Genomic DNA, 72089 nt, shown 5'->3' on the forward strand with positions numbered 1-72089 from the left:
GGAACGTATATATCATAAAATGAGTTGTGACATTAGTCTTCTTACGAGGCTTAAATATACAGCAGCGGTCCTGTCGACGAAGGCGGCATGTGATAGACCTATACCAAGTGAAGTATGGGTCATCTAGACGCATCGGACCATGCTCCGCCACTCCTCCTATGATGTGGTCTCGCCGATGCTCCCACGCAGTGACGAATATCGCGTGCGTACTCGACTAGTCTGTGACCCCTCGACCGCGCCCATCCATGCCGTGAAGGTCGTCCCCAACAATATCTACCCCCAACATCATAAATCGGGCGGGAATGACCTGTCGAAACCCAAACTGTCGCATAACTCGATCGGGGAGATACCACTCAATAATATGAAAGCATATAAGTGGCACTTGAGCTACCCACAGGTTCCTCCCGTCTATACAGTCAGGCGGCAGGTCGGCTAAAATCTCTCCCGTGTAGGGCATCCATAAAAACTGCACTTAGACCAAACCAAAAGATAAGCGGACTATAAACAACTGAAAGAAAGAAAAAATATCATATGCTATACTTTAACTGATTTATACCTCATGCTCCCGGTGCATGTCCAACTCGAACCTGTACCAGGGCAATGTGTGAAGCGCAACCATCGATGCCCTCAAGTCGTCCTTCCATCTATATAAGATGAAACGTAAGTTGCCAAATGCAAGACTACCACGTATTACGAATTAGTATTTGTAATAGTTATAGAGTGAATGAGGAGAGATAGATAAAATTGGTACTAACTGGTATGCGAGTGGGAGAGGATCAACCGGACGACCGTCCTGACCCTCTCAATTTGCAGGAAACCTCGCCACGTAGGCATGAAGGAAGGAAATCTCTCCCAGGCCCAAACCTGGAGTAGGCGAAGGGGGCTTGCAATCTGTGTCTTTGAGTGGTGCGCGGTGCGACACATCTCCCTGTACAACCAAGCCAAAGTGGCGAACCCCCAATTGTACAAGTGACATGCTCCGAAGTCCTCAAGGAGTGGAAGGAACATCAGATGCGCATAGCTGGCGGAAACATCAGAGAAGATCACCCCACAAACAGAACAAGTGGGCTCGTGCGTGGCATGCTATCGTCTAAAAATCTGCATCTTCCGGGAGCTCACGAAATGCATCCCCCTCGAGGAACCGCATACGGATGCGTGCACAAACCAACTCACTGTCAGGAGGAACGACGCCTAACAAATGCTTGCACATAGTACACAGGGCGAGTCTACCCTGACGGTCTGTAGGTCCCTCCACTGGTCCGGCAGTGCAACCGGTGACGGCTCGCCCATCAATCGGCAACCCGAACAAAACAGCGATGTCATGTAATATGACGGTGGACTCGCCATGAGGTAGGTGGAACGTGTGCGTCTCAGGTCTCAATCGCTTCACCAATGCTGTGACGAGATGCCAATCAAGCTGGATATGAGCAATCCGATAAATGCCATAAAACCCCGCATCGCGTATCAGCTGGACAATGCGGGGGTCTGCCTCTAACCAACGCTCAGCAAACTGTATGCCCCCTCGGTAGAACAGAGGGTCCGCATGCCCATCAATCCACGCTCGGCTGGCCCTGTGATCATCCCCTATCATCAAGACGCTCGGATTAGACGACCCTGGATCAATCTTGTAAAATGCATCGTCGCATCATAATAACTATATACAAAAAAAGAAGGGTGTGAATAAGTCACAAACTGCATACGAAATCAACGCGATGGTCCAGCTGCATCGCCGAGTTGGGTCCTTCTTGGACACCTTGTGCGATTATGTCCTTCTTGATGACATATACTGCACGCGCTCCTCTTCCTACCTTCTCTAGCGTCCATCTCATTGTGTATACGAGAGCTCCTAGAACGACCTTTATGTCGAGCATACACTAGATTTTCTTGTATAGTCGGCAACAACGATGCTGGCCAGTACGCCTCGTGCATAATCGGTTGAAAATTCACCACATATGTCGCATAGTGTTCAGCGGTGCTCCAACAAGGCTTAACGTACTGCATAGCGTTTAGTCGTGTCTCCGCACATGCAGCGAGAAGGTGGGAGCATGGAAAGTGCAATGCTTGCCACTTCCCACACGAGCATAAGTTCAAATCCTGAATGCACAGGGTTTGCATGTTGTTTCCTTTATGAGGTCCTAACTACGCAGTCGTGATGCTAAAAGTACCTCTAGACCGGTTGAACGTCATCATGCGATGTCCGGTCGACTTCAACTTCCTTCTTTCCATCGCAAGCAATATATGAGGAGTTAATGCATTTCCTCCTGATATTGCGTTACGAGCAGCTTCCCGTCAGCTGTTGAAATAATGTGCAACGCGATAAAATGTCAGTTGCACAAGGGCAGTGATTGAGAGGCTACGAGCACTCTTAAGGACAGCTTTGAAACATTCGATGAGGTTTGTTGTCATGTTCCCATACCTTCTGCCACCGTCGTGGCACTGAGTCCACATATGAGGAGGGATTTGATCAAATAACGTCTTCGCGGGTTCCCCACCCTCATCGAAGATCCTCTCCATCCACATGTTAAACTTTCTGACCTGATGCTCCCTTCCCGCTCGCTTAACCATTCGCTTAAGATTGACACTGTGCACTTTCGTGTTGAAGTTGCTTACCACGTGTCGAAGGCATAATCGGTGGTGCGCATGTGGTGGCTGCCAATCGGGATTGTGAGACATTGCAGCGAGGATCCCTGGATGCCTATCTGATATAAGGCAAATGTCATCCTTGTCAGTAATGGAACGAAGACAACACAGAAACCAATTCCATGTGTTCAAACTTTCCTCTTGCACAATAGCAAATGCAAGGGGAAATATTTGCCTGTTTGCATCCGGGCACATTGCAATAAGGAGTTTTCCCTTGTACTTACCGTACAAGTGTGTCCCATCTATACATATCACAGGAGGACGGTGGGGAAAACCCTTAATAGATGCTGCGAACGCCCAAAAGACTGATACAAATGTTACGGTTTGATCGCTGCCTGGTATAGGGTTCCACCTCCACTTGACGACAGTACCAGGATTATAAGCGCACATTGCTTCCATCCACCTAGGCAAAGTCTGATAAGACTTCTCCCAATCGCCAAATACTTGGGCAATTGTCTTCTGTTTTCCCAACCAAATCTTCTTATATGAGATGGAATAGCCGAAACGACGATTTATGAATTCTTTCAATGTAGCGATTGAGGTCGACGCATCACCTCTTATCATATTCACAATCTCCCTAAGAATGAGGGACGACGTGATTTGACTATGGTCTTGCGAGAGGAGTTCATTCAAGCATGTGTGCGGACCACCATATTGAGTGATTTCAAAAAATCAATGTTTCTGAGATACATCACACGCAGTCTCCAACTGCATTCGGAGTTCTTACACCTAACAACCCATAACAGTGGGGTCGACTGCAGGACGTGGAAGTCATGGTGCGTTCGAGCGTGGTATATTCGCACAACAGCTATTAATTGATCTTTCGACCCGAATAGCATCCCTTTACTTAGTTCTCATGATTCATCCCAACGAGTTACCCGTATAGGAAGCTCGTCACCATGGAACAAATCTGCAACAGTTACGTCAATTACAACATACATAGGAGGTTCGTCCATGAAATCAGCCGTATACGTTGCATTGTTCGATTCACCGGAGGGTGGGTCGACATCATCGGGGAACTCGTTCGTCCCTTCACCAATTTCCTCCTCGTACGTGTCATCTTGTAAATAAACATCGTTTGTGATGTTCATCCCCTTGTTTAGCGCGTTGTTCGCTATGCGAACACGATCATGATGTTCTACCTAAAACTTCTGTCTTCGCAACTGACGCAATGATAATTCGTGTCAATAATAGGTCTTTGTAGGCGTTGTGCGGCTCGAATGATAGATGCCTAGACGATTGTTCATATCGGGCGATAGCAACAGGCTGCATTCCTGCTCTACCGGGGGCAGCATCTGTGCATTCTTCTCTGTCGCTTCAATCGGCACTTGCTCATATACGTTTCCCAGCTGCCATCATGCTGTGACAGTAAAACCATCGGGATGATGTTTTTCGACATACAGTTGGGCACAGTCAAATCTGTCGTCCGCTTACGTAATTGTGCATCACACCATCGCAACCGTAATCATCATTTATCGGGTTACAACTGCTCATAGAAGATTGTATCATGATGCCGCTTTAATCGGGTTATCTTGCGGTTATCTCGCGCGGTGCAATGCATATTGATCTTGGATCAAATGGGCAAGTAGGGCTTGTATATATCTATACGTATACTAATTAAGTTAATTTACACATATGCGCCAGTTTCAAATAGCTCTGAACTGGCGAATAGCTATAATAACTAATTACCGATTTGTCGTTATAAGTTTACCACGCGCTCTGTACAACTATGATACTGGTAATCCCTAGAATCATGGGGCTTGAACTTCCTACCATCTAGATTGTACGCTCGGGTATAATATAAAGAGCGCTACGTTACGGCAAATCAACAGATTGATGTTAAGTGATATGGCTAAGTGAATAGTTAAACAAGAATTATTTCACCATACCGTTGCATAGTGCATGCTTAATCTTCCTGGGGGCTAAATGTTTCACTTGTGCACTCTTTGAAAATATTCTTACATGCATTTCTGACTTGTCTATACGAAAGTCGTAAGCCCGAATATTTCAACAGTGCAATAGCGGGGGTGTAATTTGAACATTTCCTCTATTTTTAACAATGACGCCTGAAATATTGAAACGTTTGCAAATAATATAAAACATAGTTTGTAGCATCACGAGAACCTATGATATCTAGCCAATCGCGATGAGAAGGAAAGAAGGTGCATCACTATCACTACATCGCTATTATGGAAGGCATTAAATATTCGTGCTGTAGACAAAAAAAGTCTTATCACTTGATAAGCAACGTATTTTTTATACTTATAATAAAAGTTGAGTGTCCTAATACTACTATGTATAAGAAAATATTTGACAAGTAGTGATGATGAAAAAAATCATGTGTTTGAATATGATGAACGCACAAAATTGAAGCACATACTTTTTTTTTAGCGAATCCCTAGCTTACATTTTGAAGCAACACAACGGCACTTATTTCATAGTTGTAGCCTTTAATCTTGAAAGGAATTTTGTTAATTACTGAACTAAATGATGACAATGGTAATATTTGCTTTTTGCAGAACATATTTTATTAGCATAAATGGATAGTTGTTATGAGTTTGGTAATAACAATAGAACTATAAAATTATGAAGAATGCTAAATCGAATATGGGATTAGTTTATTATAGAGTTGGTCAAATACCAATAAACTTAATATATGAGAGTATAATAAATTATATTATCAAATCTCTTACATTTGACTGTTTATTTTTATAAGCAATTGCATACATAAAGCAAATTCTAAATATTGTTAATCAGTAGTTTAATAAGATATACTTAAAACGCACACTTTTGGGGGTCATACAATTTTAAAACTTCTTACAAGTTCATGGTTTCATGTCATGCATTATATCTCTATAATCATTTTATTTTTCTCATTACTCTAAATTGTCTAATTGATGCTATTCGAATATTTTGAATGACACAAATTTTCCACTTCGCTTATTTTATATATACTATTTTTTGCGTTTTGCATTCTTGGTATTTTTATTGTTTATGAAAATTTTCAATTCTATTTTTTACCAAACTTCATTTGCGTGCAAACGACTTAGGGTTAGCTAGGGCATCTATCACTCCTATCAAATCCATAGATGTCATTATTTTTCATATCTAAAAGTTTTGCAAAAAATGATTTTCGAACTCCGAATTTGCTTACTAGAAGAGTAATATATAATATGCCAAAGATTTTAATTAATTTGAATGCTATGAGATTCTAATATTTATGGAGTGATCTTATAATGGATGCATTCCAAGTGGAATAATTATTAGGCAAGACAGTATTTTTCAAAGAGAATATTCATAAGTCTAGGCAAAAAAAAATCGGCGGGGGCTAAGCTTGAAATTATGCGCTAAAATGTTAAACAAAATGTGGGGCAGGAATTAGGTTGTGTTTAGTGTTCAAGCTATTTGAGGTTTTTGATTTAAATTTGTATAAATTTGAATAAAATTTAAGGCAAAACTTAAAATCTCCAATCCAAGTTTTCAAATGCGAGACAATGTAATTGACTGCAACATCAAAATTAAACAATTAAATTCGATAAGTAAATATAAATATATTAATTGTCACGCCCCGAACCCTGAAATGGGACCCAGGGGTGAATTAAGTAACCTAACCTGTCTCTGTATCAATATAAAACATACATGATACCATATACAAGAGGGTTCGACCCCGTGGGGTAACGGATGCCCTATATACATACATAAAATACATGTCCATACTCATCAATATACACAGCGAAAAACGGTCTTTCTTTACATCAAATTGTACCATACCAGAGTCTATACCATACAAGGTTAAACATACCTTCAAATACTATACATACCAAGAGTGTCTACAAAATCCATCAGGACAATCCGGTTACAAAATTCATACCTATCAGGTACTAACAGTAGCTAAACACACCCCCCGCTTCCGGATGTTAGGATGCTAGTTTTGGCTACCCAAAGGACTTGAAAAACATTTGTATATATTCGGGGTGGGACACCTCTTAGTAAGGGAGAAAACATGTTATATCAGTGTGTGGCGTATCAGTGTCATTTTCATACTTCATAACACATACATACGATACAGTTTGAAACACATACGTACAGTTTCAAAACAAGTTCCATACATTCCCATACAATTCCATACAGTTCCAGTATTTCCACAAAATCCATTCTAGTTCATACGATATTCAAATACATACATACATACATATAGTCAGTGTCGTCACACTACTCACAACTGCACAAGTCACCTAGTCTCACAGCGGTTACGTTCCAACACATTAAACTACGAAGGTTTCCGACTCAGACCCAATAGTGAATTCATTGCTACACATGCAACTACACAAGGTCACCTGCTCTAACCCCGATTACGTTACCATATGCAAACTACGCTGCGTCAACCTAGGTCCATTGTGGTCCGTTGCTACATTCGGTGACCGACCGAATCATATTGGTGATATTTCGCACCCCAGATATAGAGCCGGCCACTCTTGGTGATATTTCGCACCCTGAATATAGAGCCAGCCACTCTCGGTGATATTTAGCACCTTAGATATAGAGCCAGCCACACTTGGTGATATTTCGCTCCCTGAATATAGAGCTAGCCACTCTCGGTGATATTTCGCACCCTGGATATAGAGCCAGCCACTCTCGGCGTACAGTAATTAGCCGCCCCTAGTCGATTTCACAAAATCTGGAATCACTTTGGAACTCACGTCCCTATACATTTCAACGTACGGTAATAAGCCGCCACATAGCTGTTTTTCACAAATATCTGGAACAACATACATACATACACACGTACCACACTTATTTGGTTTACGGCAAATCATATCGTTTACAATTTCAAGTATATAGTTTATGCAAATATGGATTACGGTCACTTCAATAATACAATTTAAACAACATAAACGGTTTTTCAATCAAATAAGAGATGATACCCTAAATCCCCAATTTTTTCAAAAACTATAACCCGAAAATCTCGTATTTTCACCTGATAGATTTTCCCAAATAAGTAGTCAAAACATACATACGATCGTAGCCTATAGGTTTACCGATCCTGATTTCGAAAATGAATTGATATAAACAGAATTCCCTTACCTCAACCCGAAACCAAACCACGAACTCTACGGCCCTCAAAACTACGAACCGAGACTCTGAAATCTACAAATCACAATACTAAACATGCTTATAATCCACACTACTACACATATACCGAATCAGAAATGAAAACCGAGTCTTACCTCGATTTTGGCCCGAAACTCGAAAATGCTCGAACCGAGATTTCGATCCATAGAAGTTGTAAAGAATTCTTCCACGATCCTCGTGGTAACCTCAGATTTCCGATTCTATTAACGACCAGTGAGGAAATCTATAGAGAGAGAGTAGAGAGTTTAGAGAGAGAGAGAGAGAGAGAGAGAGAGAGAGAGAGAGAGAGAGAGAGAGAGAAACTTAGTGAAGAAGAAAACCCAAATATCCCTTTTTTAAGTCTTTGACCCGCCCGGTTTTCGTCGACGAAAAGTACCTTCATCAACGAAAAGTCAAGGATTTCGTCATGGATGTCGGCAGCCTCGTCGACGAAGTCTGATATTTAAACTTTTCAAGACCTCTCGGCTTCTCTTCGTTGACAAACCTCTAAATTTCGTCGACAAAAAGTCTACTACCTTCGTCGACGAAATTTGGCTTCGTCGACGAAATCTGCAGAAATTCTTTTTTTTTTTTTTAAATATTTTCCGGGTTCTTACATTAATAATAAAGAAACAAGAAATTTCATTTTAGGAACAAATTAATACATTATTCAAAACAATCGTTCTTAAATTTTTTCTTAGTATTATGTATGTCAGTTAAATTTAACAGGCAAACAAAACATGAAAATAAAATTATAAAATTTTAAATCAATTAAAACTAACCTTCGTCTAGATGCAACAACGAACCCAAATAATCCAAATGAAACTATGAAACGAATCTAACTCAAAACAGAAAATTTCTCAGTAAGTAAAACAATAAATTCAAGTTTTTGCTAAAAAAAAACCTACCCCATCTTCTCTAGCCTCACCTTCGCCCGAACGGTCACCTGCCAGCTCGAACGGTAACCTGCAAGCTGCAACGATCACCTGCAACAGCCTCTCTGCAAGCTGTTTCTCCTTTGCGATAGTCTTCTGAGCGCTCGGGAGAGGTTTTGAGCAGACGAAGCAAATCTCGCAGGATAGTCCTGCGAGATTTTCCACGTGTCACAACGCTACTGGATTTTAGGGACAAATTTCGCAGTTTGGTCTTACGAGATTTGCGCCACACGTCACCTTCCTGCTGGCTGTTCTCTTGAAATCTCGCAGCTCCAAGCTGCGAGTTTTGCTCCAGACCTATCACGCGTCACCTGTTTGTTGGTTCTCTTCTTGGCACGCATCGAAGGCAGAGCAGCCTATCAGTTTAAATCTTATAGCATGAAACTGTGAGATTACGTGAGTATTACTTTGGGAAAATCAGAGTGTTATTTTATATTTTATTTATATTTAATAATAAAATGAGAAAAAACTCAAAATGTAACTCTATTATTTCTTCCGTACTCTTATAACAACGGCCATCACATTTATTTACTACTCCCATGACGACGTCATGTAGTGATATTCAGAAGTAGATGGTGATGTGATTTGTAGGAAAATAGAAAAAAGATTAATACATTTTATCCACTCATAGTTTGCATTGTTTTCACAAGGCTTGATCCAAAATATACATCTTTCTATGGCCGTCGTCATGGGCCAACGAGGGCAGAGCCTCTGAGATTTAGGCCCAGGAATTTGGAAATAATTCGGCCCAGTTGCTCTTTTTGTTCGACATTTGGGTCCGGCCCGTTCAGTCAAGAACAGCGTTGACTGTTGACCTGAGCACCCCCTTCGTGTATTAGAGCGCGAAGACTCGTAGTCGTAGCTCAAGCGACTCGGTCGCAGAGTGAAAAGGGGATGGCTCAGGCGTCGCGTCCTCTCCGGCAGTGGCTAGGATGGCATCAGCAGTGCTGCTCCCGCGCAACATTCAACCATTTCCTCAGCCCCTACTTCACCGCATTTCTCCCCTCTCGCCGGGACCTCCATCGCCGACCCGGTGGACTCAGACTGCGCGATGCTCCTCCGCCGTCCGATCCCCAAGACGGCCTCGGTGACTCGGATCTCGACGTCAAGCGAAGCCGGAACGAGAAGAAGCGAGAGGCTCGCCGCGCCGTCCGTTGGGGCAAAGAGCTCGCCGCCTTCCCTGCCCCTCAGATCAAACGAATCCTCAGGTACTGCGCAATTTAGGTTAGAATATTTGCGGTCGTTTTCTGAAATGTAACGTGATTGCGCTTGGGGATTGCTCATTGCAGAGTGGCGTCTCTTGAGCGAGAGGTGTTCGATGCTCTTATGCTGGCAAAGGTGATTTCTGGGGTACCTTTAAATCGGCAGTGGAGAAATACGCTTGTGCGTATAATTGCTGTAGTTAAGGTGTTTGTTTGTTTGTCGCAGAGATTGGGACCTGATGTACGAGAAGGAAAGCGAAGGCAGTTTAATTATATAGGTAACTTATGTAGGTAGTGATAGTCGTGTAGTCAATTCCCTCATTTTTTTTTGTTTCGTCTTTTTCTTTAAGTCCTGCAAGTTGATATGATATTGAACCTGCTCATTGAATCTTTTGTCTGCTTTCCCGTGTGTTAATCGTTGATTGAAACAAGTCTATTTTGCAGTTTTTTTTAGGATTTCAAAAAATGGCAACCTAACTTTTTTTTTCTAAAAAAGAAAAAATTATTTCTATAATTTCCATAGATTTTCACGGGAATTTTGAATCTCTATATATGGCCTAGTTTTTTTTTTGTTCCTTTTTGCTTAGGAAAAAATTATTAATTTGAGAGGAGAAAGAAAGTGCAAAAGCTGGAGAACCTGGCATCTTACTATAAGTAGAAATAAGAAAAAAATACAAAAGAGCTGACCTCCGATGCCCTTGAAAATTAGTGAAGCACCCCAAAATGGTTTAGAAAGTGAAGTCCAAAGAGAAGTAAGAAAAAATACATGTCACAGTGTTGAGTCAATCTAAAAATTCTAGCATTACTTTCATTCCAAAAAATCCAAATTGTTGCATACCAAGCACACTTCTGCAGTGCCTTCCCTTTCTTGCAGTTTCCATAACTTCAAAATTTCCTCCTCAAAAAATAACCACATCACAAGGAGACAGCCACATCTTTCCAGAAGTGGGAAAAGCTCATATCAAAGCTGCATTGCCTTGTTAGAAGCCGAGCACACTACACAGTATTTGGATTGATTGCTTTGTTAGGCCTCGTCACCTGTAATAAGCCATGAGTATTAATTATGCAAAGTGTCATGGACCCCCAACTTAAACTCAATTAAGGGGCCGCGTGGCACTCGTCGAGGCTTTGCCTCGACAGAGTCAGCCAACAACTACACGTTCAAACCAGCATTTGTGAGCACCAGAGAGGTTTCGAAAGCCATTCGTAATCATGAAACATTAGTTCCAGCAATATTGAATCATGAAGGCAAGTGACATTCATTCTCAATGACAAGTGAAACTATTTGTTCTATTCAATCAACAAGACAACCACACAAGCCATCATTCGGATAATTTGACACCAAGCATAGAAATCCCTGGCGAGGACAGGCGAAGCCATCTCTCCTCCCCATTTAATTGAGATCACACTGTTAACCCGTAACACAAAACACCAAGGTACGGTTGAATGCCATAAATTTTAGGGAATCTTACCCTTACAAATTTTTTAATCTTAGGCTTGTTTCTCAAGGTTGGTGTGCGTCTTCCTAGTGCTATGGGAAACAAAGTCGAAACAATTCCACTGCCACAGGCCCGCAAGAACTCCAATTGGATGCTAAAATGAATAATTTTATTTGTTGAAATATTTAATTCTCATGGTAACACAGCCTTCACTCAAATTGTTGTTGTAGTTCGTTATAGGCATTTGAAAGCATGCACAACTTATAATCATACATCTCATGGTACAACTTTATTATCTAGTGAGCTCGTTTGGGAAAAATGAAGCCATTTGAGTGAGAATTTGGTAAAGATCAGAAAAATCAGCTGTTTTAATATTTCATTCATTTTTCTTATAAGAAAGTGTTAGATATAAATGACCAAATATTCGGAAGATGCTTCTTGAGTCCACTGTTTAGAGCCGTTAATTGTTGAATGTTGAGTTGTGGTTCAAGTCTCAACTTAAGCTTGAGCATCTTTACTATCTGCTTGGTACTTACTATAATTGCATTCATTGCATCTTTCTTGTGTAATTCTTTCATAAACCTGAATTTGGTAAAGATCAGAAAACTCAGCTGTTTTAATATTTCATTCATTTTTCTTATAAGAAAGTGTTAGATATAAATGACCAAATATTCGGAAGATGCTTCTTGAATCCACTGTTTAGAGCCGTTAATTGTTGAATGTTGAGTTGTGGTTCAAGTCTCAACTTAAGCTCGAGGATCTTTACTATCTGCTTGGTACTTACTATAATTGCATTCATTGCATCTTTCTTGTGTAATTCTTTCATAAACCTGAATATACTTTCAATAGAATTATTTGCGTTGAGCATTTTCATGGTACACTTCAAAGTATTTGCTAGCATCTTAATTTAGTTGTCAATTGTATGTTAGGAAAACTGCTAAGGAAAGCAGAACCTGAACTGATGGATGCTTTAATCCAGGCCTCAAAGGATGGGGACCAAAGTCAGTTTCAGGATATTTCTGATTCAGGGGCAAGGATTGCTGGGAACAATGATGAAGAAGCTGAAGAAACTAAATATGAGGAGGTAGATGAGGTGTTTTATAGTTCTTTTTTAACAATTGCATATGAAATATGAGACTTGTTTGACGAGATTATCATGGTCATTTTTTTGAGTGCAATTAATAGTTGTATTTGGGCTAATTTGGTCTGAGAGAGAAGGATGAAGGAGAGAGAGACACCAGTACACAATGATCATCACTGGGCCATCAATGATACTGAGATTAGAACATATTTACACCAATCTTGGCCTGGATGGGGAGGGGGTGCAGGTGCAGGTGCAAGTAAGTGGAAATATGAAGAGAGGAGTCAAAAATTAGAAGTTGAGGAAGCATATATATAAGCTGTGCATAAGATAGGCAAAATATAATGAACTATATAATAGAAACTAACATATAATGCTTGGAAAAACATACTGATCTCTAAAGTTTGCTCGTAATTCAGGCGAGTGGAGGAAAGTAAAGTTGACTAACATATAATATTTGGAAAAACATACTGATCTCACTCGGCCTCCCCTATATGCATATGAAAATATATTATTTGGAAAAATATGCTGATCTTCTCTGAAATTTGCTAGAAAGAAGACAAATGCTTCACTATCATTTCAACAATTCCACGAACCTCCTTAGATTTTTTATTTTGGTGACACTTATACCCCTCTGTTTGTTCCCCATTAATTAGGAAAACTGGAACTGATTTGTCTAAAGAATGCAGAAATTTTGCCCCTTTTATTGTTTTTGGCCCTTGACATCATATTTGGGTCAGAGAAGGCTTGTTTGAAGTCTGTGGGATACAAATATGAGATTTAGATGTTCTTCAGAGAGCCTGTGAGATCTATCTCTCAGATTTATTCCCATTTTATTTCCCATACTAAATTGGTGGTGGGAAGGGGATATAGGACACAAGCAACAGAATTGAGAACTAGAGAAAGAATTGAAAGAATTATAAAGAGAGAATTAGAACAAGAGGAGAAGAGAAGATGAAGAGAGGAAGAGCAAGGACCTAGTACCGGGCTAAAGCAATTCTGATTCCAAGCAATGACTGCTCCATACAATACAGAGTCTCACTACTTGATACACCCAATAATAAGACTAACACAAATAATTTCAAAAAAATCCCAACTAAAACATGTAATTACAAAATAACCCCAAAAGTACATAAAATACACACAACATACCTAAATTAACTAAACTCCTAAAATAACCATAGTTTTTCCAAACTAAAATGAAAAAAACCTAGTAGAGCTACTATATAAACATCTAAAGTCCTCCATCACTCTCCTTGTTAGAGATAACTCAACCTCAAGTTTTGAAATGGCATAGTAGCTTTAACCCTATGAGTGGGAACAAATTTAACATGTAGGCAAATCAAAGGGAGACACAATTTGCATTGGCATCACCCATCACCATTGGAGAATATCTAGAAGATCTTCCAGCTGCAAGGAGCACAGAAGGCTGCTGAAGCAATGTCCCTGATAAAACAACAAGTCTTCCAAACAAGAAATCAATTTAATATCCAAATGTATCGGCAGCTCAAGCAGATATGCATTTGGTCCCTATTCTATGATGATGGACAATGTTTCACTAGATTTGGTTAAGGAAAATGTAGAGGGGGAAGATGAAAGGGATAGAGGCACAAGTTTACTGGTTTGAGGAGAAATAATCTCAAGAGGATTTTCAACAATGGGTTCCATGATTAAAGAATTTTGAATGAACTCTGGAGCAGCCAATTGTTCCTAACTCTTTGGGTTAGAAATGGGAAATTGAGGTTGAAGAGGAAGGTCATTGACAAACATATCTTCCTAGTAATTGGCAACTCATCTTAATTTCATTGCAAGTCTCAACAACCAAGTTTGGTGACAATTCACCAGCATTATCTTCCAAAGTCATGCCCACCTTTTCCTTTGGCACTAGGGCTTTGGTGGATGCTGACCATTTCACGAGCTTCTTTCTTAGGTTGCGGCCTCCCCTTTTTGATGTGGCCATTGCCATCTCTATAACGCAAGCCAATTAATATATCTTATAATTAGTGAAAATATGACCGTTGGGGACATCAAAGGTATTTTGAAATTTTTTTAATTGAGCTTAATAAAAATTAACCCTATTTAACCCTTAATAACCTGCGGTAAAAATAGGCCAACTTGAGAGTTTCGGTCGCCCAAACCATAGGGTCGGTCGCCCGAACACTCACAGAAAGAAAAGTGCATTTTATGCATTCGGGTGCCCGGTTAAGAGTTCGGGTGGTTGAACCAAGGCGATTTTCAAAGTGTTCGAGGTTTGGTTGCCCGGTTCTAAGTTCGGTCTGTCGAACTTGCCATTTTGGTCGCCCGAGGTAAAAATGAATGTGAAGTTCAGGCGCCCGGGGAAGGTGAAAAGGTCAGCATTAAACGTTCGGTTGACCAAGAACGTTTAGTTCATTTTGGTTCGGTCGTCCGAGCTCGGTCAACAATTTTGACTTTTCATACATTCGGTCGATTGAGGCATTTTGAACGCACAAGTTTGGTCAGCCAAAGCCCTTTCAATTTTATAGCCTAAGTCATAATTTTACCCCTGATTGGATCATTATGATTTGTAAGATTGAGGAGATTTATCAAAGTGGATGTGTAGGGACCTAGCGTCGATTTAAGATCTAGGCTTTTTAATTTAGCCTAAAAAACCTGGCATTTTTCTATGATTTTTTGATTTCCCTACGGTCCATCTACGACCATCACTGAGCTTTCATTCATATCATGCATGTGATGCATTATTACACACCAAATAGAAAAACTAAATGCAATACAACTGAAATTTAAATATCTTCAATCTTCTTTGCTTTTGTGACTTCCTTGGAATGCGTCAGATGATGTACATGTTTTCTTCTAGCTTTCAATTTCAGTCTCCTTATGTGTGTTATGAAATGTTACTTGTTTAAGCACTAAACACACACATAAGACACCGGTGGTTTGTCAGCATTAAAACAGAGATCGGACTCAAAAAGTCAACACAGCATGACTCCTTGGTTACTTTGATGTTTCTTAGTGCCAGGGTGAGAATTGCATGTAAAGCTCTTTAGAGGAGGGTGAGTGTTCATCAATTTTGTAAAACTCACTAGCTATTGTTAACGTGTTTAGCCTTCTTGCCTCCCTCGCTAAACACACAATGTTAACGGAGGTGGTGTTAATGAATTACGTTGCTTCAATGTTTACTGCTTGCTTGCCACTGCTTTCATAATTGCTTATTGCTTTTGCTGATATTTGATTGAATGATAATGAAAGTGTTTCGTGGATGAATTGTGGTAAACGATAGGCTGGCTAGTTAAGCAAGAGTGTTTTAGCTAGCGCCACACAGTCCTTTCACAAAGGTGTGAAATAGTCGGCTCGTGACACCTAGCACTTTATTCCAAGAAGATAAATGTCATTATAACTAAAAATTTTCTAAAGAGGAAGAGGAGAAGCTTACAACCATGATAACTCATTCACCCCCTTGCCCTTCTTTTAGCTCTTTTTGATCTACCATGAGTCCTTACTTGTTACTTATTACAAAAGTCAGTGGTCCGAACTAGATTACCTCTATGAAGTAAAATATACAAATGAAGATATCAAGGTTCCTGTTGTGGATCTTCCTCTATTTTAAATCCCTATAAAACCTTTAGATGCCCATTTTCTTCTGTCTCAAGCTAGTTATGCATGCATTATCTCCTTTATCACATTTCACCTCTACTAATGAGTTAGTATTAGCCTTATAGGTCAGCCAATACTGAGTACAATTCAACAAGCAAGTAATCCAACTAAATTTGTCTAAAGACCTTCCAAGTAGGGTTGGAATTGAGTTGAGCTATCTTGGGCTTAACATGTTTAGGCTTGGCTTCGTTAAACAAATGAGCTTCAAAAGTGACCTTGAGCTTGGTCTTATGATTAAATGAGTTGAGCTTTGTCTTGTTTATGTTTGACTCATATATGAAACAAGCTTTAAACGAGCCAATTCTAATCTTGTTCAAATTTTCATTGTTTATTAATATGCTTTAAAATTAAACCTAAAATTTCTCATTAATGTAAATAAACAAACAACTAGGTACACTTGCAACTTTGGTTGTACTATTTTGATTTGTGTTTTATTATGAAGTAGAAATTAGGAATAGCTTCCCAAGAGGGGGGGGGGGGTTGAATTGGATTTTAAAAAAAATTGTTCCTTTAGAATTAGTTCTTTTAAGTTGTAAATCTTAGAAACAATCACAATCAACACAGCAAGATCAAGCACTCAATTTATGTAACAATATATGTGAAAATTTGCTGCACTCAGTATAAGCCCTATATCACAATTATTCTTTTTTCCTTTTAAATAAACTTTCAGATTAATAGGTCAAGGATAATCAACCAACGTAATCCCTTTCGGTTTCCGCAATCAATGCTGATTTATTCAAAATGAATTACCTTCCGGTCTATTTAACAACCAAACATTCATAATTGAAATTTAAAGCAACCACGCAGATTATATCCTTGAAAAATAAAGAGTAGAGTAGAGAAAGAAGAACACAGAGATTTTTACGAGATTCGGCTTCAACACAGCCTACGTACTTACAAAGACTTGTCCTAAGTACTCAAAAATTCTTCTTTGCTCTGAACTTTCTTTGTTGCTAGTCTTTGATCTCTCAGAATTGTCTGATCTTTCATCTCTTTAAACCCTCTTGATATTTCTTCATTAATTCAGACTTTGAGCTCTCATGTTGATTTTCTTTAATCTTCATGCTCTTATGGTCTTCAGACTTTGATCCATACTATCAGACTTTGATCCATGCTACATGAGTACTTTCAATATGGATTCCTAAGAAAACACAACACTCAACCGAAGCATGTTAAGTCCTACTTGTTTGTTAGCATCAAAATGGAGTATTAAACCTTGTAAGGTCAACAATATTTGAAAGATAAATGAAAATATGTGATTAATAATGATTTGAGGGATAATACTTTTAAATATATATATATATATATAAATATATATATATTTTTTAACATCAATTTAAAATGAGTTCTAAACTAATTTTGAAATGATTCTCTTAATGAGCCAACAGATGATCGAATTTTTGATCCTATATCTAATACTATATACAAAAGTATGAATAATATGAATTATTTTTTGGACAAAAATATTCTTATTTTTTAAAAGTAAGACCATACATTCTTTAGAAGAAGTAAATTCTACAATATATATTGTTGACATCGGATTTTGGTCCGAGGGTGTGCCAACAAATTGAAGTTTGCATGGCGATTTCCTCAAACAAGAAAGTCAAAAAGGGTGGACAAAGATTTTAAGAAGATACAAAAAATTAAAAAAGCAGAGTCGTCACATTTATTATTATTTTTAATAAATAAAGGAAAAACCCCTAAAAGGTCTACGCAATAGAGAACAAGATACGGGAGTACATTTGTGCATAGAGAAGGTGATTGACCAACCATTCTAAGAGATCAGTCAACTAGCACCCCTATTGACACTCGTTATAAGAATAGTTACCGTTGTGTGTGTGCACGCCTTAACTAAAACCAAAGAGAAGGAAGGAAGATTCCCTTTTTTGGTCCTTTAGTGAAATATCACAGTCCAAGAGCCTAAGCAACAAGGATAAAAACCTTGATATGGTCTTGTTTTGAAAAGGGGTTTGCCTCAGGTAGCCCTTAATTTTTGAAAACAGAAGAGTAAAAGAGAAGAAGATGAAGTAGTTATGATTGATTGCAATGAAGAGATTCAAAGATTACCTTTTTTTTTTTGAAAATAGGTATTAGGGGAGTCGACATTAAAGTGTCTCAATTAAACCAGGAGTTGGATAAGATGTCTAGGATCATTGATTGAGTTGTGGATTAATGGAGATTGTGGTCCCTGTTCCATGATTGAAATTGAGAATTTTATGATGTTGGGGTTGAAAATCTCCTGATTGACATCAAGATTTTGATGGAGATGAGAATTTGAATCTTGGATTGTATTTAACCATTTGATGAGAAAGCAGTTGAAGAATCCCTTGGTTGGCAATCAAGGTTTAATTTAGATGGAGATTGAATCTTTGATTGAAGTCTTAACTATTTAATGAGGAGAGGGTTGAAAAATCTCCTGATTTACAATTAGAGTTTAATGATGATGGAAATTGAATCTTTGATTTGAAGTCAATCATTAAATATGGAAAGGGTTGAACAATCTCTTGATTGGCAATCAGGGTTTAATGAAGATGGGGATTAAATCTTTGATTGAAATCAAACATTTAATGAGGAGAGAGAAAGTTAAAGAATCTACTAAATGGCAATCAGGGTTTAAGGTTGATGGAGATTGAATCTTTGATTGAAGTCAATCATTAAATATGGAAAGAGTTGAAAAATTTTCTAATCGGCAATCAGAGTTTAATGATGATGAGGATTAAATCTTTTATTGAGGTCAACCATTTAATGAGGGAGGAGTTGAAAAATCTCATGATTGGCAATCAAGGTTTAATGATGATGGAGATTGAATAATTGGTTAAAGTCAACCATTAAATATGAAAAGAGTTGAAAAATCTTCTGATTGACAATCAAGGTTTAATGATGATGGAGATTGAATAATTGGTTAAAGTCAATCATTAAATATGAAAAGAGTTGAAAAATCTCCTGATTGACAATCAAAGTTTACTGATGATGAGGATTAATGATTGACTTCAAATCAAAGATTCAATTTCCATCATTATTAAACCCTGATTGCCAATTAAGAGATTTTTCAACTCCTCCCTTATTAAATGGTTGACATCAGTTAAAGATTTAATTCTCATCATCATCCTTAAACCCTTGATTGTGAATCATAAAATTTTTCAACTCCTCCCTCATTAAATGGTTGACCTTAATCAAATATCTAATCCTCATCAGCATTGAACCCTGATTTTCAATCAGAAGATTTTTCAACTCTTTCCATATTTAATAATTGACTTCAATTAAGGATTCAACCTCCATCATCCTTAAACCCTGATTGCCAATCAGGAGATTTTTCAACTCCTTCCTCATTAAATGGTTGACCTCAATCAAAGATATAATCCTCATCATCATTAAACCCTGATTACCAATCAAGAGATTTTTCAACTCTTTCCATATTTAATGATTGACTTCACTAAAAGATTCAATCTACATCTCCTCATTAAATGTTTGATTTCAATAAAAAATTTAATCCCCATCTTCATTAAGTCCCGATTGCCAATAACTCTCTCCATATTTAATGATTGACTTCAATTCAAAGATTCAATTTCCATTATTATTAAACCCTAATTGCCAATTAGGAGATTTTTCAACTCTCTCCTTATTAAATGGTTGACTTCAATAAAAAATTCAATCTCCATCGACATTAAACCTTAATTGCCAACCAAGGGATTCTTTAACTCTCTAACCAAATGGTTGATTTCAGTCCAAGATTTAAATTCTCTTCCCAATCAAGACCTTGATGTCAATCAAAAGATTTCCAACCTCATCATCATAAAATTCTCAATTTCAATCATGGAACTAGGACCATAATCTCCATTAATCCACAACTCAATTAATGAGCATAGACATCCCATCCAACTCTTGGTTTAATTAAGACACTTTATTGGTAACTCCCTTAAATCTTATTTTTTTTTTTTAAAAGTAATCTTTGAATCTCTTCATTGCAATCAATCATAAATTTTTCATCGTCTTCTATTTTACCCTTTTGTTTTAAAAAAATTAGGATTACATGAGGCAAACCCCTTTTTCAAAATTAGAGTATATCAGGGTTCTCAAGTTTGTTGCTTGGGCTTTTGGACGGTGATATTTTACTGAATGGACAAAAAGAGGAATCTTCCTTCCTTCTCTTTGTCTTTAGTTAAGACACACACGCAGTGGTAACCATTCTTATAACGGGTGTCGATAGAGGTGTTGGTTGACTAATTTCTCTTAGAATGGTTGGTTAATGGCCAATCACCTTTTCTATGCACAAATGTACTCCTGTACTTTGTTCTCTGTGTCGTAGACCTTTTAGGGTTTTTTCCTTTATTTTCCTTAAAAAGAAAATAATAAAGGTGGTGACTTTGCTTTTTCAATATTTTGTATCTTCTTAGAGTCTTTATCCATCCTTTTTGACTTTCTTGTTTGAGAAAATTGTCATGCAAACTTCAATTTGTCGGCACACACTCAGATTAGAATCCAGTGTCAACATGTATATATATATGAGTACAAATAATCTAAATTATTTTGTGGATAAAAGTATTCTTTTCTCCTATAAGTAAGACAAAATATTCCTAAAAGAACAAAAAAAGTGAAACTGAAATAGATATAATTACATTTAAATGCTAATTTTAGAGAAGTTAATGTTTGAACCTAAAAGAAAAGCTTTCATCGTGTCTAGAAATAAAATAAACCAACATTATATATACATATCTATTTTTATATTTATACTATAAATAAAAGTGCAAAGTTGTAAACCATTTTGTGTCAAAAATATCATTATATTCTAAAAGTAAGACAACCAGTCTAAAAATAAAATAAATTAACATTATATGGACTTATCTATATTTATATCTACATCATAAGTAAAAATACAAATTGGTAAATCATTTTGTGGTAACACAAACATTCCTAAAAGAGAGTAAACCCGATCAAGACTAGATAATATATATATATATATATATATATATATATATATATATATATAATGATAACTCAAGATACCAACTTGGATGAGCCTTTTGGACCCCCTCGCCCCTCCCTCCCCCCTACGGCACCAACCAAGGGAGGATGTGACTGACTCATAGTTCACTCCTAACAAATCAAAGATTGGCCTTGAGACCCATCTCCACTTGAGCAAACCCTTGGGAACAAAAAATATATTTTAGATAAATTGAATTTGTAAATGAGGAAATTTCATTTGGTTAAAAAATGAAATAGACTAGCAATGTTTATACATATGATATATATAAAGTATGTATAGTAAATCATGTTGTAGAGAAGAATGTTATTGTCTTTTAAAAGTGAAACATAAAGGACCTAATCAATAAAAAAGTTAGGGCAAAAGACATTCACACCTCTTGAGGTTTGGCAAAAAGACAAAGACTTCACTCGACACCTTGAGGTTTCAAAAATGTCACAGACCTACCTTGAGGCTTGCCAAAAAGACATAAACTTTCCCTAAAAGAATTTGTCTTTTTTCAAAATACAAGGGGAGGTTTGTGCCTTTTTGGCAAATCTTAGGGGAGGTCCTTGGAATTGTTGAAATCTTAGGTGAGGTCTCTAAAATTTTTGAAGCCTTAGGGAAGGTCATTGTCTTTTTGTCAAACCTCAGAGGAGATTAGTGTCTTTAACCCAAAATTAAAAATTAGATAAAATTACTTTTAATATTTTTATTTAAATAGGTAAAGATTTTTTTTAGATAAAAAACTTCATTAACGCGAGAAATAAGAAATAATTTACAGGAAAAAGAGGACAAGCCGTCTCCTCGCAGCAAAAGCAAAAGGGAAAAAGAAAATAAGTATTTACATCAATGTTGCCTTCCAATCCCTCTGGATATTGGACAGTGGAATACCCTTAAAAACCCCATTACCCCCCGAAGGAATAAGCCCTAAATGCAGCCAAAAATGAGGCTTTCTTCCTAATCAAATGGGTTGGAGCCTTATCTCTGAATATGTTGGCATTCTTTTCAAGCCAAAGAGTCCACGACATAGCAAAAACAACACAAAACCAAAACTTTTTTTTTTTTTTCTTCTTCTTCTTTCCGAACCCCCAAGACTGTACTGAGGTGAAATCTTAAGTAGTCTTTGGAGCCACCCAATCCTCACCACTGTAGGAAAACAAATTATTCTTCAGTGCCCTTGCCACCTCACAATGTACTAATAAATTACAATTATTCTCACTTTCCTCGCTAAAAGTCAACCAGATGCCAAGATTTAGATAAGGCCTCCTAATCTGAAGCAAGTCATTTGTGTTGACCCTGTTGAGAACCAAAGTCCATATGGAAGCTTGAATCTTAGAAGGAACAGCAGCCCTCCCAACTGCTTTATTCAGATGAAAAGGACTAGGAATAATAGGTTGGTTAGATGAACAAAAAGAGACTTTGAAGAGAATGAACCCAAAGAATCCCCAATCCAAAGCCTACTATCCCCCTCCGGTTTTGGGAATGAATGAATTCAAAACGCTCAACAGGCAAGTGAGCTCTTTTATCTCTGTCATTGAGACTCCTGAAAAAATGGAAGTCTCAGGACACAAGAGCCCTCTTAGAAGAATAGAATTCAGGTAAAGTAGTATCATGCACATGTGAAAGCCCACAATTGACGCACAAGGTTTTCCAACAAAGGCTCACCCACCCAAATATCTTCCTAAAAGCAAACCTTATCCCAAACACGAACAGAAAAACGAATGAGAAAAGAAAAAGCCAGAAACCTAAGAGACAAATTTCCCAGGGCATGCATGAGAACCAATTCCTCTCCCCTTAGTATCCCGCCCATTCCTATGAATACCACACCTAAATCTTTTTTACTTTGTGCCATAAGGAACAAGACTCTAAGGGGAATCTCCATAACCATTTTTGCAAATGTTTTTAAAAAACCAAACTATTGATGTCCATGCCTCAGATATTGGTTTCCTAGCCTCCTCCCAACTAATAACATGATCCTTCTTATCCTCCCTAATGCCATACCATAAAAAAAATCTCTCATAGGCTTCTCTAAACTCCTGGCTACTTTCATAGGAATTTTGAAAAGTGAGAAGTAGTAAATGGGAATATTAGAGAGGCAAGTGCTGATGAGAGTAATCCTACCACTTAAGGAAATATAAGTCTTCTTCCACTGTTCTAGTCTCTTCCCTACCCTCTTAAGCACTGGATCAGGCAAAGGATCACCCCCAAGAGGAAGGCCAGATACGAAATGTGCCAAGATAGCAAATAGCACCCTGTAAGAGATCTAAAACCCTCCAACTCCCTTGTGCTCAAATTAATACCAATTTAACTACTTCTAACCAAATTACTATTTGCTCCTGAAATCTTCTAAAACATTTTAGCAGTGTGAATACCTTGCAAAATTTCTCAGTACTATTCTCTGAAAGGAAAATAGTATCATCAACAAATTGTAAGGGAGACAGCTCCACCTTATACCCACCTACCTCCAAACCCCTAATCACACCATATTCCTGAGCATGCGACACCAACCTACTCAAACCATCCACACCTAACGTGAACAAGAACTGAGATAACGGATTACCTTGTCTTAACCCCCTTGATATCTCAAACCACTCCCTAGGCTTACCCCCTTGATATCTCAAACCACTCCCTAGGCTTACCATTAATAATCGCAGACAAATTACTGAACTAAGGCAACCTTTGATCCATTGATTCCATAAGAACCCAAAGCCCTTCTCAATAATCACCTTATACAGGAATCCCCTATTAACCATATTGTAAGTTTTTTCAAAATCTAATTTAAAATTAATTCCCTGATTTCCTCTCCTTTTAACATCCTCTACCACTTCATTAGCTACCTGAACTGCATCAAGAATTTTTGTCTCTTTTAACAAAAGCAGACCGGGTTAATGAAATATAATCCCCCAACACCTCCCTAAGTCTCTTAGACAAAACTTTAGTAAGAAGCTTATTGGTGCTAGTTACTAAACCAATTTAGAACTAAAAATCCATTTGATTAAAAAATAAAATAGGCGTAATGGTATATAAGATTGAGATTATCATAAACCTTGTGGACTGTTTCTGGTATTTATACTAATTAAAGAAGTATTGAGTTTTCTTCTTTCTCTTTGAAAGTTTGAGAATTCTTTGAAATTTGAGAGATTTTATTGTCTATGATTACATAATCCATCTCGGTTCTTGAGCAGGGACCTTATGACTACATTGATAGAGCAACCAGATGGTTTGAAGGACTGATCAGTAAGGATATTGACATTACCAATGAAGTTTATTCAGTTCATAGTGTTGAGTTTGATCGTCAGGTAAACTACGATCATTTTTTCTTTAATTTAAGAAAATCTTACCAAGATATTAAACAATTTCTTTGCTTTTGCATGAGGGGAAAAAGGATGATAAAGCATATGGAACATAATTTTCACTCTTTCTTTTCCATCTCGTATTCTTTGGCTATGTGTTGGTTGTTGATTTTTAGTAGTTATGTTCTCTAAAATAACAATTCCTCATTTAAGAGTTGGTGCTTCAAGATGGATAACTTTTTCAGAAAATATTCAGTGCTCTCTCTCACATGACCACATAGATGAAGTGAAACTTTACAATTTTCCGACTGACTTTGCCCTCTAAATAAGTTAATTGTTAGGTTACTAAAATCATTGGAGCCAGTTAAGAGATTAATCTCCTTGTATATTATTGTGCACTTTTGCATCTATATTGCATGAAAAAAGCACCAAGTCATCTATATAAGTGCCACTTAGCAGAGTTTAGGGGTTGTCAATGGCCTGAAGTTGTCTGTTTTTACTGTTATTTCTCTAGGTTAATTTATACTAAAAGACTCAAGGATGTTTATCAATTATGATGCTGACACTTGCTGCCCAGTCGCATTTGATGTATGCAAGACTTCCATCAAGCATTGTCATCTATTTGTTATTTTACTCTATTGTGTTGATCGTATTGGAAGGATTGATTTCTAGTTTCTATTCATACTTCCTTTGGTCACAATTTATTTCTATTCTATTGTCATATGCACCTGTAACTTTTTTTTCCCCTTCTTTTTATTTTTAAATTTCTCCAGTCAATCTATGTTGCTTCTCTAAAATCAGGGTGTAGATAATTTTATATTGAATGATGGCACTGAACAATTGTGTGATACTTCCACATTAACTTTGAAATACTACCTTCTCCTTTTGGGTCCGTGCATATTTGTAAATAGTAAATATAGAATTCCTATTGTACTTCTCAACATGAAGCTTTTTACCTCATTGGGCTTCGTAGTTCATGCTACTGTATCATCCTTGCCTTGGGTTTTGCGTCAGTCATCCTGCTGAATAGATTTTTCAGTTAATTATATAGAACTGCTTAGACAGATGAATAAGAAGGGTGCTGTGTAAACATGATCCCTAAATTTCTGGATGAATGGGAGATACTTTTGTCAACCAGGACCTCCTTGAGGTGTTAGATCATGGAAAAATGAGAATCATTTGAGGCTTGGAACTGTAACGTAACAGACATTGAACCTTGTGCCTAATTTTAATAATTCCTGCATTAGTCAACTGATCTGTTTCTGAGCTTTGTATGCTGTAATGGTCATTACGGCGCACAGTTAAAGTGGACCTATGGCTGCCATATAGACCTATAAGGCTAGCTGGTTAGAATTTTGAGGCACAAATGGATTTGACCCTGCCGTTATGGAGAGGTAGACAGATTTGAGTGCATGTAATACTATGACGGTAAAGCAGCACCACATTCTTTGAAGCCAACAAGTGAGGAATTTTCACTTGATTAAATATACAAAGAAGACTATCATCAAGCTATGAATGTAGCTTCCCCAAATGTGTTGGTGTTCAACTTTTGTTTGATTAAATCGATCATATATCTTCTGCTCTCTATTCAGTTAGTCTATTCTTCAGTCTTTGCCAACTTGCCTGGGGTATATGCCTTTCTTCAAATCCAATTATGGATGGGCTGGTCTGGACTGCACAGTGCCCAGGCTTGGCAGGTTTCTTCCATGGATGGGCTTGGAGTTTGTCCTCAAGATTAGCCTTAGTTTGGGCCATAGTATATATGGCTTTAATGTCCATTTTGTCTGGACTTTGCATGCTTTCTTCAAATATAGGTCAATTGGAAATTGAAATCTGTAGCCTTCCATATGCTCATATGCTCTTATTGTATTTTTTCCTGGCATTCCCTCATACTTGGCACTAATTGCTGATAATTTGGGTGATAATTTGATTGTTTCGAATCTATTAGGGATAGGCTGGTCAAGACTGCACTGGGCCTTGGCTTAGCGGTTTTCTTCCATGGATGGCTTGGCGCTTGTCCTCAGGATTAGGCCTGAGTTTGGGCCAGTGCCGTATTGTTGCGGCAGTATATATGGCTTTCATGCGCATCTTTTCTGTCCTGCCATCCCCTGGTACTTGGCACTTACTGCTGATAATTTGGCTGATGATTTGGTTAGTGGTTTGTTGTTAACTCCACTTCTGTTTTGTGGAGTTAATCCATCTAATATCTTTGGTCACAAATAAATTGGAGCATAAAACCATTTCTAACCCTGTATTAAAATTAGTTGTGTGCTCGAAGTGAAATTGCAGTCCTTGCATGCTGTTTGTGGAATCAATCCTTGTTCCATCTATTCTGCTTTTGACACACTGTTGCTTCAGAATTCTAAGGTGTACTTGCTTTTGATGTGGGGGAAATAGAACCTGTTGAGAATGGAGTGGTGTACACAGGGAGTGAGGAAGGGAGGCAGTGGCCCCCATCCCACTCCCAACGCTTCCACGACGCCTCTAAAACTCATCATGCAACTTCGTTTGATGCCTCTTAAACACATAGGTCACCTTTTTTAGGAATAGATTATTAGTATGTTTGATTTTTGTGGATGCAAATGTAGATCTTTTATTTATAGAAACTTTTGATGTAGTAGATACTTTCCTTCTGCAAAATGAATCATACTTGCTCCATAGTTAACTTGTTTAATATAGAATTTTTATTTTAGCCACGAGTCCACTTGCTTCACTTGCCAACTTTTATTTATTACTATGTATGTTTTCATGGATGTAACTGTACTGTTGCTCACAAGTATGTTGGCTTCCTTATACAGGAGTTGCGTAAACTTGTTCGGAAGGTGCACTCCCTAAAAGCACAACTGGTAGTTCAAGAAAATGAGGGAGAAATAGAGGCATCATTAATGAGCGCGAAAAGGTCCCTTACCCGTTTTCTTCATGCTCTTGCAAAGCAGATGCCAACTGAATAGAAATCTGACTCATTCGTTATGCAAGCATTTCGTGTCTATGATATTGGATGCTGATATTTAGTCTACCAATCACAATGTTTCCATGCGCACCTGGTAAGAATCTGTGAACTCTGGCTGCTGTCAGGGGCATGGGGGAATAGTCATAGAGTATGGGCCAATTGACATCATCAAGACGAAACAGAATTTGTCTTGATTGGTCGCTGCTTAAATTATTCATAAGATATGCAGTCCCTTATCTCTACGTTGGTATCCAATTTTTTTCTAAATTGGCTTGCTTTTTTGCATCAGCTGATGTGATTTAAAAAGTGGAAGCTTGCGCATCATGGTTGCTTAAAAAATTATTATCACTTTCCTAATTGGAATAATACAAGAGGGAAAGGTGCTCCATCTTGCTGGTGCATCTAATCAGCCGATGACTCTGGCAACTGACAAAAGCCACCAGGTACGTGAATTTCTTCATAATGTGAAACTAATATTCAAGAAGGGAATACTTACTTTTTTTTAAAAAATATATAAAGTCTCTTGGGTGGCTGCTGAGATGGTTTAATGCAAAATGTATTATCATCAGTACAAGACAAGAATCTCGCTTTCCCCAACGAGTCAATTCTGAGATTGCAATGTAATTCACATTGTGGATCTTGTTTCAATTTCTCCTTTGAAATCTAGTCCCCTATTTTTCAATCTTTTCGGCGAATCAAAATCTCTTATTTATGAAAATAGTTTTGTCCTTACTACTGATTATAGCGGGAATTCCTACTTTTCCCCATTGGTGGAGTGCATTAGATAATGATTTCAGACAAGAATTAGGTAGTTTCGGCTTGTGCCTGAATCAGTGTGGAGACCCAAAATGAGATGATGAATTTTTTTGGTATTGAGTCGATGCGGGTGTTACTTGGGGGGCCGGGGGGAGGTGGTGTTTTAATCCTTAGTGGTCTTTTTCTAGAGGGGCAGCTGTTCTATTGTGATGGGAGACGGCACCTTTTTGACAAAAAAATTTGTTTTAAATTTATGAATGATGGTCCCAATGGATAGTTGAGATCCACTCACTGGGCTTTCCCTTTTCTTCTTCCCTCTACTCCCACCTTATCTTGGACAGAGATACAGACGGAGGAGTTTGATAAAAACAGGGCACTGGTAAGAGATGATCACCTTCTCAAAGGTTTAAATAATTTCAGTTAACCTCTTCTAAAATTTGAAAAATTTAAACAACCTTTTGTTGAGATTTGTTAAATCTCTTCTTATATTTTATAAAATATAAATGTTTTGAGGGGGGAGGTTTATGCTTTTTCTGATAAATCTCAGTTACATTTTCTATAGAATTTTTAAAATTTGATGTCATTTGCCCATTAAAATATTGTAGCATGTCGTGTCTTTGTGAAGGGGGGATGTAGCAAGGAGCATGACGGTGTAGCGCACCATATGGGTGGTCGGTTGATTGATTAAAATTTGATGTGGTCGGTTGATTGATTAAAATTTGATATCATTTCTGCTGTTTCCCCCAAAACCAAAAATAGGAGTAGCGTCTGATTTGAACTCTTCACACCCACACGGCCACACCCACGCGGCCAAAAGAGTGTGGGCCGGGGAAGAACAAAATGGGATAAGATTGCTTCTTGACCATTGGGAGGGTTGAGATGCCCCGTAGCCTAGCCTAGCCTTTTGCGTGTGGGAACCCATTTTTGGTTTCGGCTTCGTGTCCTCTCCTCTTATCTGAATTACAAGATTAACATTATGTGCATTTAGAATGTGTTAAAAGAGTTTAAAATTTGTTATTCGCGCTCAGTTCACTTAGTATATATTATAGTTCGAGTTCATTTAAGCTCAACTAAGCCTGACTTGACAAAAGCTCGTATCACATTAATAATGAGCTCAAGCTTAAGCTTAATTTAGCTTCGGCCAAGTCACTTTGATTAATTTAATTTAATTGATAATTAATAAAGATAATTAGAAGGAAACTGTTTTAAAAAGTCTTAAACTTAAATGTTTAATAAGCCTAATGTTGAGCTACTTAATAACTCATGAGCTGGTAGTCAGTCAATAAATAAGCCACCAGATGAACTAGGCTTGAAATTTTGTTGATAGGCTTGAAATTTGAGTTTGAGCTGAGACTGTCTAGTTCAATAAATTAGTTCAAGTAATTTATTATTTAGTGAAGCACTAGGTAGTTTATAAGCGGTTCGGCTCGTTAGCATTTCTGTACACACATTAATATGTATATATTAACATATATTTTTTATTTGAAATATATTTTAATTTTTCTTAATTCGAAAAGATATTTGGTTGCTGCAAAACAAATATCCATTAATAGTTGGTGAGTTCTTTCACTGTTTTAGCATTTTTATATAAATTCTAATGCATGTTTATGATAAGTACATAAATGCTGTCCTTCAAATTTAGATTATTAATGGAGGGAGATGACAAGTGAGTATCATTCTGAATGCCGAATTAGGGGGCATGGAGAAGAGTTTCTTTGGTACTCATGTCAAGAAAAATGTTATGGCATTAATAGGACACCTTGGACGCACAAATATATATATATACACACACACATACACGCTTCATTTAGGCTTATTTGAAAATTTGAGAAGTATAAAGTTTAATAGTGAAAAGTATTTTTCATTTTTAAATTTTTAAATTTTTAAAAAATTGTAGAAATTTTATCTTATTTTAAGATTTATATTAAAATTTATCTTGTTGAAATATGTAAAATGATTTTTTTTACTTTTGAAATTTAAAATAAATACAAAAAGTAATCTATTTGTTAATGTTTTTAAAAAAATTATGAGGTACTAATTAGAGTTATAAATTTTGAGGTTTGAAATCGAATCCAATGCTACTCACATATAGAAAGTATGATTATTATTTATAAAAATGATCTGTTTTTTTTAAAAAAATTTGGTGTAATATTAAAATGAAAAATAAAAAATATTATTCTACACTAAATAGGTCTTTATTTTCTTATATTTGTTTATCAAAAAAAGTCAAAATAAAATAAAATATATAATGAGCTAATATAGAAAACTTCTTTCCTTTTATTTTTGCCCTCAATCAAATGGAACTTCAGAGGCAAATGAATAAGGGAAAAAAAAAAAAGTTAGAATGAAGAGGGAGAGAGAGAGAGAGAGAGAGAGAGAGAGAGAGAGAGAGAGAGGCGAATTTTTTTCATCATTTTAAAAAAATAGAAAGATTGAATTTAAGGAGAGGAATTTTACTTTTACTAATCACTCTCATACCGAATTTGTTTTTATTTTTGTATGATCAACTTTGCTTTTGCTTTGCTTTCCCTCTCTTTATTAGCTGCAACCACGTATTAAAGAGGTGCACCCAGCTTGATGGTGGCTACACCCCACGCCACCCCAAATTTGGCTGTCAACTTATTAATGATCATTCTCAAGAAGTTAGACTGCCATGTTTGGCTTCAATTATTGAGATACTTTTCATTCATATCTGCCCCAGATATTTCTCCTTCCCCCTGATATTTTTGAATCCGCAAAATATCTCTAATAAAAAATCTTTTAAATATAAGAGATATAATTTTCCATTATATATTTTCAATTACTTGTTCAAAAATAATAAGTTAATGTTTAAAAATATATAGTATACATAGAAGGCGCATGGGTACTTGAAATTTGAACAGTTGGGAAGTTGAAACTACCGAATAACTGCCACTCAGGAGGCCGACGAGTCAACGCATTAGGAAGAAATGCATGATGGTCAAGTTGAAATTGTGGAGGACTTTTCTGAGGGGAAAAAACGCGTTTAGAAAGCTATAAATATAATTCCCCCAAACAGGGCCTTTACAGGATCGCCATCGCGGGAGGTAGGCAGCCGGCCACCAAATTTTGACTTCCTCCCGCATTTCGACTTCCTCACTGTTAAAGTGTTAAACCTACTTATAACATACTGTTGGAGGAAGGTAGGGAAAAATCAACCATCTAGTTTTTTATTTTTAATATTCTTTCTTATTCTATGAATTAGGATAGGGAGCGTGCCATGCATGTGCAAGAGTAATCATCATGCGCAGAATCAGGGGCACGTGTTACGGCAGCTATCTAGCCCAGGGCACATGATTGTTGTGTGAAGGTGAGAAACGTGTTGAGAACAAGTTTAAAGTTCGTAATAGTAGGGATGAAATTGTAATGATATTTGCATAGTAATTATTTAATATGTGATAAGAGAGGCCAATTGGAATATCTAGAAGCTATTTTTTTTTTTAAACTATTTTATATTTGTATAGACTCGCGAACTCAATGCAAATACAACAATAAATTAAACACAAATGTAAGTAAATGCGATTCACAATTAGCTTAAGGCACATATATCTCACTCTCTTTAAAAGTATTTAAATTATTTATGACTTTCTTATTTTACTTAACCCATGACTTGTGCTGCAAAACTACTCTTATTTGTCTCTCCTATGATACAATAATTGAATTTGAATCTTATGGGTCTCTCCGATTTTTTACAAATAGAAGAGTGCATAATTTTGCCAAATAAAAAAAAAATAAAAATTCTTTGATTGGATGATAGAATTGTGTAATGAGAATGGCGTGTAGAGATTGGTATACTGTGTAAATACCTTAGTATTGCGTTTGGGAGCATAAATTTTAAACCTTTCATTTAAATTTGGATGAATTTGAACAAATTTTAATACAATTTTGTAGTACATTTTATCCAAATTCTCGTCTTCTTCTGACATAGGGTAAGAGCGTATTTATAAGCATAAATGATAATTCATAATTTTTGTAATTAATAAATAAAATGTATATAAATTTAAAAGATACAAACCTAAATTCAAATATATTCACATAATTAATTTATAAATTTATAAAATACATGAATAAATGACAACTCAATATGGATACATGTCCCAATCCAAGCTACAAGCTCTTTTCTAAGATACTTTCACTGTTTCACAAAAGCTTATAAATTAATAATATTAAAATGTAGTAACACCATGTAGGCAACAATATTTATTTTATTTTATTTTATTTGTGTTTGTGTAGGACACATTCCAGTATTTGGTTTTATCGGTGTTGGAAGTTTGAGTTTGTTATAAAATCAGATAGGAAACAAATATGTAATAATCATTAAGGTTATGTGGGACTTAAAATCTTAAGGAAAGGAAAGAAAAATATGTAAGAATTCAATTTTTCATATTTAGTTATTAAGAAAAATAAGGAGGAAAATAAAAAATATATCAAATCAATAAATAAAAATATAATTTTACGAATCATTTACATTTGATTTTTTTAAAAATTTTTAATCATTTCAAAAAAGAAAATTCAATTTTAAGACTATTTGATATAGAAGTAACATATAGTGAAAAATGAATTTTCTTTTTATTTTTCTTTCCTTATCTTTTCTTAATCAAAATTTTTAATTCAAACAAGCCCTAATAATGATGTAAGGAAAAAAGGATTTAAAAACTTAATTATCTTGAGTAGGATATACATATGTAGTAGTACAATTGGTTGTGTAATAAGTAAAGAATTTGCATAATACTTTCATTGATATGAAAGTGTCCTATATATAAAGATTATATAGAGTATTGTAGTTACAAATTCAAAAATATGTAAATAACATAACAAGAATATCCTAGGCTATCGGATATCAACAAATATTCAAATAATATAACAAGAAGATCCTCGGTTATCGAATATTAATAAATATTCAAATAATGTAACAAGAGGATCCTCGGCTAAATCAACAATGGATAAAATCGTCAATGGGCTATGCAAAATCGTCGATGATTTTTAAATAATTTGGTTCGACTACATGATTTCCTTTATATGCCACCTTAAAATAGGCATGCCATCAGATAAGCTGATCTTAGTGTACAAAGTTTGAAATTTCTGACATGGTAGAGCTTTAGTCAAGAGGTCTGCAAGATGGTTGTGTGTGCTAACATGGGATACATGTAGCATTCCTTTAGTGACCAAATCATGAACAAAATGAATATCAATAGCAATATATTTCATCATCGAATGCATTATAGGATTAATACTTAACTGAGTACCACCAATATTAGTACAAAATAAATGTGGAGGCTTAGTTATCGGAACATCGAGTTCATGAAACAATGAGCGAATACAAATAAGCTCAGAAGTGGCTGAAGCAAAAGAGGAACAGGTCACAGTACATTGGTTCCACGTGCTCCAGTTAATGGGACAATCACCCAAAAAAATAAGATAGGCAAAGGTGGAGGATCTGGTATCCCTATCACCTACCTAATCTGCATCAGATAAACCTTGAAGAGTGAGATTCTAGTGCGCTTGAGGAGAATACCATGATTAAGAGTGTCCTTCAAGTAACACAGAACACGTTTGGCAACAATCTAATAAAGTTGAGACGATTTATGCATGAACTGGGCCAACTTGTTGATCGAGAAGGCAATATCCAGTCAAGTAAGAGAGAGATATTGGAGAGCTCTTATAACTCGGCGGTACTCAGTTGAATCAGCTGGAGAAGATCCATCATGAAGTTGAAGAAGATCTTTGGTGGCAAGTGGAGTCGTCACTGCCTTGGCATTGTTCATCTTGATGCGAGAAAGAAGATCTCGAATATATTTTTGTTGGGATAGGAACAACTCGTGTTTGACTGAAATCACCTTAACACCAAGAAAATAATTTAAGGGACCAAAGTCCTTCAGAGAAAAATGATGACCATGATGCTAAACAACTATAGAGATAGCAATAGAATCACTTCTAATGAGTAAGAGATCATCTACATATATATATATATCTATAACTCCATCACAATTATAGATATATAAAGAGGAGTCAGATTTGGATTACTGAAATCCCAATTGAAGAAGACAAGTGATCAGTTCTTGTTACCAAACACAAGATGCCTGTTTCAAGTCATACAAAAACTTCTTTAACCTACAAACATAAGAAGGAATATTAGGATCAACAAAACCTGGAGGCTGAACCATGAAGACATCCTTCTTATAGTCGGCTATGCAGAAATGCATTATTAACGTCTAGCTATTGAAGTCGCCAATTTTTTGAACAACAATGGAGAGGACAACTCGAATAGTCACCGACTTCACAATAGGGCCGAACGTTGCATTATAATCAAAACCATGCCGTTGATGAAAACCTTTGGCCACCAACCTTGCTTTATAGTGAGAAATGCTACCATCGGGATTTCTTTTGATTCAGAAAACTCATTTGCATCCAACGGGCTTGATGGTAGAGCGTAGTGGAACAAGCTCCCATGTGCTATGTTTAACTAAAGCAGTGAACTCTTCTGACATAGCATGTCGCCACTTGGGATCCTTCAAGGCCCGAGACACACATGTAGGCTCTACAAATGAAGGAAGAGGATGTTTTGTGGCAAGATATACGTGTTTGGGTTTATGAATATTATTCATAGATCGGGTAGTCATGGCATGGGTACGGGTAAGCCGATTTGGAGCTGTAGGTGTGGCGGGTGGAGTGATTTATGTTGGTCGAGATAGTGTAGGGGAAGAAGATGGCTAGGAAAATGGAGTCGGAGCTGTAGGAGCGCTGTTTGTCATGGTGGCAGAAGAGGAGGGTATCGGTCGAATGGAAGGCACCACTAGTATGGCAAGATCTCATGTGTTAGCACCCGAAACTGACAAGGAGGGCACAATGACATGGACAGAGGAAGAAAAAGGAAAAATACCCACATCAAATACCACATACCTAGACAAGTAGATGTGAGATGTAACAAGGATTAAGAGACAATGCGTTGATTTTGGTTATAGTTTACTAGTGGTATTAGGTTTTAGCCATGGGTAACACTATAACAAAAAATTCGCAACTTCTTATAATCAGGTAGGCGACCAAATATACGCTCGAATGAACTTTTATTTTTTAAAATAGTAGTGGGCATACAGTTTATTAAATAAATCACTGCCTGAAACGCACTCAATAGAATTAGGTATGTTTCGACGATGTGACATTGTCGACATTCACTTGTACGATTTTGTTAAGGTGTATGAGGAGCGGTGGTTAGTCAACTAATGGAATTGAAAGAAAGATATTGGCGAAGAGCATGATATTCCCCCCCTAATTGTTGTAGTATAAGTGCTTGATTTGAAAGCCAATAAGAGAAGTGGAAGAAAAATGCAATTTATGACTTTTATTGCATTGACAAGCAGTACAAAGAGATGTGAAAGTGGTATGAAATACTACAACTGGAAGAGAAAGTCAACAAATAACGAAATCAACAATTTTATTCGATGGATGCCCTAGTCATCTATGCCAAGTGTCAAATGTTGTTTGTTCACTGACAAGTCGTAAAATAGAAGATTTGGTAGCGAGAGAAGTCATCGACATTGGATAGACACCATCCTTGGACATTTATCTCAAAGAAGAGTTGCCCTCGTGCTCCGATCCTTCACAAGAAAATGAAATAAGTGAAACTTAAGATAAACATTATTGGAACAGGTGAAATTATGAACATGGATTAAGTTTTTGTGAATATTAGGAACACAAAGAGTATTAGTTAATGTAAAGGCTTTTGAGGAAGAGGGAAGAATCATAGTGTCAACATATGTGACTCACAAACCTGAGTCATCGCTAATGATGACCTCATCCGTGTCATTATACTTCGAGTGAACATAAAAATTGGCAAGATCGAAGGTAATATTGTGAGAAGTAGCTGAATCTACAAGCCACTTTTTGTCCTTGGACCCGGTGGTAGTGGCACAATTCATAGACTTCTTGTCGAAAATCGTGCAACAAGTCTTGGTCGAGTGTCCCACTTTACCACATAGCTGGAAAACAATGTGGGGCTTACCAAATCGCTCTTTGTGATTATAGCGACCAGAGTTTGTGCGATTCTGACTGGAGGAACCGGTGCTAGAACGTTGGTTGCGGTTGAATTTTGAAGTGGTAGTGCGGTGTTGAGTGGTGTTTGCAGTGGCAACTAAGGTAGAGTTGGAAGTTTCAACACGTTTCAAGTAGCTTTTGTGGTCAATCAACATGTCATGAAACTCTTCAAACATAAGAGAAGTCTCATGTGTCCGAATAGGTCCTGCAATATCACAGAATTCAGGACCGAGGCCATTGAGGACATAAAGAGTGATGCCATCCATTGAGACAGGAGAGTCGATCATCGCAAGTTCATCAACAAAAACCTTGATGGCATGGAGATACTCCGAGACTGAACGGGACTCTCGCTGAATGAGAGTCAACTTCTCCTTAAGTTGCATAACACTAGTACGTGAACGATTGACATATAATCGTTGCAACTTGGACCATGCATCATCAGCAATTGTTGAAGTAGCAATGAGTGGCATCACTGGTTCAAAGACAGACGCAAGGATGGCGTGATAGATCATTTTATCTTGCCTGAGCCAATGCTAGAAGGTCGGATTGGAGACATCTGCAGAAGATGATCTGATAGAGGAGGTGGTGGTGGAAAGTGTTGGTGACGGACATGCAATGGTACTGTCAAGATAGCCCTAGAGATAATAGCCAATGAGCAAGGACATTAGTTGGGCGCGCCATGAAGGAAAGTTGGAAGGGGTCAACTTCAGAGGAAGTTGGGAGCTAGCATTGATGGCAACAAGATGAGTGATACCACTACCAGTAAGCTCGAAATTGTTGACATTCATAGACTCGGGGGATGCGGTCATAAGGGAAAAAAAACTCGTTAGAGAAATGAGCTCTAGTACTTGAAAGAATTTGCAGAATATTTTTTTTGATATGAAGATGTCCTATATATAGGGATTATACAAAGTATAGTAGTTACAAATTCAAAAATATTCAAATAACATAACAAAAAGATCTTGGGCTATCGGATATCCACAAATATTCAAATAATATAACAAGAAGATCCTGATCTATTGGATATCAATAAATATTTTAATAATGTAACAAGAGGATCCTCGGCTAAATCAGCAACGGACAATATTGTTAATAGGCTATGCAAAATCGTCAACGATTTTCAAATAATCTGATACAATTATATGATTTCCTTTATCAGCAATGGACAAAACTGTCGATAGGTTATGCAAAATCGTCGACGGGTTTCAAATAATTTGATATAACTATATAATTTTCTTTGTATAAAGGAAATCATATAGTTATACCAAATTATTTGAAAACTATCGATGTAACCGTCGATAGGCTATGCAAAATCGTTACAACTACATGATTTCCTTTATAATGAGATGGTACTAGTGCAATGCTTTACATGGATAAGGCTAAATTTTGATTAAATCAGTTGATCGATTTTAATCATTTTATATTTTAATATATTTAAAAAATATAGATAATATATATAATGTATATTAATTTATACTATTCAGTTAATTCAATTAGCTAATTATATTAAACTCAAAAATGGAAAATCAAAATTTGATGAAAGCGAAAACTGAAACGAATCAAATTTACTCCTTTTATTTTGACAGAGTTGTGCTCACCTGTGAAGGCATATATGCGGCATGAATGACCCAAGCAAGATCCATATAGTAAATGGGACTCCAAAAAGATTCAGTAATTAACGAAACAAAAAAAGATGTGGCGATGAGGGGCCCCTCCGCCATGCGGGAACTGAGGGGAGCTGATCACGAGTCTTATTAACTATTTGACTTTTTACATAAGAGCTGTTGAATTGATGATGCATGCACAGGCGTTAATTGCGTCGTTTCCTTTAAAGAAGTGCTGTCATTTTCTTAGAAGTTGGAATTCATGGAGAAGAAGAAGAAGAAGAATAATCATTCAGCTCCCTCTCTGTATTTCGCTGTTAAGCTCTTGAATTACATGTGAACCCCCAACGTGCTTCTTCCCTTCTCTCTCTCTTCCTCTCCATGAAATTTTCGGCAACACCTAATGAAGCTATTGAGCATGGTTTAGATCACGAGGAATCTCTCTCTCTCTCTCTCTCTGTTGGCACTAAACTTTCCTTCTTGGAGTTGGCTCAGAAGTTCAAATTATTAGTTTACCTGTTTAGCCCACTCTTTTTTCTTCTTCTTATGATTTGTTTGGCTGAGCAGAATAGCAATATATTGAAATATGATAAATTTTAAGAATTAAGAGAATAACTATTTCTTATATATTTTATAATTATTTTAGAACATCTAATATGAAAGGAATAGACATTCCTATAATGGCATTTGGGAATAGTTATTTCTTATTGTAGACTCCTAAAATATTTAACCTAACCTACTAATACTAATTTATTTATGAGAATAGATATTGCACAAATCAAACGTTTAATTTGTAATAACTTACAACTTAGTATAATAGATATGATGATATATGTATAGGAAAAGAAAATAAAGAAGAAACTCATTTTTTCTTATATTTTACTTTTCTGTTAAATACCATAAAAAATAATAGTTTATTTTAACATGACTAAAATTTTTTTAAAAAAATTAAATATCAATAATGTTCAAAATTAAATTTTTGTTCTTAAATTTGGTACATTTCTTCTTCTTTTTTTTCTCACTTTCCTTTATACCCAAACATAAAAATGTAGATTCCTTAATATTTTTCTTTCATTTTCTTAATATTTTATGAGTTTTAAATAGGCTATAAATGAATTGGTTGATGGATTTTGAATATATGTCGATTTATTAATAATTATGCCTAAATTTATAGATAATTTCATATGTTCATGCTCATTAAGCATGAGCCTAATTAGCATAAGCCGAATTGGTTAAGTCCCACACTTTTAATTCTTACATTATTGTATATGCCTCTAATTTTGCCCCACAATCCTAGTCAAACTCAACCCCAAATATTCAATAGTCATGATTGCAAGTGAGCTAAGTTGAATTTTGAGCAACTCAAAATGAACTTATATAAGCGCTTTGTTCGAGTTTGGGTCACTTAGCATATTATAACTTGAGTTGGAATAAGACTAAAACTCTGTTCACATTAATAAACCAATCGAGCTTCAGTATAATTCCAAATCTCAAGTCAAGCTCTAGCTTAAGTCCAAACTTAGATCAACCGAAACTCATTCAAATTAATAAACGAGTTGATCATTAAATTGACTAAAGATAATTGATAACTAAAAAATATATTTTAAAATTTTCAAATAAAATATTTGACAAGATTAATATTGAGCTAGTTCATGAGTCTAATATCGAATTAATTAAGGAGTTAGTAATGGTACTCTAATGTGAAATTAGTTCATGAGTCGGTAAAAATTTTTAACCACTGCAAAAATTTTTGTCCTAATAACGAAATTAATTTTTATCATACAATTTTTTATACCTATGGTGGTGGTGCGTGTGGCAGTGAATAATTAGTGGAAGATGGATACAATGATGAAGCATAATTAGGTGGAAGTGCCGTTCTGGTGGGGCGAGTTGAAGTTTTACCAACACGCACCCAAACCATGTAGAGATATAGATAGCTATGCTGTATAGCTCTCTCCTTCCTTCTACCTAGTTAAAAAATTAATTTCTCTAAGAACTAAAAAATTGGTTTAAAAATATAATACACTTAATCATAAGGTTTTTTTTTTTTTTTTGCTTTTTATAAATCAATTAGTCAAAAAATTAGTTAAGAAATCACATTATCAATTTTGTTGGGAAGTTATTATTTTCAGTAATTTACGAAAAAAAACAATAATTAAGAAATCAGGCTACTGGAATAAGATATTTTCAATAAAATATATTTCTCAATCACCTGTCCATTTTGCTGAAACATATCTAATTTCACGAACTTGTCCTGGTAAAAATTTAACAAGAGAAAAAAAATTCATGTCATTAAATGTTTAAATTATATGTACGCACAATTAATATTAAATATTGAAATGAAATTCTTAAAAAGTCAAAAAAAAAGAGAGGAGAGAAATGGAAAACTGGGTTCCTCGGTGGAGAATGGAGATAATGATTCAACTCCAATTTACTTTCTAGTAGATAATAATAATAATAATAATAATAATAATAATAATAATAATAAACGGAGCGAATATATAACAGAGAAACAGGGTTGGCCGGCGGCCCTCAGCTGCAAGCAATTTACCAATTCCCACCAACGTCTACTGCAGAGTCGCGCCGGGCTGCCATAAGGGTCCCACCATTTAAACGAAAAAACAATACAATCTAAGCATTCTGTCTCTCTCTCTCTCTCTCTCCCGTCGTCAATATATACTTACCCCCCCTCCCTTCCCCCAAATCCCAAAAGCCCCCATTCTTCTTCTTCTTTTTACCTTTTTGTTCTGTTTTTCTTCGTCTTCAGAGGAGGAAGAAAGGATTTGGGTTTTCCCTGTTAGAATTAAACACCCTTTCTTTCTTCCTTTCTTCATTTCTTCTTTTTTTTTTCTTTCATTTTTCTTTCTTTAGTTTCCATGGCACAGCTGAAGTTATTACCTGCTCTGTTAACATTCTCACTCTGCAATCTATTCATATCAGGTACTGTTAGCAATACTAATAACAAAAATAACATTCGACTGACTCACTTATGTTTGATTTTTCCGTTTTCACAAACTATATGTTAAAATCCAATAAATCCATTCTATATGTGACATTTTCAGGAGTCCTGTCGACAACATTTACAATCCTAAACAAGTGCGATTACACGGTCTGGCCGGGCCTTCTCTCCGGCGCTGGCACCGCCCCGCTCTCCACCACCGGTTTCGCCCTCAAGCAGGGCGAGTCCCGGGACGTGACTCTTCCATCTGGGTGGTCCGGTCGAGTCTGGGGCCGTACTCTCTGTGTCCAAGACTCCGCCGGCAAATTCAACTGCCAGACCGGTGACTGTGCCACCGGCGATGTTGAATGCAAGGGCCAGAACGCCTTGCCGCCGGCCACCCTCGCCGAGTTCACGCTGGACGGCGCCGACGGGCTCGACTTCTTCGACGTCAGCCTCGTCGACGGCTACAACCTCCCGATGCTGGTGGCGCCGCAGGGCGGCTCCGGGGCCAACTGCACGAGCACCGGGTGCGTGGTGGACCTGAACGGCGCTTGTCCGGAGGCGCTGAAGGTGACGAGCGCCGACGGGAAGGAGGGCGTCGCGTGCAAGAGCGCGTGTGAGGCTTTTGGGGATGCGCAGTACTGCTGCAGCGGCGCGTACAACACACCCGACACCTGCAAACCGTCGTCGTATTCGGACATATTCAAGAAGGCATGCCCAACCGCTTACAGCTACGCCTACGATGATAAGACCAGCACCTTCACTTGTGCGTCCGCCGACTACCTCATCACTTTCTGCCCCTCCCCTAGCACCAGGTAAAATTTTACTCTGCCTCTCCGCCAATAGTTTTTTTTTTTATTTTTTATCGCAAGGGTGGTTTCGTCCTTCTAAAAGTGAGTGAAAAAAAAATTGTTTCTACGAGGATGAACGTTGGGAAGCGCAGTTGTCGCCAGTTGCAGCATGACTTTTTTGGAATATAAGGAACGTTGGGATGTCATGTGTCAGTTTTGGCATTTTGAAAGGGTGTTTTTAGTAATTTCGCCCTTTCCTCTTGCGGACTTTCTTAGGAAATGCTCCGACACATTTAAGAATCCGTGGTTTCCTTTTTTGTTTTTTTGTTTTTATCATAAAGCCTTTCCATATTTGGAGAATTTCAGTCGTGCATGCATCTCCCTAAAATTTTTTCATCATTTTTATAAATTAGAATTAAGAATTTAGTATTATAATTTTTGTCAAATTAATACATAATTATGAATTAAAGATCCGAAGTTCATTCCTTAATTGTGAATTTTATAATTTCGGAATTATTTATTAATAATTAAATTTGTTATTTAGTTGTATAATGCTATTGTCTTTTGAGTTATTACTATTAACGTTTTAACCTCCGTTACTGCTACATTCTATTATTGATTCCTGTTCTTAAAAATTATTTTTTAAGCACAAATTTTAAAATATTAAATTCTGTGGCATGGGGGTCATAAACTAAATAAAAATAAATTGACGTCCTTTTTCGGAAAACCATCAGAGAGCACCGAGACAGCCGCGACGGGACACAATTTCCCATGTCCCGACACCCTCTCCCCCCCGCCCCGTCTTCTTTTTTTCACTGTCACCCTCCGTTAATCTCACAGTCGGTGAGCTGAGACCAATTAATAATCCTACCAGTTTGTAACATCCAATCATAACAAACCACGTGCGCTGTCCCATTTTTATTGCGTAATTTCCCAACGGTCGGCGACAGTCTGGACCTAGCACCCAGTTACAAGCTACCACGTGTATTTATTTCTTTACATTTTTTTTTCTCGTAGCGTTGAAGTTTGTAAATTGGCAAATTACAGAGTTTCCTAACGGTAACTTTCTTATTTTTTTGGTGACGGTGAACAGCCAAAAATCGTCCTCGGAAGGCCAAAACGGGGAAAGCACGAGCAGCAGCAGCATCAACGGCTCGATGCTATACGAAGGTGCAGGTGACGCGAGCGGTGCGTCACGGACCACGTGCGGGCACATGCAGATTGTTGCCCTCGCCGTCGTAACCGCAATTTGGCGGTTGCGACAGCTCTTCTAACTCGACCCCTGCCCTGCACTGCACCTGCACCACCGCTGCTCATCTAACCTTTGTCGGAACGTGGAGGTGGGCCTTTCTGGGCTCAAGTGGGTGTGGGCCCCTCCAGTTGCCTGTTTGTTACACTTTCTTGGGCCGTTTGATCTGGGCTGTTGTGGCTGGGCCCATCCTAGCTTGGCCCAAACAGGAAGACACGCTTGCCCTCGCACGCACGCAATCTCAAAATTCATCATTGCAACCCTCCAGAAAGACTTGAAGATGAACCGTTCTTTTGCGGGAGATTTGTATAATTCACTGATCACAAAATATTACATCAGCGTTTGAATTCGTTGAAATGATATAAAATTTTTACTTTTAGAATTTGCATTAAAATATATACATATCTTTTAATGTATTTATTCAAACGCTTATGTAATACTTTTGATTCGTGCTTATAAATTTTCAACCAAAGAGTTATATTTATTTAAAGTATTTCTTATTCCAAAGTTTCAAAAGAGAAAATTCTCTTTGATACGATTGGAACGAATTTACAATTGTACTGCTAGAAAATGAGAATGGGATTTGTTTATTTGTTTTTAATTAGTGGGGATTTTGTTTTATTAATTAGAAAGAAGGAGATGATGTGGGGATTGATTGAGAATGATTGAGTTGTCGTTGTTGGGGAATGGAGAATAATTATAATAATGTTTCAATTCTTATATGTGGGGGAATATTATTAGGCGCCAAAATTGAAGGAGAAAAGGAAATGGAATTAAAATATTTATTATGTATAAAATAAAAACATGCTTAATTGGATGTCAAGAGAATGGTGATTCGGTTCACACCGCGTGCAATGAAGCCGTTACTTCCCAATATGTATACGTCGCAGTCCTATATCTCTATATATCCTGCCTAGTGATTAGCTGCTGAAAGTATGAATATGGGTTAGCCAGCTAAGGCACTTTTCATTATTAATTATTTTGTTATTATTATTTTTCATTTTAGGGGGTTGGCTTTTAAGGATAAAATTAAAATGATTTACTAGGAATAGCTTTTTGCACATTAGATGTGGAATTTAGTGTTGCAAAAATAATGGAAAGGGAAAATAAATATTAATATTAATTAAAAGAAATTATAAAAAGTTGAGATGTATAGAAGGATTATATTCATAAAGACAATTTAGTGCTTATCGAAAGAGTATTTTGATGTATATGATTACTGCACTGCGCGCACGACCATAAAAGTCTTCCAACCCTAAATCCTCCCCAAGGAGGAATTTTGAGCTTTTATATTTCTTTTGAGACTAGAGAAACAAGCCATAAGAGTCAAAGTTTGGATTTGTTTCTCTTAGCTAGGATTATAGAGTTCAATTGCTAGGCATTCAATTACTTAGTCCCCTTTAATTGCTTTATATCTTGGAATATAAAGATTTTTTAAAGCAACACAGGACAAGTAAACCTCGGCCTCTTAATTTTGAAGAGAACTCAACTCAAAAAATGATTTATCAAATGTCACATGCATAATCAATTACTTCTTGTGATTATAATTTGTTGTTCCTAATCCTTAACTTTTCGGCAAGTGCAATGGCCGTTATCGCCAAAATACCATCAACGCAAAGATTGAGAATATTGTACACCGTGCTTGAGTCCATTAAATATATGCTTAAGTAATTAAATGTCAAAATAATTTAATATAAATTAGTTTCCCCCATGGCAAAAAGTAATTCATTTTATTAGATATTAATTGTTGGTGCGCTCTGAGGACAAACCTTGGATCAACAGTAAGATTATTCTTTTGTGTCTAGTCTTGTAATCCAAGAACTATAGTTTTGGAACACAAACCAATGATTGGTCTAGTGAACACATCAGATTAGATTGGTGGGTTAAATCGATGATATCAGCATATGTGTGTGTGCATATATTATAATAATAATAATAATAATAATAATAATAATAATGGCAATATTGTCATCAATGATAATATTACAAATACGTGGCTATAGAAATGATTGATTTTTTTCCTAAGTCAAATTAAAAAAAAAATAAAAATTTGTAGTATTAAAGCAATATTTATTTCATAATATTTTATTTAAGAAAAAAATAAAATCTACACACACACACACACACACACATATATATATATATATATATATTTATATAAAAAAAAGAACTAGTGAATAGTGAAATTTTCATCTACTCTATTTTTGTTTTTCTGGCAATTTATTTTTTTACGAAACTTGCTTTTCAAGCTCGTTGGTCTACAATGAAATTTTTTTTCTTCTTGATTTAGCATTCACTTTTTATTTCTTAAATATATAATTATTAGTTTTATAATGTGTGTCTTTCTTTTTTGACAACTTTTATTTTATTTTTTTTAAAAATTAATTTAAATATCGCTGAACCATCCCTTAAATTTTGCTGGACCATCCAATGCGATTACGTAAGCATATAAAAATGGGAAATATTTTCGCAATCAAACTATTACTTAATATTTTATTAAAAAATAAAATAAAAATTAGAAAAAAAAAAAAAAAAAACTCGAGAATGGGCACGCATGAACCATCCACACCCTTAAAAATGGCACGGAGATTGCCACGCTTTTAGGCTTGTAGAAGTGCAATAAAGACAAATAGCGGACCAAATCACATGCTTTTGCTGCTTCGTATTTTATGGGCCTATGGCTATGGCTACTCTTTTTCCCACTCGGAAACACACGCAGCCTTAGGCGATCCACGTCCCTCGTCAAATCGAACATTGGACGGGCGAAGGACCTCGTGTCACATCACTCCCCACTCCAACAAATAACAAAATGCCACCAGTACTCCCACGTGTCACCGCGTCCTATCCAGTCGGAAAATGTTCTCGCCCACGCCCCTTGGACATTTGAAAAACTGCAAAAAAGCAAGTGGGCCTTTCATTGTACGCTAGACAGAGCAAGCCTCCTACCAAGTCTGAATTGAATGATGGTATTATTTGACTTTCAGAAGAATTATTTTTTAAAATAAATTAATTATTTAAAAAATTATATTATTATTATAAAACATAAAACAAATAAAAATATGAAACTATTCATAAAGTTAAAAAAAAAAAATACAAATAATATCTATTTCTAAATTTTAGGATAATGCTCTAACCAAATTATGATAAGTCATTAATAATTTAGATGGACACAAAATAAGTTTAATAATTTTTATAAACACAATTACATGATTATACATGAAATTAAATAGTACGGATTCAAGAATTATGGTATATAATTGGTGGCCGAGTTTAAGTACAGGAATAAAACCTAATCATATTGACTTTTATATTTGAAATTTGATTTTACAATTGGAAAATTCCATTAATTTAACGGGGAACTAAAGAAACATTATGTGATTAAGGGAAGAAGAAGAAGAAGAAGAAGAAAAAAAAAGTGTAATGCATTGGGTGGGTGGGGGAGGAAACCGTCAGCAGTCAGCCGTCGGCAGCATTTGGTCGCTGTCTGTCAACGTGGATACAGCGGTGCTGCTTGCTTTTCTTATGCACGCACGAGCTACCAGAGGCTATTTATATATATATATATATATATATATATAGGAAACCCGCATGCAGGTGCAGTATATATATAGGAAACCCGCATGCAGGTGCCGGTGCAGGTGCAGGTGCAGGATGCAGCAGCCTCTTTGAAGTCCATAACCTATGACTGAGGTTTGCGTCTATTGACCCACCATACGTATGTACTGTCCTCGAAAGAAATTGACATTTTCTTGTAATCTCCAATGAACTTTATAAATTATAATCAATTTAATTTTCACTGTCAGCACTGTCTGTCTCATTCCACATATACATAATTTATTGACTCCGGAAAGCGATGCTAGCTAAGCGTTTCTTAGTTTGATACGAATGACCTCTTAAGTAAAATTTGCAACTGAATTCATTGACTGAATAAGTAAATCAGTTAAACGATGTCAAAATGTTTGGTTGTAAACTTAAATTTTCTTAAAAATTCCTCATGGGTTTGGAAGTTTTTGTCCCACTTTTATTTCAAATATTGAATGGAGAAGACAAAAAATTCATTGCTCAAGTGATTAAAATTAAAAATATTAAATTTAATTTTTTTACAACTATAAATTATATTTTTTTATTTTTAAATATTAATAAAATATATAACATGAAAATATTATTTTTTATTAAATTTAAAACTTTATCTTATGTAATTGTTTATTAATTTTATCAAATATTTGAACTGCTAAACGTTGAGAATGCTAGAATTGAAAATAATATATATTCAATTATAAGTTACCAAATAATTAAAATAATTTAGATTTTAGATTTAATAACCAGTTCAAATTTAATTTAGAATTGATTATAAAATTATAGTTGAATTCAATTTAAGAATTCAAAAGTAAATTGTCATCAAAATCCAATATTATATTTATATACATATATATAGATTGGACAATCTACCCAATTTTTCTTTAGAACATTTGGAAGTGAAAATAATTGTGCTTATACTGATATTGTGAATTTTTATTTAGTGTTGGATGGCAATGAATATAAATACATAGCTATTACCTGATAATGTACTGTATCGACTCGTTAAATCTAACTACTAATAATTTACTTTTTTTATCAAAAAATAAAATCGATTGATGAATTGTTTTAAATATTATATATATGCACACACATACGGTCAGTAGGATTCTTGCTTATTACTTTAAGCCTTACATTTTGCTAGTCAACAAGTTAATCCATATTCGTCTGACCAAGTTAATTCATCATTTTTTAAAATTAAAAATTAAAAATATCATTGATATATTCAACATGGCTTTTGTTTTAAGTCGGTGCAGGACACCTAATAGTTCCACCAATATATATTTAATATATATTATTATTAATTTATAATTTATTATTCATCTAACTTTCGAATTCATAAAAGTAATCTTAATTTTGATGAGGTCCAGGGGGGACAGTTTGGGCTGCGACTGAGGTCAAATCTTATAACTTTGGTAGTATTTGGTAAGAAGGATTCCAATGTTCTGGTTTTTCACTTCTCAGATAAGAAAATGAAAGAATGCTAATTAAAACAAGACTGGGTATCACAAATGGGCCTAGGACTAGGTCCAAAATCTTGGCCCATGCAATCGCGGGCTACTTTTTTGCTTCTGTCATTGGATTATGGGCCTAGACAAATTGATATTCCACCCAAAGCAGCCGATTTTGGGCCCATTAGAGGTGTCAAAAAACAAGAAGTAAGGATGTGTAAAATTAGTTGTAGTTTTTATCAGAAAGTGATTATTTTAGGTTTATAAGTCTATTTTCAACTGATCAAACAAAAGTAATTTATCAGCTAAATTTTTTGACTAATTATTTTGCAAGCTTGCATGTGAAATTTGTTAAATATACATATAGCTTCATTATTCTTTGTTCACATTTTTTAAGTGGAGTGTGTTAGATGATATAATTTACTTTCTTTTACACAATGTTTAAGACCCATTTGGAATTTGAAAAGTATCAGGAAAAAGAAAGGAAATTAAGAAGGATTTCACTTTTTTGTGTTTTATTTTCTATTTTTATTTTTGCACAGTGAAGAAATGGATTATAAAAACACGTTTATTTACGTTGTCTATTTTTTGTTAGTTTTTTATTGTTTGTAAAAAAATTGAAAATCAAATTTTATGATTGTCAATTGTTTTGGAAAACTATTGGTAGAAATATTAATATTCTGAAATCGTTCTTGTGTATTAAATATTTTATTTTATAAATTTTTAAATTAATATTTAAATAAAATGAACATATGAATTTAAATAATATTAAAATATAAATATAAATAAATTTCAAAAATTAATAATAAAACCAATTACAAAATAATTTTACTAAATTTCAATTTTCATGTCCAACAAAGTTTTTATTGTGAAGTAAATATTGAAAGTTTAACAATTAAGTAAAAATATTATAATAATTTTTATTAGCTAGCTAGGAGTGTTGTGAAAGTTGGTGAATTATATATATATATATATATATATATATATATATATATATATATATAATCAATCAAATCACGTCAACAAAATATAATTATAAAAACCTCGTACATGCAACATTCACATGCAGCCGCCTTCATCTACAAAGAGATAAAAATTAATGGCAAGCAGGAAATTAAACGAAGGGAGGAAGGAAAACTTAAGGGAGAAGATACTTCAATTTGCTTATCCCCAACAGTATCAGAAAGCATACCTTGCTTATCCAACACCAGCTCTGCATATTTATATAACTGATGAGTCATCAGATCCTACCATCGGCTACCTCCTACATTCACTTTTTGCCGTCAGATGGACCAAGAGAAGCCACCTACCTGCTACCCCCATCCATTCATCCATCACTTTAAATTGGAAGTCTCTGCAAATTTAAAGTGGCAAATCTTCTTTGGGCTGCAGGAGGTTTTAATTGACTCAGCTAGTAAAACTACTGTGTGTAAAATATATAAGGGCAAGTGTTTTTATTATGTTAAGATCATGAATGACGCAAATCTTTAATAAAGGAAAAGATTGGATTAAAGGCGAAGGCAAAAGGCGAAGAGAGAGAGAGAGAGAGAGATCGGAGTGAGAGACCAATGGAAGTGGACGTACGAAAGAACGAGTATATCCAAACGGAACTTTACACGACAGGTAACATGCATGCATGCATGATGTATAATTCTAAATTTGGGACTTCCGTAGCCAGAGCCAGCCAGCAGTGCTGACCCTCTTTCCTTTTTCTTTGCTTTTGTTTAATAATAAAGATCGATTGAGAAAAACTACAAACAGCTCACATGCAGATGGGGAGGGGAGCCGGCTTTATGGGCATGTCTCTCCATACCCATAACCTTGTATATTCATACTTTTGAACGCTTTCATGCATAAGCAAAACATTAATTTATTTTCAGCTTCATTAGTTTTGAATCTAAAGAACGAAAAAAATAAAAAATAAATAAATTAAAACATATGGTCAATCACTTAACTAAGGGTGGCTATGTGCAAGGTATATGGAGAGAGAGAGAGAGAGAGAGAGAGAGAGAGAGAGAGAGAGAGAAAGAGAGAGAGAGAATGAACATGCATGCAGCGTGGACATTCCACTTTGTGTTTTCTCAAGTGGGGTTTTGATGATACGTTGATTCCCTACTTTGGCATGGCCAACCACTATTCCTTTTTCTTCTTAGGTCCCTCATGGCATGCATGAGTAGGGCATATACTATATTTGACACTCGATGTATCAACCACCAGTTTTTAGGTTTAACTGAGCCTCTTGCATTGTCATTTCTCCCATAACCCTTGTCACTTACCTAGGTAAGTCTACTTGCCTACGTAATATTTCAATTTAATAGCTAATTGGTTATGAATATGACAATTTTGTAATCTTTTTGTGTTAGTATTTCTAAATAAAATCCTTTTCTTTCTTTAAAATAATCGATTTAATTGCATAGTTTTTATTACATTAATGCTATACTTACCTACCAAACATCACATTTTTTCTTACCCAATGCTTTAAATAGTTGTATTATATATATACTCACTGCTTTATGGGTCTTATACTATATATATAGTATAATTATTTAAAACAAGTAAGAAAAAGTGTAATATTTGATAGGTAAGTATAGTGTTACTATTTTGATTAATACATGCATGTATTGGCCAATTAGAAAAATTAAACTCAATGAATAATATTATGAATTGGGGGACCCTTTTCGGAGGGCCCAAGCTTCTTGTTTGGCTTTCCTCCTCTTAATGAATTTATCTTTTCAAAAAATAATATTATGAATTGGGGACGAATGAACTTGGGAACCATGCATGCATGCAACCATGCAAGAGATGGATCACAGGAAAAAAAAAAAAAAGGAGTAAACTTTTGCACATGCAGCGTAGACGCACACTCAGTACTTTTGCTCCGACAATATTAGATATCCATCTATCCTATTTTTGCCATGCATCACTTTACTATATATATAAATATATTCCGAAACCCTACTTTTGATCTCACAGCTGATCACCTTCGCCTACATTATCCTATAAAATGTATACGACCTACTTTAACTGATAGCTAGGGCTAGCTTTGTCTGCGCGATCGGTCAACGTCGAGACACATCAATTATTTACCAGTTGATCAAATTATCTCAACTAAACTTTCGAAAATCTTATCCTCAAACTATCTACTTTAATTCTGGGCCATATGTGACTTTATATATATATATCTCTATAAGTAACATAATGAAGCGTAGAGGAAGGAATGCGCAAGGAAAAGAAAGGAGGAGAGAGATTTTCTTTCTATATGAACTTCAATTAAAAATGAAAGTTTGTTTTTATATGATTAAAAATTGAGAATAATTAAATATTAATGATGTGTAAAAACAAATTTTTGTCCGATATATTTTTTATTTTTATTTTTAATTTTCTCGATAACCAAAATGAAAATGTGAATTTTTTTTTTCTTTTCTTAACATTTTTTAAGTTTTGAACAGACTCTTAGAAGAAGTTTGTGAAATTTTAAATATTTCAGCAGAAATCTTAGTTGATCTTTTTATCAAACATTATGAAAGGTTAATATCTTCTATTTCTTATTTATTTATTTTTAGGTCCATTATTTATTTTCTTCCCAACAGCTGTGGCCTGTGGGGCCGGTCTAAGCTTGGAAAACATCGGGCTATGGGGCTTTTTCGAATCCACAGCCATTTTTGTTATCTGTCCAATATGGGCCCTAATGAAATATCCTGCAGAGGTTTATGGGCCCGACCGACCTGCCGTCACACGGAAGCCCGGCCCACTTGAAAGTATTATTTGGGCTTTTTTTGGAAAAAAGAATAAATAAATAACTATGCTGAGCACTGTTGTATTAACAAGGCCTTCAGAATGTTTTGTAGTCATAGTTTGGGAAAGATTTGAGAAGTATGGTCCAATGCAATTTATTATGTATATGCTTAAGAGCTAAGCTAAGGCTGCAGCTCGGACGAAGGAGAACAAAAATTATGTAAAAGAAGATGTCAGAAGTGGGATTTGAACCCACGCCCTCTCTCGAGGACCAGAACTTGAGTCTGGCGCCTTAGACCACTCGGCCATCCTGACACCACGACTTTCTGTTTTCTCGTTGTTTTATATAAATAAATTTCAATCCAGTACTCGTTCTAAATGAATTTCTGAAACTTCACAAAATTGAATTTTGTTTTCTAGAATTTAAATTTATTATAATTTATGTTTACCTTTGGAATAAAAACTCAAATATTGTATTTATATGAATTTGATCAGAATAAAATTGCATTTGACTTCTATCCAAGCTTGGAATTCATGTTTATAAATATAATAATAAAAAAATAAAATTTTAAAAATTAATATTCAAATGAGGTTAAGTCCTACTCAAGAATTTTGTAAGCATTATTATTTAAAACTTTCAAGCTTTGAGCATTTATTTAAAAGACTGATGTAAAATAATTTATAAAAAATTAATAAAATGGGGCATTTTTTATCCGATAACCAACATATATTAGAAAAATTTAATCATATAAATCTCCTAATCAAATTGATTGTATAAAATCAGGGTTTGAATTTATCCGTTTTTAGAACATCTCAGCTGCATACATCCATCTTGAAAAACAAAATCGATCATACCCAGATCCGTAAATTTAATTACCACCCTTGTTTTCCTCTTTCGAGTCAAAATTTTTCATTTAAAAAAATAAAATAAAATTATGATAGTTGAATCGAAGGTCTAAATTGGTGATGGAGATTGGGCTAAGCAGGGCATGATAAGCATGTACATAAAATTGGAGGTGGAGCAGAATCAGCATCTTTCTCCCTCCATAAGCCTTTTTAAGTTCTAACACTTTAATCCAAAAAGTCGGTTCCCAATTCCCAACCCCTCTTTTGCTTTGACCTTTGAAGTGATGCCCCCCCCCCCCTCTCTCTCTCTCTCTCTCTCTCTCGATTAAATGAACTTACTTAGATCCAAACAAAACCCCACTCTCAAAAAATAATTAGCACCGTCAGACAGCTCACGTGTCCTTTCCTTGAATCCATTTATGTATGATTCTTCACCTAATTTTTAATTAATTTTTATGATTTATATTTTGTTTAGTAATAAAGAATGAAATAGAATCGTTAAAATGTTAAATTTCATAAAGAATTAATAAGTCCGTCTAGTGGACAACTTCGACTAAGCTTTTCACTTGTACGAACCAAATATATTTACTCAAAACGGGAGTCCTAGCTGCCCAAACAAACATAGAGCTCATTACATCTATTCTTGATTTTTATTCTTTTGAATTAAGCAAGTTTAGATCGAGCTCCCCCATTGTTAAAGCAGTGTAAATATAGCGATAGGATGATACAGTCCTTCAAAAGAAAAAATTCCATTATCAGACCCGATCAAGGTAATTGTAAGACTAAAAATGCTTCTTATATGCTCGTAAATTATATACTGCAATGCCTTGATTGATGTTTAAAAGGGTATGTTGAAGTAGTCCGTATGCTAATTCAAATTTAAGTCTTAGCATATTTGTGGAGAATAAAAAAATTGAAAGTAGTCAGAGCACAGATTTGACAGAAATCTATGTGAGTGCATAGAGGAATAAGGTACGTAGGATATATGAGAGCCACATCAAACAAAAAAGGCCACGCCATATATTGATTGAAGATTCTGAAAGCAGTCTATTTGGAACACGTAAGGGCTGTTCATGCATAAAGGTTTTGGTGCATATGGCGAAATTGGCTGAACGCCGATACTTGGTTGCTCAAATGATTGATTGAAAGATTCTCATCACAACTATTTAATTATAAAAAAAAAAAAAAAAAGGTTTAAAAATTATTAGATACATTGAATAGTATATATTGAATTTATTATGATTTTGTTGTCTATATATTTAATTAAATTAATCAATTTTTTATACACGGTAAAATCATGTTAGTTTCGGTGTATACATTCGGCCTATCTATTTTCCTTTTTGTGAAATTTGAATATATTTTCTAAATTTTCTAAATTTAACATATCATTTTTATTTATTTTCCTAAAATAATTTAATTCGCTTGCTCTTTAATTATGTGCATATATATTAAAATAGATCGTTCCTAAATAATTAATGGCCTATTTCTATGTGTGTGTTTGAAAAATCTCGGGATACGAGATCCGAGAGGTTGGCAATTTTTCTTTATTTATTTTGTAAAATCTTGTAATTGTATTTAATTTAAGTTGACATCCTAATTAAATTTATCAAAAATTCATCAAAATACGTTTAAATAAAATTCAATACAATATTAAATTACACTTCATAATCCTTCTAAATCTAATTGAAGATCTGAAACTCAAATATCATGACAAGAGATTTTCCACATTTGGATTTTAATGCGTTAATATATAATTGTTTATATGCATAAAAAATATTTTAGTGAACAGTCCTTCTCAATTCCGCTCACGGCAAGCGGCTGCTGCGGAAGTTGACGTGCACGTGGCATCATCCCAATTACATAAAGCAACATATTATTATTATTATTATACGCAGCCTCCCACACAGCTTCCATTAATTCACCACACTATAAATAAAGGTGTAGTATAGCTCTCAAACAGAATTATCCACCATTTCCGAATTCGTCATCTCTCTTTCCCCGCCTTCATTCTCACTCTTCTTCTTCTTCTTCTTCTTCACAGAATAAAATAGCTGATCGCCAATTTTAAGAATTATCACAGTGAAGACAAATGGATCTAATCTTCTCCATTACCTCTCCCTCCTTTTACGTCATTCTTATTCTCATCTTTCTTCTATCCAGTACCAGAGGTAATTTATTGACTATATAAATGTTCGACTTTTAAATTCTGCAAATTATATTAATGTAATTATGATTAATGCAATTTGTTTCAGTACATTTTTAATTTGTTTCAATTGATATTCCATACCGCAGGTATTTCAGGGACTACATTTACCTTCATCAACAGGTGCGACTACACCGTGTGGCCCGGCATTCAACCCAATGCCGGGACTGCCGGGTTGGATACCACCGGTTTCGAGCTCCGTTCAGGCGGCTCTCGCTCCTCCCAGGCTCCGCCCCCCTGGTCCGGCCGCTTCTGGGGCAGAACCGGTTGCAACTTCGATGCTGGTTCTGGTCAGGGGAGATGCGCCACCGGCGATTGCGGCTCCGGCCAGGTGGAGTGCAACGGAGCAGGAGGGAGCCTCCCGGCGACACTGGCGGAGTTCACGATCGGGTCGGGCACCCAAGACTTCTACGACGTGAGTTTGGTGGACGGGTACAATTTGCCAATGCTGGTGGAAGCGAGCGGCGGGTCGGGAGCGTGCGCGTCCACTGGTTGCGCGACGGACTTGAACCGGCAGTGCCCGGAGGAGCTGCGGGTCGGGTACGGGGAGGCTTGCAAGAGCGCTTGCGAGGCGTTTGGGAAGCCGGAGTTCTGTTGCAGCGGCGCGTACGGTTCACCCGCCACCTGCAGGCCGTCGGTGTACGCGCAGATGTTTAAGTCGGCTTGTCCGAGGTCGTATAGCTACGCATACGATGATCCTACGAGTACGTTTACGTGTACTGGAGCAGATTATACGATTACCTTCTGCCCTTCTGTTACAAGGTGGGTAATTATTATTAATTAAAATTAAGGATGGTTTGATTTTCACTACTAATTAATGCTTAATTTTTCATCTTCATTTGGAAGCTCCCACTGTTATCAATTTCTTCCTTGTTACATTATATTATATTATGTTACTAGGAAATTACTAGGAGAAAGAGATTAACCAAGATGGACTAACATAAAGATTAAAAAATATATAAATATTTTATATTTGTTTATTTAAGAAAAATAATATATATATATATATATAAAATATAAATTAATGAATAAAATTTTAATCTTCTAAATAACTAATGTTTATTTTTAAAAAATAGAAAATTTTAAAACAAAATTTTATTCCTAATAGTATTTGATATAGAGAAAAATACAGTAAAAAATAAAAAATAATTATATTTTTTTCTCAAATAAAATCTTTTGTCTAATTGTATATATTAAAAATAAAATTTATTCAAACGCAGCTTTTTATGAAAATTGGCTCAGTTTAGTTTAAAAAATATCTTGAAATTTGAAATTACCAATTTAGTTTTAAATTTTGTGCTCTATATATGACTCATATAAATATAAATATAAATATAAATATATATAATTATTATTATTATTATTATTATTATTATTATTGACATAGTTGGAGGGGGCGGGGGCGAGGTGGCTTTGAACGCAAGGGATGAGCCAGTCGTTAGTTTGTTGGTGGGGAGGGACGCCCCATCTAACCTTAATCCTCCTTAAATCAATCATTAATCAGATTATCTTAATTTGTTTCGGCCGTTTATGTGATCATTGTTTTCCTCCATTCATTTACTCATCATTTGTTCCACACTTCCACTCTGGATTTTTAATAATACCCAATTAATTTACTAATCTTAGTATCCTTTGGCGCCGCTTGGACAAAAAAAAAATTATATTCACTTTATTCGGGCATGCATTATTTACTATACAAAAAAACCTCCTTTACTTAATTAATACATTTTTTATTAATATATTTCTCTTAACTCTCCTGCTTTTTTATTTTTTTGAACAGCCGGAAATCTTCAAGAGATTCGTCTCCGGTGACAGCAACCGCAGGAGGAACGGCAGTAGGGTCCGGATCCGGGTCGGGTTCGGGGCAGACCCCGTTAATGGCTGCGGGCAACAGCAGCTCCTCTTCGTCGTTACCGAACTTCGCCACCGGAGACTCATCTACGCTCCTCCCATTCTCCGCCTTCACCATTGCTTCTGCAATTTCCTGTCTCATCCTCTTATAGTCTCTCTCTCTCTCTGCTTCGTGAGCCTTTAATGGCGACTAGGGTTTTGCAAATTGAGGAAGGCTAGCTAGCTGCAGCTGACGACTTCGAGATCTGAGTGTAGAGCCCCGTTTTCCACGCCACCTGTACAGAAATTTCATGCAATATTTATGTTTATACTTGGTACTTTTTTTTTTGAAATTTAGATTTTTTAAAGAACCTGTAAGAAATTGTTGTGAAGCAATTGATTGGAAAGACGAGGAAACTTTTTTGGAAGTGGGTGTAGCTCATTTGGAATGAAGAGAAAATTTTACTTTGCTTAATTTGATGCGAACGTGAGGACAGCGTTTGGTTAGTGGGCTCCCATGCACTCATGGAAAGGAAAAGCTCACTTTGCTGGAATTCCAAGCTTGCCAGTTTCTTTTTCTCTGTCTCTTTTTCTTCTTAGCCGCAATGAGGGAAGGAATCATGGTGTCAATGACAGGCCATGTTCTCATCATCTTTCCTTTTCCTTTTCCTTTCCCTTTGTCCTGTCTTTTTTTTTTTTTTTTCCTGTCATTTATTTTCCTGCATTGAGTGGTTTTATTATTAGGTTATATATTTATATTATGCATGACATTTTTAATTAGATAATAAATTTAGAAAAGAAATTTTATGTTTTATAACTTCTATTTATTACAATGTCAAAAAGATGCGTACAATCCTTCAAGGGCAGTGTCAAACATACTTTTCTCCTTTTCACTTTTTTACTACCAAAAAAACAAATTAGGTATTCCGAAAATATCATCTGATAACACCAACATACAATCAAGGTAGATGAAAGCAAATGGGATAACACAAACAATCCTCAATATTGAAAATAAAACATTAAATCCCTCGTCAAATTGACTTATTAACTTAATGTAGGAATCAATTAAGTTAATTGATAGAGCATTCAAGCCAAAACTTTAGTCACAATGACATTTCCTCATTAAATACATGGTTAGAATAGTTTAAAATTTCTAATTGGTCAGGACTCTAATGTCATCGTCATCAATTTGAGACTGCCTTAATGTTTTTGATAGGATTTATCATTAATTTGCTTATCAGTATCTAATGTCTTTCACTTTACCCACCTAACAAACTTGTTCTTGTCCATCTCTTTGCTTCCAACTCATTTTAATGTACAATCTATGGGTCTTACTTCACTGATGACTTCATAATCTCAAACACATTTTGCATAACAATCACCCTCACTACATGCAAAATGGTGGATGTACTATATAACATTTTAAAGAATGTCGCAACTCCTCAGTCTAACCTCATCAAGATTAGATGTCAATTTCACAACCATCTTGTTGGCTCCTCGCTCATATATAATATAGGAGTTGAGTTACGAGGCAACATAGAGATCCATGATTGGCCTTCTCCCAATCTTAGATGGCTTTATCCTCTTACTATGCAAGGTCAATTCGACAACTTCTTTCTTGTTGTTGCTCATAATTTCGCCAACTATATTCTCCGTTCATAAGGCTAGGATCTCCACTACAAGGTTTTCTTGACTGGTCGAGATAGCTAATGTCGATGCCCCCTTCTACATTGAGGGAATCCCATGTGCCATTCATGCCACTAGCAGACTCGCCATAGCTTGCTTTTTGCTCAAAGGATTCCCATAAACAAGGCAAATTGTTGATACAAAAATTCATTAGGTCGAGTTGATCCCCTTACGAAGTGTTTTTAGTTCTCCTAGGCTCGATCTAAAACACAAAATTAAACAAAAGGATAATTCACAACCCTCCAATGCCTAAATCAGCTTACAATGGAATAAAAGTATCAAAGAGTTAGTAGTCATATCCCAAAAGTTGTGTCTCTTGGGATTTGACCCGTTCATCAACAATCTCTGCCCGTTCTCCTCGAACAGTCTATCCTTAGTAGATTTGTATGGACTATCTTTTTATCAAACCATCTAACAATTTGTAAATAAATAAAAATAAAGAGTAAGGTAAGGATTAGGGAAGGTTGCATTTGGCCTGAGCTCAACATTATCAGTAGTCCTTAATTATATAACGCAAGTGGTGTGGCTAACTAATCCACAATTTGTATAATCTTTTTATCTAGGTTTTTCTTGATGAAATAACAATCAATTTCAACATGTTTGGTTTGATTATGTTATATAGGATTCTGTGTAATCTCAATGGCCGCCTTATTATTACAATGAAGATTCATTGGTTTTGCATATTCAATCTTCAAATCTTTTTTAACACTCCTAATCCACAACAATTCGCATATACCATGAGTCATACCTCAAAATTCAACTTATGCACTTGATCTTGTCATGACCACCTACTTCTTGCTTCTCCAAGTGACAAAATTACCTTCCACGAAATTAAAATAACCATATATGGACCTTATGGTTGTTTCATCACCTGCCCAATTAAAATCTGTGTATTCTTCAATGCTAGAGACACCATTTTTTTAGAACAAAAAACCTTTTCCCGAAGCACTCTTCAAGCATCTTAAAATTCGATATACCGCATTTATATGATCTTTACTTGGTGCACGCATGAACTGATTAATGATGTTTACAACATAAGTTATATCCGGCCTTGTGTGTGACAAATAGATTAATCTCCCAGCTAATCGCTTATAACGACCCTTGTCTATTGGAACTTGATTTGGAAAAAGTCCTAGCTTATGATTCATTTCTATGGGCATTTCTACTGGTTTGCAAGCAAGCATTCCAATTTCGTTTAAAAGATCTAGCACATATTTTCGTTGCGAAAGGAAAATCCCCTGTTTTGATCTTGCTACCCTAATCCCCAAGAAATATTTAAGCTGCCCCAAATCCTTCGTTTCGAATTTAGCAGCCAAATACTCCTATAAAACTTTCATTTCGTAGGAGTCATATCCTATCAAAACTATATCATCAGCATACATGATTAAAGTTGTTACCTTCCCTTCTTCGTGTTTTATAAACAAAGTGTGGTCTGAATTACTTTCCTTATAACCAAATGCTTTCATTGTAGAAGAGAACCTCCCAAACCAAGCTCTAGGTGACTGTTTTAGCCCATACAATTACTTCTTCAATTTACAAACTTCACTTCTACACGAAGAGCTACGTTTAACTCAGGGTGGCAACTCCATTTAGACCTCTTCCTCTAAATCTCCATTAAGAAAAGCATTTTTAACATCAAATTGTTGTAGAAGCCAATCTCGATTTTCTGCCATAGATATGAGAATGCGAATTGTATTGATCTTGGCTGTCGGTGCAAAAGTCTCTTGATAATCCACCCCATACCTTTATGTATACCCCTTTTCAATTAACCTTGCTTTATATCTATCAATACTGCCATCTGCATTGAGTTTCCCCGCGAACACCCATCTACATCCAATTGTATTCTTTCCTTTGGGTAATGGAACAAGTTCCCAAGTGGCATTCTTTTGCAGAGCCTCCATTTCTTCGTTCATTGACTTCGTACATTTGGGATCTTGCAATGCATCTGTTGGGGGGGTTTGAAAGTCTATCACTCGAGAAGGTATTCGAATAATGAGGTAAGCAGCAAATTTCACAACTTCTCCTCAATAGAACCGAGGCATGTTCATGCCAAAGAGAGAGGCACAAACCACTTCCTAAAGTTGTCTATTCTTCCTCTCTGTCAATCCATTTTGCTACGAAGTATAGGTGCAAGAGGTCTGATGATGAATCCCATGTTGTCTTAGAAAATTGCCAAAAGATGCATCTACAAACTCAGTACTGTTGTTGGATTGCAGAACACAAATATGCTTTTGGAACGAAGTGCCCACCATATTATAAAATTCCTAAAATGTTGTACCTACCTCACTTTTTTTGTGAAGCATAAACACCCAAGTCATTCCAATGCATTCATCAATAAATGTAACAAAGTAACGAGCTTTAGAAATAGAAGAGATTTTTGCAGTACCCCAAACATCAGAGTGAATAACCACAAAAGGTTCTGAACTTTTATTCAGACTTGGTAAATAAGAAATATGATGGCTCTTAGCCAGTTCGCAAATCTCACAATAAAAATCCAAATCGTTCATAACTGAAAAAAATGTGGTTGTAATTTTCTAAGATAACCAAAAGTAAGATGTCCTAGTCTTCGATGCCACAGCCATGTAGTTGCTCGAGCTTTGTCTTCGATACTAGTTAGATTCGCTTGACCAAATTTCGATCCCCAATTTTATGTCAACTCCAAGTAGTAGAGTTTGCCCTTCCTAACACCATAACCAAGAATCTTTCGAGTTAGAATGTCGTAAAAAACACAAAATAAGGGCCAAAAAGTTACAATGCAAGCAAGAATGGAGGTAATTTGGCTAACAAACAAAACATTTTATTCAAGGGATGGAACAAAAAGGATTGTATCTAATGTGAGAGTGTTTGATAAGATGACAGATCCCTCTCCAGTAATAGGAGAGGTGTTACGCCCCAAAATCTCACTTAACATAATAACAATAATACATTTATTGACATATAATAATACGATACCTCTGATACCACAATTGTGACAACCAAAACCCAAATAGGGGTCGCGAGTACATTATTTCCCTAACATAATTTAAATGCGCACATCAGAAGCAAAAAGACCATCCACTCCATACATACCGGAGTACTACCTCACAACCATTACATCCACCATACCCAAAGTTCATATTACAACCCAGAAAACCCAAAACATCTAATATAAACATACCAATGTCCCACCAACACTCACCCTCAGCGAGATCGTCTAAGTTCCTCTTTGAAGCTCCTAAACTCGATTTCCTATAGGCCCTAAAAAGTTGATTATTGAGGTGAGCACTTCTCAGTAAGACGAAAAAGATTATTATTAGTGTGTGACTAACATGTGTTTTAGTGAAATCAAATACATTCATTAATTTACTTTATCTTACCAATATGACATTTGTAAAATATAACTCACACCTATACAGTTGAAAATACACATTTCCTTCATAATATAAATAGGCACAATAAATAACACTATTTACATAAATTCACATATATGCGTAGAAGAAACCCCCTTTTGGACAAACAACATCATGTATGACTCTCATGATCAGGTTGTGCAGTCCGAAGACTGGACTTAGCTTTGGTTGGCCTACCACCAAGTTAAGTCAAAATACCTTGTCTGCAAGTCCGATTTGCCTACCACAACCTACTCCAGAGGGTACAACAACTCTTAGTGGCCAAATTGACTTTCCATTACCAATACTTCTTAGAACGGTGTGCCTGCACTAACTCATTTACTAGCTACGATACCGTGTTCTCATTACATCTGATCCTCAGGGTTCTTAAATAATATAATGCAATTTAAGTAATAAGAACAGTATCATGATCTCATTTTCTCAACATACATCTCATATCAGTATTTCTAATCATTCATAACCAGGTATAAAATCGTCATTTCACAACTTGGCATAAAGTCATCATTTCACAACTCGGTGTAAAACCATCATTTCACATTTCACAGCTCGGTATAAAACCGTCATTTCACATTTCCACCGCATTCCCAATATTTTCATAATCAGTATAAAACAACATTCTCATTATATAATACCATAAAAATCATTAGATTCAATTATGCAATAAAAATAAATCATACTCATGTCACACAATTTGAACATTAATTCATAATACGATAAATTGCCCGGGAAAAATATATTTTTGCTGAAAACTAGGTCTAATCATTTCCATAATTTTATTTCACTCAAAATATATATATTTTTCGGGAAACGAAAATGATTAACCTACTCACTTTGGTTTTCCCCAAATACGTATAATAATCAAATCTGTCAATTTCATTTGCCTGAATCATTGAGAAAATCATATACAACATTCACGAGTCCATTTACTCAAGTTTAATCGGTTCAAATTTAAGATAAATCTGACATAATCTATTCCCCTTACCTATTCCTGAAAATCTGCCTACAACGTTCCCTAGAACGAGTGGATTCGTGATTATGGCATCGTAGGCACCACTCCTAGGATAAGGTAAAGTTTATCTCTCTCCTCAATTTCTCTCAAATCTTTAGCCGAATCGACGATTAGACACCACCACGAGGTCCCGACTTCGATTCTAAGCAAGTTAATCAGAGCATATTTTTGATTTGGGGATCTTATACACCACTCCAAAGTTAAGATGAGGAGTATAAATTATATTTATTATTTTAAAAATTAACCGATTAAATTGTAGTATTTGATTATATTAGATTTTTGGAAATATTGTTGTGATTTAATTAAACTGCAAGATTTGATTAAATTATATTTCTGGAAATATTTTGAAATTAGATTTAACTACGGGGGTTTGATCATATTAGTGCTTTTACATATGTTAGAAATTAAATTTAAATATGTGAAGTGGTTCATACCCATGTTTTGTTAGAATCTAACCGGTTAATTGGAGTACGTAGGGTTAGGAAATGTTAAAATAATTATAATTTCGGGGTAGAGCTAATTAAACCTAGGCATGTGAATACAGGGATTTGTGCGAATGCCACGGACGTTGTTTTAGGATCCTTGCAAACACATTCTCAATAAACAGGTAAGAGGAATTAAATTATGTCAGGAATTTTTGAAAATTAATTGATTAAATTAAAGTATGATATGAAAATATTATATGTGATATTCTGACTTATCGAGCAAATAAGAAATAATAGTTTTGGAACTATCTTATGTTTTACTCGATAATTATTATATTGTTAAATATTACTGAAAAACTTGTGTGACATGAGAAAGGATTTTGATTATTGCAAAATGAATATGTGAATATATTATATGATGAGACGTGATTTATGTTGAGATAAAAACAGATATGTTTTAAATAGATATGTTGATATGAGATATGTACAAATATGCTTTACATTGATATAATGATATGAGTTATATACAGATATGTTTAATACAAATATATTGAAATGAGATATAAACAGACTAGTTTTATCAAATATGATGAAATGTTATATATATATAGACGCGAATTTCATTGATATGTTAAAATGAGATATACACAGACATGATGAGATATACACAAACATGATGAAATATGATGAACAACCACGAGTTACAGACGAGATGTGTTATTTACACATGGATACTAATGAGTTTGAGCTTATTTATGAGAAATGAAAACTTTTGGAAAGATATTATTATGTATACTAAGTGGTGGAAATGAGAACCCGGTTGGTTAATGATATATTCATATATATATATATGAATATGAGTACAATTTCTATGATTTCTCAGTTAAGTTAACTTTTATACGAACATGATATGATACACTAAAACTCATTTGTCACACACTGATAATAATTTATTCCCGCTTACTAAGAGATGTCTCACCCCAAGGATTTTTAAACATTTCAAGAAGTCCAGAACGCCAGGTTGAGCGAGCTCCGAGATAGCGGAGACTCAAATTTCTATAGTTCAGGGTATGTTTTATTTTGGGACTGGGGGGGTATGTTTGTATGTATATTTTTGGAGTTTTTAGTACCATGGTATTGTATATAAAGTGTAGGTGTATTATGTTTTCCGCTGCACAGTTAGAATATGAATATGGACAAGTGGATCCCCGGTACCCCACCTTGGGCCTGGGTTATCTGGTTGATTATTAATAGGGTATCGGAAGTATATGACTATTTAAAAAAAAAAACACAACAACAACAACAAAAACATGGCGTCACATATGATTTCATAACATCACTATTTCGAATGGCTAGTTTCACCAAAATGGGTACATACCAGGCAGCCAAACTTTCCAGTTGATTGATTATTTCAATTCTTCGACGAGCCAGACGATGGCCCTTCTCAAGTTTGGTTGGCCAGTATAGCCGAGCTCTCAGAGATTGGACAAGCCTCCTATTGTCTGTCTTTGTTGATATTCTCTCTTCAAATCAAGTTTTGGGTCTTTTCATAAGATTTCTCCACGGACCTGACCAAATTCAGAGTCAAGTCCACTCAGAAAAAATATGAACCTGAAGCCTAGGCATCGTAGAACGCAACTGGACCACCCCTTCAACTGTTCCTTCCTGAGAGATAGTCTTGTGATCGATTTCCTGAAAAATAACAACAAGTTCATTATAGTATGTTGATATTGATCGACCATTTTGTGTGGTAGAAAAAGATCTCTGGTTCAATTCAAAGATACTGGTTTCATCTGATCCATCATAGAAGGTTTTCGACACAACCTCCCATATCTCATTGGTTGCGGGGAGACGAATAAATTACAACATCAACGACGAACTCATTGAGGCAATAAGCAGCTTTTCATAGTTTGTGATTTTCGATATTCCATTTTCCAAGATTGGGATTTCCGCAATATGCATTTCCATGAGTTGAGAGCATAATGAGTACTTCGTCTCATTGAGTGTGATACTGGTAGGGAACAGCAAATCACTGTTTGGCTTGGGTTTTGTGCCACACCTTTCAATGTCAATCTTATCGTTTACGTTGCAGTAGTGATGTTGTTGCATCGTCAAGCTTATGGTTCATGTTGTCTTCTTTTCATGTTTAATTCTTGCAAGATTGATCATTAGCAGCTTCAAGTACTCTTCCCATTTTGGAAGCTACTTGTTAATCAGCTGCTGCAATCAGTTGACCCTCTTCAATCTTAGCATCCAGAAATTCTTCAAAAAGGTATTTAATTAATTTGCATAAGAAAATGGTTTCTTCGGATCAATTTCTTTTCGAAAGGTTTATGGCTTATGCATGCCCAGGAATTCAGTAAATTTGGGTCAGATGGTAGCAGGTTCTGGAATAAATCTCCTATACTTTTCTCTCCCAATGCAAATCACAATAGGACTCAGACATCATAACACCATAACAAGAGGGTGCATAATCTACATGCACATGTCTTTCCTACATTTATCAATTTGGCATGTATTGTGTGATCTCCAAGTATTTTCAGTAACCAAGAACAAATAATTCAAATCACTATATTTTAAATTCAAATCAAAAAAATGATCCAAGTAATCTTTTAAATTCAATAAATCATTATATTTCTGGTAATTCACAAAAAAATCACTATAATTCTACCTTATCTTTTAAATTCAAATCAAAAAATGGAATCAAACTTGGAAAATCTCTGACCGATTCTCCCAAAAGGGAGAACTACCAAAATGAGAGAGAGAGAGAGAGAGAGAGAGAGAGAGAGAGAGACTCTATTTGTGTGTGTGTGTGTGTGAAAGAATCGAACTTATTGACAGAAAAGACTTCAAATTGAAGGAAATTAGGTGAAAAAGATTTTAAAAGAAATTTTAAAAAATTAAACTGCTAGACCAGAATGGATTATGGACCATCAACAATGTATCCATTGGAAACCCTTTTGACTCCAATTGTAGATTCAAGTATTCAAAACCAACACCTAGAACAATAGTATTTGATGCTCCAAATTTGCCCAATGACTCCACTTAAGCAATTCATTAACTAGAAGAGAAAACAAAAAAACTACGTCAATCTGTGTGTTGCAATGGGATTTGAAAGTGTATGCTACATTGGACGTGAAAAGACAGCCACTCTACCACAACTATTACATGCCAATCACATTCACAAGAGGAGGTGATGAATCTCCCTGAACAATTTCTAGTGAGCATCTGCATGATCTGCTATGCCCATAGGGATACCTTTCGACCTCCTTTACGAAGGCCAACTGCCTATAGAAAACACAATAATAACACAATTGACTGAGATTTTTCATCTCTATTCTTTCCATCAATCTTGGGACAACAAATAATACTTACCCCACGTTTGGAAGCTTGGAATTTGGACCGTAGATTTGGATTTGTGTGAATTTGGATAAAATGTAATATAAAATTATACTGATTTTCATCTAAATCAGCACAAATCCAAGTTCAACATTCCAAACATGGGGCTAGAGTCACATTGATAATTGATAAGGGACAGAAGAATAAGTGCTCATGTATTTGGTGTGATTAATATAATGAGTTTTTAACCAATGGTATTAACGTGCCCTTCCATGTCGGTGTGTTGCTCAATTACAATTGATGCTAATCTCTCTTGTGGTAACCACATATTAGAACAATGAAGGTAAATATGGCTAAATTTAATCACAAAAATTTCTATCTATAAGACAAATTTGAGAAATATTCTCCCACTAAATGTATAAATACTTGGTCCTATGTTAATGGCAAAATGAATTAATAAAACATAATATAAACACTTAAATAAATAAAGATTGCAGATTTGTCATACCTGTTAGCTCGTCATCTCCTTGAAGAAGTAGTGTGAAAGAAGTTTGTCTCAACTCTCCACCAACCTATTGTCAAATCTATTTGTTCAATCACATATTTTAAGGACTGTGGGATTTTTTTTTTCTTGATGCGACTCTCTCAGCCCACTGCCACACCATGTTTTAAGTTTTTGTAGCTTAGTATCTAATGGCTTGTCTGCTGCATGTGCATATGGAACACTTTTCAAATATAAACTTAAGCAGTGGATTTAGATTTTTAGAAAACAAAAATCAAGAAAAGAAAAAAAGTTCAGCTGAAGTTTATAGAAACAGAAATGCTAAAAAAACACAAATTTAAATCAAGAACCAAGAGAGGGAGAACTGCTAGCAATGAATTTTGGTTAGCAGACTCAGTTAGTCTCAAACTTTGGAATACTGGATTCTTTTTTTCCCCTATCACCCTAACCATAACCAAATCAAGATGAAAAAATGATTCGGGCCAACTATACAACCAGAGATTGACGGGCACAAGGAGCGTAGAAACTCATAATAATGAATCAAAATCCGGCCAAAAGATATTGACCTATAGGTTCAAGAAAAAGACATAAGACCTTCCTAAAGATTTTAAAAAGTCACTGACCTCTCCTAATATTTGACCAAAAAGACGTCTTTTTTTTAGAACAGTTTCACCCCATTCTTGGTCACATCTTTCTTCAAATATGGAGAGAGGTCCACATCTTTTGACAAACCACAGGAGGTTAATAAAATTTTTGAAATCTCAGGAGAGACTCTCAAACCTCAGGGAAGGTTATCTTTTACCCTCAAAATCCCAATAAACAAGAAATCTCTAAAACCACCAAACAAACAATTCAATCAAAAAGAACTTCTCACAAATTGAATAGGGCTATTTTTTTAAAAAATCCTAAACAGTCCCCACGTCGCAATGAACCAAAAATCTCAGAGAGAGATACATAGTGCAGAACCCTGTGAACAGATTAATCAAATTGAGCAATTCAAATGCCGGGTATACACAAAAACAATCCAATTATTCATTACTTAAATCCAGCATTACCCATAAAAAAAATAAATAAATAAAGAGAATTTGCAATGAGATTTACATATAGCATATCTACATTTTCTATGAAACCAAATAAACAAATTCTGAACTGCAGAGTAATATTTTCTGGAATTTAAAGAAGCCCTATAAAATTAAATGAGAGTTTGAACGAGAGACATTTGATGCTCGGTGTAGCCCTAAGATTTCAAAAATGGTTACAGGAAAAATCAATGAGACGGGCGATTGAAATGACTGAATGGTATGGAGATTCCCAGAGAGATGAGAAAAGAAGAAGCACCAACTGAAGGAAAAGAAACAGGAAGAAAATTTTACAAATGGAAGAGTTCGACCAAAAGAACATGATATAGAGAGCAACACTAGAGAGTAAAATTCATTCAGACTCGACAATTTTACACCTAAGATCTACAAAAAATATTATCCAGCAATTAAAAGCTTATCCAATTCCTCCCATTTAAATTTCTTCCACCTCACCACCAACATTATCTCAAATTTCTTCCACCTCACCATAACATTATCTCACTCCTTACTAAGGTGTCATCTAGCCTATTTTATAAATTACCCAAATGGCTGCCTCAACCGCGTTTTCCCATTCTTTATATTCTCTCTAATTTACTTGAGAGGAAAAAATGAAAGAAAGAATCACTGAAGAAAACCTTAACCCAAATCTTGCCATGTGATGTCCCGAGTTTCTTTCTAACGAGAATTACTGCACGCATGAGCATAGCTATAAAGCCCTGATTCCACTTTCAGAACAAAACATTTTCCATCAGATTAGCCCTTGCCCACCAGGCATCAAACAGACGAGCACATATTAAGTGTTCAAAAATGACAAAAAACCATGATTGGAGTAGAGCGTACTAAATAACATTATCCTTGCAACAACTAATTACTTTGGTGCATGAAGCAAAATCCTGATGACCGATTACAGTGACCCCCTTCCGGATCAATCTAACAATCTCCCATGTCTTTGGATCCATCCTCCTCTCACAAACACCAAACACAAAAGGATGCAGCATTACATTTCTGGATTCTCTCATTGGACTGGAATACAGAAAAAAAAAAATAATCCCACAGGTGTAAAGATTAATAACCGTGTAGGCAAAATCTACAACTCATCCTTGGCATCTGCATCATCTGTTACACTACCCGTTTCGCCCTCTGGAGTTGATGTTGTGTCTGTGTCTTTTGTTTCATTTTCTACCTCTGCTTCTTCTACATCCTCCTCCTCTTCGACTGCAACCTCAGGACTGATGTTAAGACTGGACTTCACTGAGCTATAGATCCGGGATGCAAAATCCTTAGGGTCAGGGAGCATGAAGCCACTTTCCATGAGAGCTGTTTGGTACATGAGCTGTGCTGTGTGCTTTACATTCTCCTCCTGAAAGGCAAAAGTTGATTCTCGTGTCAAGAGACGGCTACTCTTTGAGAAATTGCATAATGGATGAATGTTTTGGGTTGGCAGGGAATAACTACTATTTTGAAACTGTTACTGATGAACTTCACGTGATACAAAAGGAATTAAAATTGCCAACAAAAACTAACAGAGCCAGGTCCAACTGCGGTCATTCTATTAAATTTTCATTATGGCACTCAGAACTTTTGATTTTCAGTTTAATACAAGTTTAAAACTTCATTTCAGTAGTAAAATAACAAAATTAAATATATCATAGGATCTAAGTCAAAAATGCAATGGGCATGAGCATGAGAACTGCGCATTTAGATTTTGAAAATTTATAAATCCCACTGCTTGCGAGAAAGATGACAAAAAGGACAAGTACCTCAGGGTTCAATGCCACTCTCTCCCGAAGTTCCTTGATGATTGGATGTCTAGGGTTGATCTCAAGCACCCTTTTGCCTCGCATATATGCCTGCTTGCTAGCATCTGACAGAGTCTGTGATTGCATGATCCTCTCCATGTTTGCACTCCAACCATACTTGGACGTCACAACCACACAAGGGGTATCAGCCAATCGGCTGCTGATTTTCACATCATCCACATTCTCACTTGCAAGAGCACCCTTCCACCATTTGGTCAGTTCCTTAAATGACTCTTTAAGGTCTTTGTCTTTTGAGTCCTTCCCAAGTTTCAAGCCTTCCTTGGAAACGTTTTGGAATTTTTTGTCTTCATAATCCATTAAGTATTGCATCAGGTACTCATCCACTGGATCTGTGAAGAAAATAACCTGCAGCAGCACAACTCAAACATAAGCACAAGCTCAAAGACCAAAATTGTCAAAATAGAGGATTTTGTTTGCGGAGAGAATGACAGAGAAAGGCCTAAAGGCCCTTTAAAAACAATACTATCCAAGAGAATGTGCAAAAGGCAAAAAAATTATTAACTGTACCTCATAATTTTTCTTTGTGAGCCTCTCGAGGAATGGAGACTTCTCCAGTTGTTCCTTGCTGGTCCCAGTAATGTAGAAGATATCCTTTTGGCCTGGCTTCATTCTTGAAATGTACTGATCTAGTGAAGCTAATTTCCCACCAGACTTTGTGCTGTAATGATGAGAGTAGCAACAAATAAATCATAACCAGAATGCTATGCAATGCAACCAGAAATATAATGAAGGATTAAATCATGCAAATACCTCTCAAATCTGAGAAGTTTTGCCAAACGGTTCCTGTTTGTTGCATCTTCAATTATGCCAAGCTTGATGGACTTGCCAAACTCATTCCAGAACTTTGCATATTGACCTCTTTTCTCATCATCGCCTGATTTTTCAACATCTGCCTCACCATTGATATTCAACATCAGTTAAAAGGGAAAATTAGCAACAATTAACAGAAAACATTCACAAAAAAAACCAAAATAAAAAATCAACAGCACATCGAAAAGTGGTCATGCTTTAAAAGACAATGAACTTCTCATCATGGTATCTACACAATACCTTTCTTGTCCTTGTCACTAGACTCATCAGGATCCTCATCAGCAATTTTACGAATCATATCGAGGGCCTTTCGGATGAGTTTCTTCTTGATTGTCTTCAAACTGCTGTGTTGTTGAAGCATTTCTCGTGATACATTAAGTGGCAATGTGTCAGAATCAACAAGACCCTGCCAAAATATCAATTCTTAAGAGCTAAGGCCTAACCCGAATTATTCAACTGTCTTCAAAAGAACCAAAATTCAGGGAGCCTCAAATATTTTTATCACCTTCAAAAAGCTTAGATACTTTGGTAGAAGATCATCAAATTCATCTGAGATGAAGACTCGTCTTACATACAACTTCAAGTTGGACTTGTTGGTGTTGTAATAACTCTCATACAGATCATGAGGAGCCTTAGGAGGCACAAACAAAACAGCCTTGAACTCAACATCACCTTCAGCTGAAAAGTGACTCCAAGCAAAAGGCTTCTCATCACCAAAGTCCTTTTGAACAAAAAAGAAATAAATACATCAAATAAATAAAACAGTGTCAGAAAGTTTAAAAACTTTCACCAAAACATTCTGCTCAACCAAATGCAACGTGAGCTTAACGAAATGATGGGGCAAGCCCATTTACCTTTGCTAGAGTGTGGTAGAATTTTGTGTACTCTTCATCTGTCACCTCCTTTGGATTCCGTAACCATATAGCCTTCACGTCATTCAAAAGCTCCCAGTCGTAACTTGTTTCCTTCACCTTCTTTATCTTAGGCCCTTTCTTCTCAGCATCTTCATCTTCATCTTCCCCTTTCTCGGCATCTTCATCTTCATCTTCATCTTCCCCTTCTTCCTCGGAAGAGCTGCTTTCAGCTGAAATAGTGAATTGAGCACAAGAAAATCATGAAGAGTAATTGGAACACATGTCATTACAACACACTGGATTGTGCTTAGCAAATTGTGATGTATCAGCTAAAAAATAAGAGCTCATATAGCTTGTGGATTAATGCATACGTTTTTCCTCTTCCTCATTTGACTCATCTTCATCTGCAGGAAGCTCGACTTCCACTTCTTTGCTTGCCCAGATATATATGGGGAAATTGATAAATTCCGAATATTTCCTCACTAGATTCTACAATAAACAAACATGGAATAAATGTAAGACTTACAACTGAATCACTTATAACAATCTTTGGAATATAAGACATCTTCTAGTCAATCCCCAACAGTTGACGACCTCAAGGTCCCCTCCCCCCCCTTCCAACAGTATAAAATTAATCTGTTTGGTATAATATCAAACCCCATATAAGCATCATGGTAATGCACATTGTTGTAGTATTGTAATTCAGCTTCAATTAGAAACGAAAAGCATTTTAAAAATGCATGCAGAATTCAGATTTTTTATCTCCTTTATGATAGGATGGTTCTAAAGTAACATAGTCAATTCCAAAGAAAACTCAAGGATCATAAATTCGTATCAGCATTTGACAGATCAAGAAAACATAGGGCATAGAAGATATTGGACTTTTAATGTCCAAAT

The 72089-nt window shown here is 35.8% G+C and overlaps 5 protein-coding genes, 1 long non-coding RNA gene and 1 other non-coding gene across 12 annotated transcripts in view; 3 read left to right on the forward strand and 4 right to left on the reverse strand.

Annotated features, from left to right (window-relative positions):
* Positions 1 to 9550: 9550 nt before the first annotated feature.
* LOC131161441 (uncharacterized) lies at positions 9551 to 38091 on the forward strand. Of its 6 annotated transcripts, none has more exons than XR_009138459.1 (8): positions 9551 to 9895; positions 9977 to 10025; positions 10116 to 10167; positions 12258 to 12412; positions 24191 to 24304; positions 27097 to 27342; positions 27538 to 27691; positions 37660 to 38091. XR_009138459.1 is itself a non-coding variant. In XM_058117192.1 (6 exons), exons 1-6 carry the CDS (start codon positions 9582 to 9584, stop codon positions 27247 to 27249), a joined length of 837 nt encoding a protein of 278 aa, XP_057973175.1. In that variant the 5' UTR covers positions 9551 to 9581; the 3' UTR covers positions 27250 to 27932. The 6 variants fall into 6 exon arrangements, 1 of the variants encoding a protein (XP_057973175.1); XR_009138460.1 differs by having other exon boundaries at positions 37640 to 37789; XR_009138458.1 differs by lacking the exon at positions 37660 to 38091 and adding an exon at positions 30848 to 31529.
* LOC131162872 (uncharacterized) lies at positions 33653 to 36565 on the reverse strand. Its single transcript, XM_058119477.1, has 3 exons — positions 35791 to 36565; positions 34047 to 34102; positions 33653 to 33895 (listed from the first exon to the last, which is right to left on the reverse strand). The coding sequence occupies exons 1-3, from the start codon at positions 36563 to 36565 to the stop codon at positions 33653 to 33655; spliced, it is 1074 nt and encodes a 357-aa protein (XP_057975460.1).
* A 2100-nt stretch (positions 38092 to 40191) lies between the features above and the next one.
* LOC131161442 (thaumatin-like protein 1b) lies at positions 40192 to 43128 on the forward strand. The gene is made up of 3 exons (XM_058117193.1): positions 40192 to 40597; positions 40720 to 41413; positions 42483 to 43128. The coding sequence occupies exons 1-3, from the start codon at positions 40534 to 40536 to the stop codon at positions 42661 to 42663; spliced, it is 939 nt and encodes a 312-aa protein (XP_057973176.1). The 5' UTR covers positions 40192 to 40533; the 3' UTR covers positions 42664 to 43128.
* Positions 43129 to 51631: 8503 nt separating this feature from the next.
* TRNAL-CAA (transfer RNA leucine (anticodon CAA)) lies at positions 51632 to 51715 on the reverse strand. The gene has a single exon. It is a non-coding gene; the product is annotated as a tRNA-Leu (tRNA).
* A 2489-nt stretch (positions 51716 to 54204) lies between these two features.
* Positions 54205 to 56754, forward strand: LOC131161443 (thaumatin-like protein 1). Its single transcript, XM_058117194.1, has 3 exons — positions 54205 to 54414; positions 54539 to 55211; positions 56230 to 56754. Exons 1-3 carry the CDS (start codon positions 54336 to 54338, stop codon positions 56450 to 56452), a joined length of 975 nt encoding a protein of 324 aa, XP_057973177.1. The 5' UTR covers positions 54205 to 54335; the 3' UTR covers positions 56453 to 56754.
* A 3618-nt stretch (positions 56755 to 60372) lies between these two features.
* LOC131161444 (uncharacterized) lies at positions 60373 to 66070 on the reverse strand. The gene is made up of 2 exons (XR_009138462.1): positions 64167 to 66070; positions 60373 to 60646 (listed from the first exon to the last, which is right to left on the reverse strand). It is a non-coding gene; the product is annotated as an uncharacterized LOC131161444 (long non-coding RNA).
* A 2462-nt stretch (positions 66071 to 68532) lies between these two features.
* The window catches only part of LOC131161445 (endoplasmin homolog), a 6844-nt gene continuing 3287 nt past the window's right edge, over positions 68533 to 72089 (reverse strand). Inside the window, exons 8-15 of the mRNA XM_058117195.1 lie at positions 71564 to 71681; positions 71193 to 71422; positions 70844 to 71059; positions 70579 to 70744; positions 70279 to 70417; positions 70036 to 70186; positions 69469 to 69873; positions 68533 to 69068 (exon numbers count right to left, since the gene is read on the reverse strand). Coding sequence (XP_057973178.1) covers positions 68796 to 69068; positions 69469 to 69873; positions 70036 to 70186; positions 70279 to 70417; positions 70579 to 70744; positions 70844 to 71059; positions 71193 to 71422; positions 71564 to 71681 — 1698 coding nt within the window. The 3' untranslated portion in view covers positions 68533 to 68795. The remainder of the gene's footprint in view (positions 69069 to 69468; positions 69874 to 70035; positions 70187 to 70278; positions 70418 to 70578; positions 70745 to 70843; positions 71060 to 71192; positions 71423 to 71563; positions 71682 to 72089) is intronic.

The sequence above is a fragment of the Malania oleifera genome, chromosome 8 (genome assembly GCF_029873635.1).
Source record: "Malania oleifera isolate guangnan ecotype guangnan chromosome 8, ASM2987363v1, whole genome shotgun sequence".
In the NCBI taxonomy this organism is placed as follows: Eukaryota; Viridiplantae; Streptophyta; class Magnoliopsida; order Santalales; family Ximeniaceae; genus Malania; species Malania oleifera.

Excerpts from the sequence above, each read along its gene's own strand:
- LOC131161441 (XM_058117192.1), top strand. The coding sequence starts at position 9,582 with ATGGCTCAGGCGTCGCGTCCTCTCCGGCAGTGGCTAGGATGGCATCAG. Across the intron at positions 10,026-10,115 it reads ATGCTCTTATGCTGGCAAAG|AGATTGGGACCTGATGTACG; the intron begins GTGATTTCTGGG and ends TGTTTGTCGCAG. Across the intron at positions 10,168-12,257 it reads AAGGCAGTTTAATTATATAG|GAAAACTGCTAAGGAAAGCA; the intron begins GTAACTTATGTA and ends ATTGTATGTTAG.
- LOC131161443 (XM_058117194.1), top strand. The coding sequence starts at position 54,336 with ATGGATCTAATCTTCTCCATTACCTCTCCCTCCTTTTACGTCATTCTT. Across the intron at positions 54,415-54,538 it reads TCTTCTATCCAGTACCAGAG|GTATTTCAGGGACTACATTT; the intron begins GTAATTTATTGA and ends TCCATACCGCAG. Across the intron at positions 55,212-56,229 it reads TTCTGCCCTTCTGTTACAAG|CCGGAAATCTTCAAGAGATT; the intron begins GTGGGTAATTAT and ends TTTTTTGAACAG.
- LOC131162872 (XM_058119477.1), bottom strand. The coding sequence starts at position 36,565 with ATGATCTATCACGCCATCCTTGCGTCTGTCTTTGAACCAGTGATGCCA. Across the intron at positions 34,103-35,790 it reads CATCATTAGCGATGACTCAG|GCATCTTGTGTTTGGTAACA; the intron begins GTTTGTGAGTCA and ends GACTTGAAACAG. Across the intron at positions 33,896-34,046 it reads CTTCTTCAATTGGGATTTCA|GACTTTGGTCCCTTAAATTA; the intron begins GTAATCCAAATC and ends TTTTCTCTGAAG.
- LOC131161442 (XM_058117193.1), top strand. The coding sequence starts at position 40,534 with ATGGCACAGCTGAAGTTATTACCTGCTCTGTTAACATTCTCACTCTGC. Across the intron at positions 40,598-40,719 it reads CTGCAATCTATTCATATCAG|GAGTCCTGTCGACAACATTT; the intron begins GTACTGTTAGCA and ends TGACATTTTCAG. Across the intron at positions 41,414-42,482 it reads TGCCCCTCCCCTAGCACCAG|CCAAAAATCGTCCTCGGAAG; the intron begins GTAAAATTTTAC and ends GACGGTGAACAG.